The 72089-nt window shown below is 26.3% G+C and overlaps 3 protein-coding genes across 6 annotated transcripts in view; 1 reads left to right on the forward strand and 2 right to left on the reverse strand.

The window, feature by feature from the left end:
• The first annotated feature begins 618 nt into the window (after nucleotides 1-618).
• On the forward strand, nucleotides 619-8481 carry LOC135926504 (UDP-N-acetylhexosamine pyrophosphorylase-like). Of its 2 annotated transcripts, none has more exons than XM_065462408.1 (10): nucleotides 619-782; nucleotides 825-961; nucleotides 1004-1229; nucleotides 1270-1445; nucleotides 3863-4035; nucleotides 4766-4959; nucleotides 6611-6748; nucleotides 7017-7205; nucleotides 7624-7720; nucleotides 7899-8481. In XM_065462408.1, the coding sequence occupies exons 1-10, from the start codon at nucleotides 634-636 to the stop codon at nucleotides 8070-8072; spliced, it is 1653 nt and encodes a 550-aa protein (XP_065318480.1). In that variant the 5' UTR covers nucleotides 619-633; the 3' UTR covers nucleotides 8073-8481. The 2 variants fall into 2 exon arrangements, with proteins under 2 accessions (XP_065318480.1, XP_065318481.1); XM_065462409.1 differs by having other exon boundaries at nucleotides 7017-7196.
• Nucleotides 8349-35535, reverse strand: LOC135926506 (prolyl 4-hydroxylase subunit alpha-1-like). 3 transcript variants are annotated; one of them, XM_065462411.1, is made up of 15 exons: nucleotides 35452-35535; nucleotides 35120-35337; nucleotides 24532-24683; nucleotides 23750-23911; nucleotides 23119-23279; nucleotides 22974-23025; nucleotides 21943-22115; nucleotides 21654-21830; nucleotides 17676-17746; nucleotides 16975-17074; nucleotides 16683-16736; nucleotides 13521-13583; nucleotides 13205-13273; nucleotides 12990-13086; nucleotides 8350-8848 (listed from the first exon to the last, which is right to left on the reverse strand). In XM_065462411.1, the coding sequence occupies exons 2-15, from the start codon at nucleotides 35332-35334 to the stop codon at nucleotides 8778-8780; spliced, it is 1617 nt and encodes a 538-aa protein (XP_065318483.1). In that variant the 5' UTR covers nucleotides 35335-35337; nucleotides 35452-35535; the 3' UTR covers nucleotides 8350-8777. The 3 variants fall into 3 exon arrangements, with proteins under 3 accessions (XP_065318485.1, XP_065318483.1, XP_065318484.1); XM_065462412.1 differs by lacking the exon at nucleotides 13521-13583 and adding an exon at nucleotides 13894-13956; XM_065462413.1 differs by lacking the exon at nucleotides 13521-13583 and having other exon boundaries at nucleotides 8349-8848.
• Nucleotides 35536-41953: 6418 nt separating this feature from the next.
• Nucleotides 41954-72089, reverse strand: part of LOC135926505 (prolyl 4-hydroxylase subunit alpha-1-like) — a 32833-nt gene continuing 2697 nt past the window's right edge. Inside the window, exons 3-15 of the mRNA XM_065462410.1 lie at nucleotides 69620-69771; nucleotides 63390-63551; nucleotides 60864-61024; nucleotides 60710-60761; nucleotides 58218-58390; nucleotides 57216-57392; nucleotides 54478-54548; nucleotides 53810-53909; nucleotides 49585-49638; nucleotides 48085-48147; nucleotides 46348-46416; nucleotides 46160-46256; nucleotides 41954-42093 (exon numbers count right to left, since the gene is read on the reverse strand). Of these exons, the coding sequence (XP_065318482.1) occupies nucleotides 42023-42093; nucleotides 46160-46256; nucleotides 46348-46416; nucleotides 48085-48147; nucleotides 49585-49638; nucleotides 53810-53909; nucleotides 54478-54548; nucleotides 57216-57392; nucleotides 58218-58390; nucleotides 60710-60761; nucleotides 60864-61024; nucleotides 63390-63551; nucleotides 69620-69771 (1402 nt within the window). The 3' untranslated portion in view covers nucleotides 41954-42022. The remainder of the gene's footprint in view (nucleotides 42094-46159; nucleotides 46257-46347; nucleotides 46417-48084; nucleotides 48148-49584; nucleotides 49639-53809; nucleotides 53910-54477; nucleotides 54549-57215; nucleotides 57393-58217; nucleotides 58391-60709; nucleotides 60762-60863; nucleotides 61025-63389; nucleotides 63552-69619; nucleotides 69772-72089) is intronic.

Raw genomic sequence — 72089 nt, forward strand, 5'->3', positions numbered from 1 at the left:
TAAAAATTGGGCGCTAATATTTAAAGTCATATGCTGATTTTGGTAAAATAGGGTGCTAAACAATATTCAAAATTGTTGTCTATTTTTCAAATAGGGGTGTTAACAAACGATCACACTGAATTTTTACCTCATCTCCTTTGTATGGTACAATCTCTTTCAAAACTTTGCTGACATCTAATAAAGGGTTAAAAATAATAGCAAAACGCTTCCTCAGCCGCGAATTGTATCCCTGATGACTTTGTTAAATGCTAATAACTATAAAACTCGAGAAAATAAAACACGATATTATATTTTTATTATTTTTCAAAATATTTAATATAAAATATAAGTTGAATATTATTGATCTCAGATCAGCGTGAAGAACTAAATTTAAGCATTTACAAATTTACTCAAACTTTAAGATGTGCTAAATTATTTCATTAAATATTATGCCCGTCTCTTCATACTGTCAATAATATAATATTGTCGCGCCTGCTTAGGTTACATCGAAAATTAAAAAAAAAATTAAACAAATCTATTTACTCAAAAATGCATTTAGCAAATATAATAATGTAAACAACGTGATATAATAAAACGTCAACTTTGTTAATTTTATTTATTATTTTCTAGTTCTTTAAATAATTATTACATATTATGAAAGATATAGAAATAAATAATCTTCAGCAGCATTTGGAGAAATTTAATCAATCTCAAGTACTGAGATATTGGAATTCTTTAACCCATATTGAAAAAAATGAGTTATACGAAGATCTGAATCAAATTAAATATGAAAATATAGAAAAGTATAAATTTAACCCATTTATAGTATATTCATATATTTATAGAATATTTAATGATGCTATCAATGATTTGGAAGTCTCAAAAAAATTATTAGATCCTTATATTGAACCTGTTTTTGAAGAAGATCTAGGAATTTTTAAATATACAAGTAAAGCGTTGTTAAAAGAATATGAAGCATTAGGTTTTTTTTCTAAGAATAATTTTTTGAACAACCATTAAATAGGGTTACAAATGATTAGGCAAAGAAAAGTTGCTGTTATATTAATGGCAGGTGGAGTTGGTACTAGATTAGGAGTAAATTACCCAAAAGGAATGTATGATGTTGGGTTGCTATCAAATAAATCATTATACCAGTTACAAGCAGAGAGAATATTAAAACTAAATCAATTATGTCATATGATAAATATAGATGAAAACCCACTCTACACATTTCCAGGATATATAAATTGGTTTTATATAATGATATATTTATTTATAATTATATTTAAGGTGTATTATGGCAAGTGATAATACAATTGATCAAACCAAAGCATATTTTGAATCTCATCGTTATTTTGGGCTCGATCCTAAGTCTATTATATTTTTTAAACAACATTCCATACCTTGCTTGGACATGACTGGAAAGATCATAATGGAATCACCAAGCAAAATATCTTTATCACCAGGTTTTACTTTTATTTATTTTTCATACCTAGATTTAATTAGCAAATATAAGTTGAACTTAAAAATTTCTTTATTAGTTTAAATACTACAACCTATAATTCAAAAATATAATTGTATTTTATGATTATTTATGAGTGTTAATAAGGTGGGTATTATTAAACTGCTATATCTTACTCACTCATTAATTTATGTTAAATTGTTATATTCCAAACATTTCTTAATCTATGATGCCTATTCAAAAATGAATTAATTATTTGATTCATTTCTATTAATTGAATTGTATATAAATGCAAATAATAAATTATTTAAATTGAATTATTCAAATCAAATTAGTAGAATAATTATTAAGTTTTTTTGGAATTTGATTATTTTTATTTGATATGATTGCTAGTCACATCAATGCTTCTGAAAGGATTTTCTCAGTTAAAAGTAAATTGTCTTAAAAAATTGCATGTCATAAATAAAATCAAAAAAAACATATGAAAAACTATTGGCATTATAAACTCGCCTTGCATTATAAATTAGATTAATATAGATTTTAATTAATAACTTGATCACATGTTCTTTATCATCAAGTTATTATAATCATTTTTTTCTAACTAGACGTTCAATAAATAGTTAAAATATTTAAATTGAAATACAAATACTAAATTTCTAGGGCTGACTGATCCAATCCGATATTCTCTGATATCACTAAAAAACTTGTCCAATATTTATATGAATATATATTTACCTTAATCAATGTTATATCAATATTTTATATATATATAAAAGCAACTAACTTTCACAGTGTATTTTATTTTTTTTATTCTCCAAAAGTTAATAATCTCATTTAAAATATTTGCATTGGTTATGGATGAATGTAGTATGTTTAACCAGCTCCATTTAACCAATTTTAAAAAAGGCGTAAGTCTTGAAATTTTGCCAACAGAAGTCCAAACCTTTCTGTCATCTGTGGACAAAATCAATAAGCTTGAGTAATTTACTTTTGGCCAAAATCTTTAGTTAACCATTAAATTTAAATTAAGCCATTTACCAACACTAGCTGAATGTGACTCGTTAGATATTTTGAAATTCCTTCTTGTTCCAGATAATATAACAAAAAATAGTGTAATTTAAACTATTTTTTTAAACATTACAAAAATATATTGTTATTTTAGTTCCTTTTATTAATTTATTATTATGAAATTATCTATAAAATAAAAAAAAGATTATATATATATACAATCATAAAATAACTAAAAACAATAAAAAATATCTGATCGGATAGATTTTTTAAAAATATCCACTCGTTTTTTAAAAACACTAAATATCAGGGCCTATCTGATATTTAATATCAACACAGTCCTATTAATTTTATTATTCAGATAAATACAAATTAAATTATTTGATTTGCTTAATTGAATAAGATTAACGATTTTTTTTGAATAGGCCTACAAGATACACTAACCATATGTTGTGAAAGACTTTTCTTATTTAAAACTAATATTCTGTCAAAAAATCACATGTCATAAAAAGAACAACAAAATGTCTTTACCAGAAAATTTGACTTGGCATTAATATTCATTATAATTTTGCTAAAACTTGTTTGCATATTCTTTATTATCTTTAATAATTTTTTCTGTTAAAATTAGATGTGCAAATAAAAAAAAATTGTCAATATATTTTGGTATGAATTATTTTATAATATTTAAAAAAACGGAATTATTTGAATCAAATACAAATATTAAATTTTATTATTCACATGAATAAGATAGCAAATTATTCAATTCTTGTCTTTATTCTGCATTCATTTGTGCCTAATCTAATTTAACCTTCATTTAATTTAATTATGAATTTTAAAGATGGTCTAAAAAGAATAAAATCACCATCGCGTATTTTAACTATAAAAATTATTAAACATCTAACTAACAATCATAATCAGAGATGTACTACTAGCCATGTATCAGGTTGAAAACTGACAATTTTTTAAATAAATTATAAAAAATATTAATTGCATCAAAAAATTATTCAAAGCTTTAGAGGGTTGAATAATTTGTTTTGATATCATATGATAATGGCAAAAAAATAAATAGTTAACTTCCAACAATAAAGCTAAAACAAGTCAAATTTTTTACATATTAATTTGTAATTTATTTTAAGATCTCTATGGAGAGGGGGGAGGGTTATGTCCTCTTTACCACTCACAGATTAATAAATATATGCTTTAAATTATAGAAGATTTCTCCTTTCGATGGCTATTCTAAACATTTGTATTATTTTTAAATTGATTTACATATAAAAACAATATTATACAATTAAAAAAACCTATTATGCTGCTATAGTTTAATATTTATATCATAACATCATCTAAGTGTTTATATAACATTTTTTCTTCTCGTTTTTTAAAGTTGATAACCATTCTTTCCTATATATTTAGAGGGGAATGGTGGAATTTACAAGGCCTTGCTGACATCTGAAGTTTTAAATACTCTCCTTGAAAAGGGTGTTGAATACATTCATGTGTATGGAGTAGATAACATACTTGTCAAAGTGGCTGATCCTATATTCATTGGATTCTGTGTAAAGAAGCAAGCTGATTGTGGAGTCAAAGTAATAATTTACTTTATTATTTTTCTTCTTATTCATTCGTCTTAAAAATAATTAATAAGATATCATATTTTAAATGAGAGAAGATCTTTGAAGAACTTTGCCCTACGTTTTTAATATATAATTTTGCTTTTATTTTCTCAAAACACTTATAAAATATCATTTACTTATACTATTTATTTAAAAAAAATAAATATGGTTTATAATTTTATATTCCTTTTTTGGGGGAGTGTGTGAAGTTTTTTACTAGGATAACTAACTGACAAATTAATGACTACGCTAATGGAAAAAAGCTTAAATTGATATTTTATTTGGTAAACATTTTGTCAGTCGAAAATTTAGAAGCTTGAAACGAGCCACTTTGTATCAAATTATATTTTAAAAAATTGCTTAAATTAAATTTAAAAAAAAAGATTGTTTGAATAATAGAACCAAAAAATATAATATATTTTTTATTTAATTCGAATACAAATATAGAAATAGAATTTGGTTTTTTTTTAAAATTATTTAATACTATTATAATAACGAGTTAACCTTGACTTGATTCATATTCCATTAAATACTTCATTTTATTATCATTTAAATTAAACAAGTTTTTTTCCTTTATACAAGGTTTTCTTTTAATAAGAAAAGCTAACAAAATATTATTTATTACTGATTTTTTTGTGCCCATTGGAGAGTAGGTCATTTGACTAAGAACAATAAAAATTACCAAGAATTAAAAAAAAAATAGGTGATCGAAAAGGTTGAGCCAAGTGAGGCTGTAGGCGTGGTGTGCAGAGTTCAAGGTAAGTATCAAGTCGTCGAATATTCCGAAATATCGATGAATACGTCCCACAAAACCAACCCCGAAGGCCATTTGTTATTCAATTGCGGCAACATAGTCAATCACCTTTTCACAATCGATTTTTTGAGGAAAGCTTGCCAGTTTAGTTTTTGCTTATTTTTTTTTGAAATATTTTATGATAGTTTGTATCTGTTTCGATAAAATTAATTTATTCGGACATGATATTAGTTGAATGAATGTATTTGTCTTAAAGGATTACTTTGTTTGGATAATAAAAATTTATGATTGCCATATTTTACTACTTTAATTATGCTAAATGGACTTGTTTGAAAAATGTAATTTGGGATTTTTATGCCCAATTAAACCTACCTCTAGCAAATTAAAATTGCATAATTTTGGCAAAGGTTTTAAAAAAAACTCATGTAAAATAAGGCTGTGTTGATATTTACTATTTAAAAAAATCGATCCGATATTTTTAGAAAAACTGATCTAAATCCTATATTTTCATTTTTTTTGGTATACCTTGTTATTGTAATATATAATTAATATATTTTTAAATATTATACATAATTTGCTTTTGATAAGAAATAAATAAAAGGAAACCAATATTTCAATTTAAGAGAGTAATTTAAAAAGTAGAGGTGCAACCGATTCAACTTGAAGAGCGATCTGATCCTCTTTTGTCGATGTTAAATTGATACCAGCTGATCACCGATTCGATATCACTAATCTGATTTTGTTCGTTATACATATTTGATATTTTTTTAATTTTTCAATATCCATCTACTATTTTTATAGATTACTGAACAAAATTCAGAATCCATAGCATTTATATTTTATACTCTAATTTGGATAATAAATGTAAAGGCCAAGAATATGAAGAGCCGTAAATATGAGTACAATATAAGGGCAGAACAAAACTAAAGAAATAGAATCGAATGTAGGGTTCTGCTGCTCATAACTTGAATCTAGTTTTAAATGATGATGCTAATAATATTTGTGAAGTCAGAAACTTTTATACCATTCAATATTTATCTACATTTTTTACGAATAATGTAAAAAGGTAGAAAGCGAAGAGATATTAAAAATTTATAATTGATATTTTGCAGGGCTCCCCAGCGCCAAAAGGCACTTGAGGGCCCCGTGGTTTCACCGGACCTATCTTTTATTTTAAATTCATTCCAATATTACAGAATAAAACAATTTAAAAAAGTATATATAATTTACGGCTGACAAAGTAATATATACGAGAGCGGTTGACAGAGTATTGTATTATAACGATGTTTAAAACGTAGATAATATGGAAATATAAAAACCGATGAGGTTCGGAAATTTTTAGCAGGACAACATAATAGAACAGGAGAAAAAATAATTTAATTGAAAAAGATATTATTTTAACCTGTATTAGTCTATTATATAGGCGCAATGAAGAAGAAAATTAGGGTAAGGAATAAGGATGTCAAAAGAAAATTTTTGGTTGTTACGCCACTGGAAAAAAACACTTATTCATTCGCGATAATGCACTAAAATATCGCTAGTCATGAGAAATGAAAAATTGCAGTGTTTACAAAGTATTGATTTTTTTATGACACATTTGGTCCAAAGATAGATGGTAGATAAAATCAATTTAAGTATCGGATCGGAGAAAAATTTATGGATAGGCACTGTCCTAATATAAAATATAGCAAGCAAAATTATTGCGCGATTTAAATAGTTGTACTTTATTATTATCAAAATTATAATTGATTTTTTTGACTTAAAATCAATGCCAATGTTTATTTTAAATTAAAGAGAACACGAAACCTTAAAATATCACGTGGCGAAAAAGAAAATACCTTACGCGAATGAAGAAGGCGTGACAATCAAACCTGATCAACCTAACGGAATCAAAATGGAAAAATTTATTTTCGACGTTTTCCCGATTTCTAAGTAAATTTGATTTATTTACTAAACTGTTTTTTATTTTTATAGTTAAAACTTTTGGTTATCAACGAAAGATTAATGGCCGTCTTGAATGATTTTTTAGTTAAAATTAGATAATCAACTGCCAGAATTTTAAAGCTAAAACTTAAATCCAATTTTTTTTTGTATTTAAAAGTAAAATTTTTAAGGTTAAACATATGTGCTCAAAATTATTCAATTCTATTCCCAAACCATAATATTGTATAGTATTTTATATAATTGATTTTTTAAATAGAAAGTTTGTCGTTTGGTCAGTCGAAAGGGATCAAGAATTTTCTCCGCTCAAAAATTCGGACGTAGGCAGTAGCGATTCTAACCCTTCTACCTGCAGGAAAGATCTTTACGCTTTGCACAAAAAGTATGTGATTGAAGCCGGTGGAACATTCGTCGATGAAAACGGGACCAAAAAATATGATAACTCGAAGTAAGTTTTCTAAATAAGTAGACCTAAAACAAATTATTTCTTCAAATAATATTTTTTTCATTATTCGATCGAATTATTCCTATAAATATTCGAGGAATTTTTTTTATTATTTTATTTTCGAATCGAATGAATAATGGTTTTATAATGATGAATTTACAAAGAAGGTAATAATTTAATTCATATTTTATAGGTCTAATGATGAGACAAATATTTTTATGTCATGCCCACTCTCCCTCCTTACGATTTTAATCTTATGATACTTTAATTTGTGGGTAGCCTCAAATTATGTTTGAAAATCGAGTATTGAACACGATATTATTAAAGGCTCATCCAAAATATAGTAGTAAAATCAATAGATAATTCAGTTGTTAAGTTATAAAATATTTTACTTGAAAAAATCAAAAAAATAAATTTTTAGTGGCGCTTGTGAAAAAAATGGCGATGCTAATTATAACCCCAAATCCAAAGCTGAATTTGCTTGTGAAATATCACCCATCGTTTCCTACGCTGGAGAAGTTTTTTTATAAATTATCGATCTTTTTTATTTATTTATGAATTCTTTTAGAATTAAAGAAAAGAAGTCATCATTTTATAGTTTTTTAAAATTGTATTTGTTTTAATTTTTAATGCAGTTTTAATTTATTTTAAATACATTATACATTTGTTTCAAGATATTAATTGATTACTAAATAGGATTTAGAAGATTACGTTAAGGGTAAAACTTTCCGATATCCTTTCCTTTTGAATTATGAGCTTGAACGCAACAACCCTTCCATCTTGAATATCGTGAAAGGCGAGCCTGGAGACAATGAAAATAACAATCATTCCAATATAACTAACAATGATAATAGCCAAGATAACTTTTAAAACAAAACCCACGATAATGATTCCTTGTTTACTTTAAATGATTCATAAATAAAATGTTTTGACCAAATAATTTAAACAAAAAAATGATTTCAAAAATTAAATAATTTATTGTTTTCTTAGTAAACTTTCACAGTATTATGATTTATATGACATTTAATCATAATTTATTTATAAAAAAAATTTATTAATGCGTTGGTAATATACCAATAAGCATTCTTATTTATATTTATCAAGATTTTTTTTGTGATATTTAATCAATTATACTATATATATGGGTAATGTTTTTTCTTATTAACATCATGTTTGATAATAAAATTTATTTTTTATACTATTTTATAAAACATTTAAAAAATATAAATTGATTTACATTAAAAAGAATAAAGAAATAAAATGCAGCAACGTGTTACTACCACATTTATTCATATCTAAAAAAACATGATTTACCTTTATAAAAATTTAACTATGCATTAGTTTTTTTATAAGTGAAATGTCATTTTGTTAAAAAAAATATCGAAATAAAAAGTTAAAAATATTCAATATTCGCGGATCCTTAAAAAAATATAAAAAAACATTGTTATAAATATATGATTGAATGCGTGGGTTGTAGTAAGTATGTAAAAAAAGTGACAAAATGAGTCGAAGATTTTAGCTCTTTATGAGTAAATAACATTTTGATTATTCGGCATTGATTAGTTAATATTGGACTTATAAGCTCGGATTTAATTTGCATGGTCTTCTAAATTCTTGACCCCTCTCGTGAATCCATTTATTAGAAACTAAAAAAAGTATTTTTATACGCATATTGTTAATAAAAAAATAAATGTTCTCTATACTACTATTTATTTCTTCACTATTTAGTAAAAAATAATGGTCAGTATTTTTCAAAAAAATTATCAGTTTAAAACAAAATTAATTAGCATGATAAAGAATATAACTATAATATTGTTCAGTATAAAAAAATGTGATTAAATTTTATTTATTTTATATTACCAGCGTAATAAATTCGTGATTTTAATGCATTTATCATTACCAATAAATTTGGCAAGTTATTCCAAAAATATCCAACAAAAGTTATTAATATAAACTCTAGTCTTCTCATAGACGAATTTTAGGCCATATGAGGCGTGGAGTGATAAGGTTCAAGAAATTTTAGGGAAGAGGCAATTATTATTTGTTCAATTAAGTATAATTAGACCTGTACGCAGTTTACCGATATTTTTGGTCACGCCGTCATTTATGATCATGCCATGCGCTGTCAATTTTCACAAAGATGGCGCGTGACCGGCGTAATTTTTTTTAAAAAATATTTTATTCTCACTTTTGTAAATTTTTTATGTCAATCAGGATTTTAATGAATTCTTATTTTATGAAAGACATTTTAGCGTCCAGTTCCGGTCAAAACAATTGTTCCGTACCGCCCTACGGAACGTTCCTAGAAATATATCTATATACTTTATAAATCTACAATTTTAATTATCTTTATTTAATCATTAAATGAATCAATTTTTACATAAAAGCAATATATTTTCTAAAAGATTATATGGTTCTTTGTGGTGTTAGTATAAATTCGAGTGTCGACAAACAACTTTCTACACTTACCTGGCTATAAGGAGTGGCTAATACGATTTGGGCCAATTAAACATAAGATTTATAATTTTATTGGATTACTAATATTCTAGCAATTTTTTTACTTTATCTAGACGATTCGTTTTAAATTTTTTTATAGTATCATCCTTTTTGTAAGTTTTGCTATGTTTTTTTTATCCTGAACCTTAGAAACATTTCTAATTCGTCATATTCTTGTCCTTCAGAAGATTTATCCGAATTACTTATATTAAAATTTTCATCCTTTCCCATGTCGCTAATAAATGATTTATAGCTATATTATTTTCCTCTTCGTTCAAAGGTTATTTAAACATAGGGTCTGAATAAAGCAGAAAGTGCATTAGCATTTTTTGTCGAGAGCTGAAATCAAGTCTTGTGAGAATTAATTATTTTAAGCCTTAATTTACATTTGGTCCATTGACCAATAAGGTCACCTGGAAAAATGTTCTCTTTTTGAAACATTAGGCATGCTGCCTTTAAGGGCTCTATGAGACTATCATTTTTCTACATTTTCCAATTTTTACCGAAGAAAAAATTTCTGGGTATACCATTTGTAAAAGGAATTAGAAAATAAAAAGAAATTAATATATGCACCAATTAGATGAATTAAAAAATTTATTTTTTTAATTATATAAATTAATAAAAAATTTATAAATAATTTCAGAAAAGTTCCGGGACCGTTCTGTTACATAAATTTACTCAAAATTCAGTTTCATGTTCCTGATTTTACATTATAATTATTTTGACATCATTCTAGAATTAGGTGAATATGAACACCACTTATGCTTGGGTCATGGCTAACATAATTTGGTTATAGTGGATGGAATTAAATACCTTTGGTTGAAAATCTGCTCTAAAATATAAAACTACAGATTGAATTTGATTTCGAGGCAGATTAAAAAAATGCCGAAGTATAATAGATCAAATATCAGATATGCAAGATATTGATAGTAGTGATTTGCATCGGGCCTTATTTTTCAAGCCCGGCCCGAACCCGAATTTTTTTTTAAAAATTTACCGACCCGGCCGAATTTAATAAAGAAATTAATATATTTAATTATTCAAGACATGTTATATGTCGTTTAGTTTCAATAAACAAAATCAAATATTTTTATTTTACAAAAAAATTCAATATAAAATTGATAAATTTAGATATATTTTAAAAAATTTTCAAGGTCCGACCCGATCCGGCTCGAATTTTTTTTTAAATATTAGGCCCGGCCCGAAGCCAATTATTTTAAATAGAATTAGGCCCGATGATAGAACTGATCTACCCTGATACCCGTTTTCAAATTGGCAAATTCAACGATGATAATAATAATGCAACACATACGAAAACGTTAAAATTAAAACCCAGCCAGGTAGCATATAGTATAATAATTATGCTTGTAAGCATATCTGGAGCAAATAAAAATTTAATTAATAATATTTTGAAAAGAATTGGGAAACACTATCTCAAACTATGAATAAGATCTAGTAGAAGTGCTAGTGTCGTTAAACGGCTCTATTTGAGCCGATTTTTAAAAACGATTAACTCAATATTTTATCCAGAAAAATGTTACGCAGGCCTAAAGATCTTGCTCATAGATGGCAAAAAGATTTGCACATCTATTAGTCAAATCTCGAGGCTTAAGCAACATTTTTCTGGCTAAGATATTGAGTTAGTAGTTTTTAAAAATCGGCTCAAATAAAGCCGTTTAACAACATTAAGAAGAACTATTAGCTATTTTTTCAAAATTTAAAGAGAGTTGAATTTGGTTATTGATAAGTAGGGCCAGTCAACGTATAGCAATTTTCTAAATAACAACCTAATTTGCTAAATACCGATTAAAATGTAATGAGACCCTCTTATTATTTAATATATATTATAAAGGAATCATGTGGTCGAGTCCCACCCCCTATATATCATCCCACCAAAGACGGAACAACCAAGTTGGATTAAGAAAAAAAACATTATCTTTGCTGGATTTGAACCAGAACATCTGATTGGTAAGCGACGCTTTTGCCGATTAGGCCACAGACACTTTCAAAAAATCACGATTTTTCAAATAAATATTATAAATTTAGCAGTACCATAAATGAAAAATAAACAAAATACAAATTTACCTATCATTAACTATTAAATTTCCATCCGCACAAAGACCTATCTTAAACTTGCAATCATCTTTTAAAAGTGGGATTGAAAAAAATTAGTAAATGATAATAAATCAGAAAGTATTTCCCTAAAAAATTAATGAGTGGGAAATTATTATAAAACACCTCAAACGTATAGAGTATGATATTATGGTAGTAAAAATAGCGATTGAGAATCAAGAGGTAATATTAAATTCATTATTTTACAAAATTAGCAACTAAACACTCAACAACAAGTTCTAATTATGATTCCATTTTAAGTGATTTAGAACAAGAATGCCTATTCTAGAAAAACACCATTAATAAGATATGGATGTTCTAAATTTCTGGAGAGAAAATACTATTGAACTTCCTAATCTTTCCACACTACCTAAAAAAAATACTGTGCTCCGGTAATTAGTACACATAGTGTTTTCTCTACCGCTGAGTTGATGTTGAATTCAAGGAGATCATCATTATTTCCGGAAAATTTAAATAAAATTATTTTTATACATGATAATTAATTATAAAATTACAAAATCGATTTTAAATTTATGAGTTTTCTCTTAAATAAGATCAAAAAATATGCCTAGATATCTGTACTGTATATTTGAATTTAATTTTTCTTAAAAAAATTAAATAGCAATTAAAAAAATATTATAAAAAATTTAAAACGGTGTGCTGACTCATGCCACCGTTGACGGTGGCTAAAAATAGGCCCATCGCCGGCCGCCAATTAGATCTTTGAAACTCGCACAGACCGCCGATGGCGCACAGATTTAAGTATAATGAGTGACACCATTATTGCCAGTTAAGAAGGCAAATTGTAAATTGCAATCATGCGCGGATTTCTGCATTATCCTTAATGGGGCAAATCTTCCAAGGATGCCCTTCATATAATAAAATACACCATCTAAACCTTGAAAACCCGCAGCCATGGCACATGGGTTTCGATGACATACTTTAAAATTAAAAATTTGGATAAGTATTAAAAAAAAGATTTTTACCTATCAAAAATATAAAATTTTATTAATCACCACTTATATATTTTAGTAAAAAAATAAAGCTATTAATAATTATACTGACCAAAAAATATAGTTTGTACTGATATTAATAAATAACAATACTGACCATTTAATATACAATAATTATGATTTCATTTATCGACCAAATATGGTAACATATCTATATCTGACATACCCCATTTGGAACCCGCTAGAACGGGACATGCTGCATGTCTAGTATCAAAATCTCCATTACCAGAAGCTTTTAAATTGTACCAAAATGCGGCAGAGCCCTAATACATTGTTTTTTTTAAAGTTCAAATAAAAGGCATTAGGAAAAGAAAATGGTTATTACTATCTAAATAAGTAAAATTGTTATTACTATATAAATAAAAAAAAATTTTTAAAAACTTTTTTAGGCGTAGATCTGACTCCCACCAACGGAAAGACCGTAGCTCCACCGGCAACAACATCGCTCATCTAAATTCATGTTATTTAAAAAAAATTAAAACTGATTAAATTTTTTTTACAATATAAGTATATAAATTAAATTTAATAACTAAAAATTAGATAGATATATAAAATGCATGAACATTGACAATTTAAAGGAATAATGAATGGCTTATTGGACAATAAAACAAAGGCCGAAGAATTCTAACATTATATAATAAAGAATTTTGACAATTATTTGTCAAAAATAGAAATTTTCTGTAAAGGGACATCTTACGTAAAACATCCATGTGGCTATTCTCTTGTCAATATAATTTCCATCATCATCATATTCGTCATTCTATAATGTAAACGAAGATCGAAGCAATATTTAAATAGTTTTCAATTAATCAAAAATTTAAATTATTACTATTCCTAATCAACTCAAAAAGATGTAGCATTTTCTTTTAAAGATTAACGGAAGCGAAATGTCAAGCTGGTGTCATATCCAGGTGAAGAATTTGTTAAGAACCATTGAATGATTCACAGAAAGAATAGAGTAAAAAGATACATAGGCATAGAATCATGTAAAATCAGTAATAGAGCACAGATAGGATATATTTAAAAAAATCAAATATAAATATACAAAAATAAGATTATCTCCAACTTACGTAAAACATGAAGGTAGCTATGCGGTTACCTTGTTTATCATTAAATGCATCCTTTTCGACACTCTAACGAAACATTCATATAAATTTAATTTATTATGGAAGCGAAAAAAAATGAAATAATTAGTCTCAAAAACTATATTGATAAATAGTGAATAAACCTAAAAAATAAAGTTTTTATTAATGTTTTCGTTAAAATAAGGCATAATTAGTCAGTTATACTTGATAATTTTTTTATTTTGTTCTAAATTTTCATTTAATGTTTACCGAGCGGTTTGTGCGAGACTTTCAATTTTATAAGAGTAAAATGAAGATTGGTCATGGTAAAGATGTTTTTTTTTAAAGAATAAGGCAAAAAATAACTGTTACACTTTCTTGAGTAACGTTTACAGCTCTAGTTATTTTCTGATCAATTAAAAAGGAAATATAATTGGGAATTATAAGAAATCAATGAAATTCCTTACTTTTTAATTCTAATAGTACTTTTTCAAAAATGTGATTTTGTATTTATGGAGAATTATTTTTTGGTTTTTTCTTCTTATTAATGTTCGTTCTTAATATTAAAGATTCGATAAAATGTATTTATTATACTAACCCAATTTGAGCTTTAATTTTTATATGAAAATATAAAAAAAATATATATATTAGCGTCATTATGTTTTTTCCGGGAAGATGTTATTTTTACAACTTGAAATCATTTTTTGAGCGCGTTTTTTAAAATATCAAAATCTGATTTTACTGGAAATATATCCCAGCATGTTTGGAATACCTATCATACGAATTGTAGATAATTTTATAGTTAACTTTTGAGTCATTTATAATTTACATGAAAAATCTATGTAAAAAATAATAAAAATTATTTAAATTCAAAAGTTCACGGCGTAATTGTCTGAAATGTATAGGGTAGGTATCCCAAACATGATAGAATACTTCCGGTAAAATCAAAATTTAAAAAAGCGCGCTCCAAAAAATGATTTAAAATTGAAAAAATAACCATTCACGTTAACATATAAAAACATACGCGGTCGATTAGTTTATATTAAAAAAATTTAGATTTGGTGAATTATATTAATCTAACCAGCTTTAAAATTTTAAAATCATGAATTTATTTTAAAAAATTCGAGTTCTTTTGTACTAATAATCAATTTAAGGGATATATTGAAGTTAAAACTTACTTTTTAATAGTTGACCAGTTTTTAGAAAATATGGCGAAGATATCAAAATTCAGCAGAAAAAATTCTTAAAATCTAAAAACAATTATACTCTTTTTCAAAGAAAACAATAGGAATATTTCAAAAAGGTTATCTAAATTTACCAGCTTGCGACCAGAAAATTGTAGAGCGATAGTGGTACACATTAGCGCCCTGCATCTGACCTGTTTTTCACGGTCCGGTCCAAAATCTAAGCCAGGTCGGAGAAAATTCGAGATTTTTTCCGTCCGTCGAGTCCAGTTCCCTTAATCGAAGTCAGTGATGCTACCAACTTTAGCAATGGTACTATAGAAAGAAAAAAGCCAGTAACCAACCCGTAGGGTGTTTGTAACAGCAGATAAGTGGAATCGTACCATAGCAATAAAGTGTAAGGTCAGACGCCCCAGTTTCATGCAGGAACTAGTTGAACACAATAGAGTAATGGTCCTCCGTTCACCCCACTTGATAGTGATAGACCCAGCAGTCATATATGTATAAAAACAATTTCGCTTAAATTAATAAAGCTAACTTGGACACCGTGCAACGGTGTTTCCATTGCTAAAAATATGGCCTTTGCTGGTATACAAGATGACTACATTGCATGCAACTGAAGGCTTACTACTCCAGCCTTGGTTGCTATGAAATATAATTTGGTACCTTACATAGAGATCGGCGCGGATAAAAAATTTCATAGGATTTTCCCGCTCGGCCAGTATATTTTTTGCCCGACGCGGTCCATGAAATAGTTCAAATTGGTCTGTAATTATTTTTTTGAAGGAAAAAAATCTTGCCCAATATCTTAAGCTCCACTGACCTGCCCTTTAACCTAACTAATAGAGGATAAAGGGTAAGATATGGTTAACTGATGTGAGATATAAAAAGAAGGAATTATAATAAACGTCATTGGTTGGGATAAATAAGATTGTGAAAATAATAATATAAAAAATAGTCAATTTCTTGTATGCAAATTTTATTTTAGTTATTTTGATTGTAACCGATTTGCTATTTCATAATTTATATAAATTTTATTTTGTGGTCCCCATTTATGTAGTCACCTTAATTCTAAATTTCCATGATTAAAACATGATATCAAAAAATATACTATTGAATAGTCGTATTTTTACTCCTAAAATTTAAAAATGCCACAATCAGATCGCTCGGCCTACATATATTTAAAAAATAACTTAGTATCATTTAAAACCTAAATAAAATCTGGGTATTCATATAAATTTATTTGTATCACTGCTATACAACTTTAGAAAATATATATTATGAATTTTAAAAAAGAAATACACTTAGAGTAGTAGATTGATTAAATATATGTTTATATAAAAATAAGCAATATAATGAAAAGAAAAATCGAGAAAAATATTTTAAATGTAAGGAAACAGAAAAAAGTGAAATAATCTAGCTAGTGTACACATGCTCAACATTTCGCTTTGTTTTTAAAGCTAATTATTTGACTCGAATATAAATTTATGTAAGTGTAAGCGCATGCATTGTTATCATAATTTTTAATTTAAAATTTCACAAACTTAAAGAGTGCCATGCTCAATTTGAAACATTATTATAATATATAATACAAATAATTTAAAACTTTACCCTGGAAAAATCATAATGAGGGTCATAATGTCCACCTATGCCATAGTTTGCAACCTTTATAATTTAACAAAAATCTGATATATAATCATCTTAAATTATACAAATAATATAATTTACAGGTTATCTTAAGATTAATTGTCTTATTTATACGAGTTATGCTCAGCTGACCTGGCCCGATTTTAAGTAGGGTCTTCGAAATCGATTTTTTTGACCTGGTCTCTCTTACATAAAAATGAAAAGAAAGCCATGACAAAAACTTTTAAAAAGTATAATGTGGAATTTTTTTTCAAACTTGAAGATCTTCAGCCGTTTCCATCGATAAGCCGGTAATGGTAGAAATCCTTCTATTGATATCCACTATAACTTTATGATCCTCTTCTCTTAACCAAGCACTTAAGAATGTATGTGTATTACATTTATTATATTCTATACATTGTGTTAATGTACTTTATTTTACTATATATGTAATTATATATTTAATTTAAAAGTTAATATAAACCTCTTAGATATCCTAAAATCGGCAGGTATAAATTGTCCCGTATCCCCTACAACTAAAGCCCTTTGTAACTGGATAAAGAATATTCATAAGCATATTTTAAAGGATGAAAAATTTTTGCACCATAGTACTTACCTACTATATATATATTATAATTTTCCACTTTTTTATAATAAAAAGTTTAAAAAATTAAATTATATCATGTGTAACTAGTAACGCAGGGCTTCGAATTGTAATACAGAAATATAAAGAAAAGGAATGGAATGGATTTACAAAGCATATAGAAATATATAGTTTATAATATATTAATCGATTAGCTCATGGCAATTTATATAAAAAAACTTAAAAATGCTATAAATGGCATGCACAATATTTTTTATTACAATAAAAAGTATATTTCCAATTTCAAAAAAAACATAAAAGATATATGACAAGGTGCAAGAAAAATTGTTAAGAGGATATTGATTAACTTTAAATTCATAAGCAAAAATACTAACCTTTTACTAATCCTGTAATCAGCCGGTTCATATTTTTGAGTCTTTGAGTTGAAAGTAGTAGCTCTTTTCAGCTTTAAAAAATACATAATTACTTTGTTACAATTTGTGAGTCATTATAAATATATAAAAATAGTAATGATTTTGATTAAATAAATATATGAAATCTAAGCGTAAATACAATAGAGAATAGCATATATATCAGTAGTGTAACTATAGATCGTGGGAAGTAGGGAGAAATAATATCTACCCAAAAGTATTATTAACCACTTAACAAATCCTTAATTAAACCTTTCAAACTATAATAATGGTTACAATATATCTTGATTAAAAAGAAAATTACCAAAATAGTTACTATAGTAAATACTGGTAGGACGGACTTCAGATTTTATGAGTCGAAATTTAAAAAATAAAAACCATACCTACAATAATAAATCAGATTTTTTACAAAATTGTATTCCATATCTCCAGTGCAATTTGTTTATATTTAATTGATTTAACTGATCTACCTTATTCTTGCCCCTAGATGCAGCTTAATGATAACAATTTTATCGTTTTTTAAAAGCTTCTTTTTTTAAAAAAACAGAAAAGCGAAATTAGATAAAATCAGAAGAAGAATCTAAAAACATATAAGTCTGAAACAGCGAATAGTGTAAAGTGAATGATATAGGCCAAGTCATATGGCATTCAAAATAATTCCTGTGGTGCTGGTTTGCACCAAAGAGGCATGAAAATAAATCGGGACTACATGATTCTCTTACATAATTAATTGGGGCTAAAACCTTTCTAAATAAATTTTTTTTATAGAAAGAAGAAATAAAAAAACAAATTTTAGGGAAGGGTATTTTAACTTTGTTTTATTCTACTTACTATACTAGTAATTACGCTACTGATAAATTTTGATATTGAAAAATATATAAGTAGGTTTGATAAGTCATGCATTTTAATAATATTGTTTAAATATATATATACAATAAATAGAATAATATATTATGTCCTAAAAATATTAGACATGCAAAAGTATTAGAAATGAAAATAGTGAAATTAAACAGAAATATTAAATTCATATTCATATTTTAAAAAAATTATGAAGCCCTGTGTTAATAAAATAATTTGTTATTTTAATGAAGCAAATTGTTAAATTATAAAATAGTTTCAAATAGATACTTAATGGAGAAAAAAAATACTGCATTCATTAACATAATTGATTCTTAAACTTAAACCAGTGGCGAAACAGGGATTTTTGAGTAGGTAATCAATGTTTTAAAAAAAAATTTGAACAAAAACAAAAATTTATTTGATATATACCTAGACCTGTGCGCCGCCAGCTCACGTCGGTTATTTTATTCACGCCGGAACAGCCGCCGATTGAGATCATCGGCGCGAGCCGACTAGACGCCAATTTTTTTATGGTGGCAGCGTGGCATGTATAATTTATAGAATGTTGTTTAATTATATATATTAAATTATTATTATTTAAATTTGAATATTAACATTAATAAAATAACATATGAATTGTATTCTATTGCATATATAATAGAATAGAGTATGTCATTTACATATATTCATATATCGTATTTCCATTAACATTACATATTAATTATTTTTATGGACTTGCACGTTTTAAACTACCCTATAAACAATACTGAAATAACAACTCTACTAATTATAAATCAAGTTATGTCTGGAGGTAATTTGGAAATCTTTTTTAAAGAATGAAAATAAGAAAAGCACAATGCCTGATTATATTTATTGTGAACCTTGCTTAAAATTGGGGGAAAAAATGAGGAAGATTCGGATAAACATAATCCATTTTATTGATATTCTTATTAAAAAAAAGAGAGAAATTATTTCTTCAGATATAGAGTAGCTGATTTGGAATGTGAAATTGAGGAAGAGCATCGTAAATGTCTGCAGTCAATTTAACAGGTCATATTTTGGATATTAATGATTCTAATCTGATCCATACTTGATGACCATTTTGATATGTCTGATGAATCGGATAATATGCACCAACCAATCTAATTAATACAAAAACTTTAAAATTAAATTGCCCTACTCGCTGGCACAGCATATTAATTATGAGAGTATTCGTAGTGTAAACAAAATGTGGAATTTCTTTCTTCCCAAAAGGGATCGACAATAAACTTATGTTTTTATTTCACAGTGAAGAAGAAAAAGCGACAGAAACTTACTAGGCTTGCTAATTTAGCTAGGAGTTTTTTCAATTACTGGATTAATACTCAATGCAAAAAGACTTATTTATGTCCCACGAATCTTGATAAAAATATTATATATTCATGACAATTATAATTTTGTTGAATCTGAATTCTGATTTATTATATTTCATACCATACTTTATATTTTGCTTGCATTCCAAATTTATATTTTAATTTGTTATAATAAAAATCAATAGAATATTACTAATATGTGTTGTTTATGTGACTCTGATCTGAATAAAAATGCAATTCTATAGTTTATTTCTGAGAATGAGAAAATACTTAAATTTAAATAGGAGTGAGACAGGAAATAATTTAAGAAATGAATTAAACTATGTTAATAATGTGTTAGAAAAGAGCGCCCAAATAAATTATAAAAAAATGTAATACTCTGATTTATAAATTAAATTCATTAAAAAATACATTGATTTATAAATTAGTTGCGCCGCCGCCGCCGATAATTTACTAGGCGGCGGCGAAATACGCCGAAAAAATTAAAAAATAACGCCGCCGTCGATTGAGACATCGGCGCACAGGTTTATATATACCAAGAAGTAAACTTGCGAATAATAATTTTAAAAAAGTATAAATATTGCGATATAAATTGCACAGGGTAAAAAGATTAGATTTTGTATTCACAAAAAAAATATTATAATGAATAATTCAAAAATATATAAAAAATAATAAAAATATATCTATAATTTTTTTATAAATCAAATTTTCAGTTTATTTCTCATCGGGCTCTATACTCCTAATTTTGTACAATAATTAGAATTTTATTCAGTCTTCAAATCGTCCTCTAAATCTTATTGACTTTGAAAAACTTTAAGCTGCCTCATCAAATATTGAAATTGGTTAATAATATTGGTGACCTTATCCATGATCACACGTATAAATGAGAGGGTATATTCAACATTGAAGAGATTAAAATGTTACGTAAAGGGAACTTTTATCAAATCAAAAATGAATGGCCTATATTTATTAAATAGTATATGGCGAGTTTTTACTTTCTGCTATAAAAATGTATAAAAAGAAATGGTAGTTCAAAACCATTTACAATCGAAACATAATATAATCTTTGTATACTAATTTTATTCAAAATTGAGCCTTATATTTTTTAAATAAAAGAAATGCTGAGATAATAATTTCAGGATAAAAATAAGATTTAACTGTTTTCAGCAAGCAACGGGTGTAAAAATGAAGCAATTACTCATTTTTATTTTCTAGAGTTTGGATAAATATTTTAGTATGGCAAGCAAGTTTTGTACTTTGTAAAACTAAAATAGTTTTTGGTTTTCGAATAGTAACAGTTTTTGGATTTTATAGTAAGTAACCTTTATTTCCAGATTTTTGAAAGAATCAAATAAAATGTTGAAATATTTGAGCTGAAATATATGCTCAAAAAAATTCTAAAATATTTTTTTTTGTTTTAAAGCTTGAATTATGTTCAAATTTATCGTTTGAAGATAACGGTATACACGAACTTTCCCAAATAAATTAATAAATTATTATAAGGAGGAATGCTTAAAAAAATATATAATTATTCACAAAGAAAGTAAAATGTTTATAAAATATCTTTTGACCAATTCAGAACATTAACATATATATTTTAAATTTTTTTAAATATATTTCGTTGAAAACATTTTGGATTAGTGGGTGTCCTGAAACAGAATCACACCCCTTAGTTAGGCCACTGCTTCAAATAAATTTATATGAATCCACAATTTACTATAAGTATATTTTTAAAAAGCAATATTATTACCCTGGGGTATGCCAACTCCTTGACTATTTTGACTTCCTGATCGTTCAGGACATCGTGATATATAACGATCCAAGGTTTGTAATTCAAGGTCTCCTCTTTCGCGGGAGAAACTTTAAGCGCTGGAGAATTATACCTGTTAACGTACCTACATTTGAGTTTTTTCTGGATCGAGGTATCCTATAAGGGGGGGGGGGGGGTATCAGGGAAAAGGAAGGAGAAATAAATTAGTCTAACACGATAGAAAGAATATAATTTGCTATCATTCGTTTTAGAAAAGTGTTTTTTAAACCCTCGGGTAATCCCCTCTACATAAGGAATGATAATTCATTTGTTCGGGCGAGTTGTACTCGTCATCAGCGTTGACCTTTTCCATTTCATCGCCCTTTTTGCCCGATTTTTCGAGCTCATCAAGATCCTTTTGGTACCACTCCTTGTTTCCCTGGGCCCTGCTATGTGATGGATCTTTAAAAAAATATAAAAAAATGTAATCATTTTGATTGAGCTTAATCCTGATAATCGAGATCGCTAAAATTCTTCTTTCGAACCAAAAGTATAAAATTAGAAAATCCTGCCTGAAAATTAAATCTATAAAAAGAAATCTTTTTGAATCGTGATTTTTTATCTTTTCCTAGAAAGGCGCAAGTCTCAGATGATTTTTAGAAGAAAGCTAATTATATTATTTCAAAAATATTTAATTTATTTTCCAAAAAAATATTTTTTTTAGTGCGAAATTTTGTTAAAAAGTTAGATTAAAAATCATATAAAAAATAGTTTTTGAATAAATTCGAATTTGATATCCTCCCTTACATCATACTTCAGACTAATAAAAATTGTTTTAAACGACCAGTCATATGTCTCATACCATGCAACCCATGTCAACAATATCATGTGTTTGCTGAACATAGTCTAAGCTAACCATGTTATAAATTTTGATAATTCAAATTACTATCTCACAATGTATTATTTCCACTTAGAATAAATAAGGGAATCCATAGTAAAAAGACCGAATAACTATAATAGTTTTACTAATAAATTATTTTAATTCTTAATATTTCGTTAATTCTTAATATTTCGTTAATTCTAATTTTTTATTGCATGTTATTTCCTTTTTCAAATTGTTTATAAATTAAATTAACTGACTTAGCATCGGGTTTTCCCTGATTTTTATTTAAGTTTAGTTTCGTTAAAATATAATAAACTCCGAGTAAGCCTTACTTACAAGCCTGATAGATATTCCCCTAGGAATACGAGGGTTAAAAGTAATCGAAAAGTTTATAGTATGCTCAAAATAATTTACTCATTAAAAAAAATCGTTCATACTTAATTCGAGTAATTCATCGGTTTTCTTCAAAGCCATGTTGACGTTACCTTGCTATAAGTTATAAACAATTTTTTTGTTATTTAGTAAATAATATTCAACAATTTGTATAGCATGTTAATTTAAAGAGAAAAAAAATGTGATCACTTTATAAAGAGAGAATGCCAAATACTCCAAAATATCTTCCCTTTTGATTGTTTTGTCCTGTTCTACGTCCCATTTTCTCAGGGCCTCTTCCATCCATATGCGGGTGTGATAAAAATCTTCGTTTAAATATGATTGCCTGCCTATTTCGAAACATTGCTCGGCTAAGGTATAATTGTGTTGAATATAAATAAAATATAATGTAATATAAATACAAAATAGGTTCAAAAATTCTTATTTAATTCGTGTGCGAGATTTGAAAGCAATAAAATCATAAAATAAGGGTTATTTTATTTAAAAAATGCACATTTTAGAAGCAAAACCCATCATCCCTTAATATGGCTTTTCGTATATGTATTTATATATGATATAATCATAATAACATTATATAACAAAATGATTAAAATATTTCTTAAGATAAAATTTAAAAGAAAATCCCATTAAAATCATTCAAAATAAGTTTAACAAACCCCAGCGAAAAATTGTTTACAAAGAAACATATGTTCTCGTATATACAATTTAAATTTTATTAAAATAGTCTAGCATTTCACAAACTAAATAAATTAAATCACTCCTTATCAAAATAGTTTTCATCTTCCAATCATATCCAGGGCAGAAAAAAACAAAAGAATACCGTTTAAATTAGGGGAAGTTTTAACGCCAGATATATCGCCTCCGGCCATTTTATTCGTGTCGACTTTATACATATCTTGGAGCCTGAAAAGCGCAACCGCGGCTCCGTTTAAATCGTCATCGCCCGGCAGAAATACGTTAGATTCGATTTTGTTTATGTAAACTGTAATATTTGTTAAACCCAATTTTAAAATGGCGGCTATTTAATTTTTAGCAATGAAAAAATTGCATTTTATATTTTTTTCAGAAAATTACAATTAGTTGTTTTGGTCAACATTTAAGATAAAGATGCTCACTATTAACAGGTTGCCTCATTTAAAGAATTGACTGCATTTTAATGAGTAAAGTTCAGAATGAATCAAAACATTAAACAAAAATAATTTTTCCTCGATCTTACTTTGAAAACTATGAAAAGTAATTAAGCAATCATTTAAAATTTGTATAGTGTTACCGGCAATGTGTGTAATATCTTATAAAATTGCCTGAAATTTATACAATAAAGGAAGATATTTTCAAAAAAATCAATTTTTTTTTCAATTTCATAATTAGCAAAATAATTTGAACACGTTTTTAAATTTTGAATATTTGGTTTTGCCGAAAAATTAATTTCAGTGTATACAAAACACCTATCCTATAACAGACAATTCGGTCATGAACATTTGAATTATTTTTAATCTATATACTAAAATTACAAGGATAGCTTATGTACTTAGGCTATAATACGCAAATTGGACTCCTTTCTTTCTTAGGATTTAAAAAAAAAATCAATCAGATTTTAAATACTTTCGGAAGCGTTATGCCTCATAATGGTTCCTAAATGCTTCCAATCTTTGGTGAGGCTTTTGATAAGCAAGAAAGCGTTGATAGGGTTGCCTAGGTAATATTCTACGTCGGTCTCGTCGTCATTTTTCAAATTTTCGTGGTCTTTTATGAAGCTATATGAAATATTAGAAATTACGATTTATTAATTAATTTATTAAGGTAGAAAGTAATTATATCTAAAATTTAGATTTGCATGCTAATTATTTCCGAAGAACATATTTTCAACCAGTCATTATTTTTATATATAAATCTCGTCAATTGATTATTATAAAGTTCCAACTCCACTTTGATCGATTTTAAAAACTATCATAACTAAAATCTTATTTTTAAATATAATTTAAAATAATTTTTTTTATAAAAGTTTCTTTTTTATATAAAGAAGGACCCTAAAATGAATTTCGACAAATTTTTATTCAGCATAATAATCTCTTTCATTTATTAGATAAAGTGAGAAATGGTCAATAATACACATTTGAAATGAAAATAATATATATTATAATACTATTAAAATAAAATGTAAACAATTTAAAAGATGACAAAGTTTTTTAAATTTATTTAAAAATAAAGATATTTATATAAAAAAATAATATTATCTTTAAACCTTTGCGACGTTAACTCACGCCGGCAATTTTCTTCATGACAGAAAATCTGTCGATTGAGATGAGCGGCGCGGTCAGGTTCGCCGTCATTTTTTTATGGCGGCGCGGCGAGTAAAATTTTTAGAATTTATCACATTATTATATCGCGTTTAATCTTGATCATTTATATGAAAATTTTAATTTAAAATATTTTATCCTGGCGACTAGAAACATGACGCAAAAGAATAATGGTGAAACCATATTATTTAATATCGATAGTATAGAAGAGGAATTCCCAACAACAAAACAATATAGATGGCAACTGATGCATGTCAAAATAAGGGTCAGATAGGGAAATCACGGGTATTATTTATATTTAGGGCATGGTCATCATAATTTAGTTACAGTTAATGGAATAAAAAAGCAGCAAGAATTAATATTCTGATAAAAATTAGAGAAATCATTTCAGCCCTCAGATAATCAATAGCCGATTTGGAACGAATTAAGATTGAGTAAAATTAGAGAAATCATTTCAGCCCTCAGATAATCAATAGCCCATTTGGAACGAATTAAGATTGAGTATCGCTTGCAATCAATTTTTGAGACAGGTCATATTTTGGATGTTGATGATTCTGATCCATACCTTGCTGAATATTTCGACATCTCTGCTGAGGCTGATAACATAAATTGCAGCACCAACAGATCCAATTAATATGAAAACCTTAAAATTAATTGTTATGCACGCTGGCACAGCATATTAATTATGGTAGAAAGTATCCGTAGTGTTAATAAAATTCCTATAAATAACATGCTATAATAAGTGGGAAACAATCTTTAAACTTTTCAATAACGAATAAGATCTAGTCGACAAACCTTACACATTATTAAATCCATTCAGAGAATCGGTGGAATTTCTTTCCTCTTAAAAAGGATTAACAATAAATTTAGGGTTATTAATTTGCGGTGAAATAGAAGCACATATACAAATCAATAAATCTGACTGCTTAATCATTTGTCTAAAAGAAAATATAATATGCTATAATAAGTAGGAAAACAATCTTTAAACATTTCAATAACGAATAAGATCTAGTAGACAAACCTTACACATTATTAAATCCATTCAGAGAATCGGTGGAATTTCTTTCCTCTTAAAAAGGATTAACAATAAATTTAGGGTTATTAATTTGCGGTGAAATAGAAGCACATATACAAATCAATAAATCTGACTGCTTAATCATTTGTCTAAAAGAAAATATAATATGCTATAATAAGTAGGAAAACAATCTTTAAACATTTCAATAACGAATAAGATCTAGTAGACAAACCTTACACATTATTAAATCCATTCAGAGAATCGTTGGAATTTCTTTCCTCCAAGGGATAGACAATAAATTTAGGGTTATTAATTTGCGGTGAAATAGAAATACATATACAAATCAATAAATTTGATTGCTTAGATATCATTTGTCTAAAAGAAAATATGCAAAAAAAACTTTGCCATAGGTTTTCAAATACTAAACTTCGTAATTTTTTTCACAGAGTATTAATCCAGGATGGAAAAAATTCTCTCGCTAGGTGTACTGGTTGCATGAATATAAAGAACCTTCCTAGATAAATTAGCACGTCTAGGAAGTTCCAGTCGCTTTTTTTACAAAATGTAAGTGCATCATCTTCTGGTATGCTATTTTGGCTGAGTAAAATATGACATTCTTTTTCTAAATTGCCATATTCGAATGTGGCAAATTTTTGTTAATAAAATATTTTGGAGGCCTCGCTCCCAAACCCCCAATTTCCCGGCCGGGTTAAAAAGGAGACTAATCCCCTTATTTTTCATATTATTGGAGGGATATTTTCTTAAAAAAGTTTATAATGATCATTATTTTAGAGGGAATTGAATTTCTTGATATTTAAATTTCCTTTTTGGGCATTATGCATGATATTTTGATATAAAAATTTGCAAAAACATGATTTTTTTTAAAAAAATTAGAATATAGGATTTTTCATGGAAGTTTTGGTGGTATATTTCGAAAATTTCAAAAATATGGTAGAGTTGAGTGGGGTAGATTTCGACGTTTTTAAAAAAATTGTGGTCTTCTATTAATCAATATGGTAGACCTGCCTACCGACCATTTTTCGCTTTAACTAATAAAAAAAATTATTGCGTTGAATATGTAATTATTACAATCAATTAATAAAAAGTGATTATTAAAAAAAAGAAGAGTTCAGCAATTATTAAAGTTTTTAACTTTTTTATAACATGATTTTCCCTCAAGAATTAAAATACTCCTTAGGTTACTGGGTTTGAAGTTTAATTTTATGATCTACAAATAAATATAACTACACCATGCCATTTATTATCTTTAAACTCTTCCGTAAAATGATAAATAGGACTGAAATAATAAAAATAGGGAGTGGTAAATAATATAAGAATTAATCGGCCATCACGCAAATGCATTGTTTAAAAAAAAGAAGTTTTCTTAAGGGTATTGTTAAAGGAATTTACACAGGCGCGTAGCCAGCGGCCCGTAGAAACTTTTTTTGAAAAAATATATAAGGGCTTGATGTGAATGGCAGAGTATTCAATTTCAAATAGGATATCTATTCGAAATATTAGCAAAAAGTTAAAATTAATTTAAATATTTATTTCTTGTACATTAAAATTTTATCTAACGAAAATTTAAGCATATTTTCTTACATTTTACATTAAACATTGATGGATATAAGAAAATTTAAATAACCAAAAAAAAATCTATTTAATTTCTCTACTAATAATGATTAAAAAATCCTAGTGTATGAAATGTTCAGATATCCAAATAAAAAAGTAAGTGCAAATGTTTGCACGACAAGATGGAGCCTTCGACATCAAGCTGTTAAATCAATTTTTGGATCTAGAAGAGCTTATTTTATATGTCCTTGCATTTTAGGATCGAAAATTAAATTTTACAGATAAATTTTTTTTTTATAAAGACACCTAATTAACTTCAAACACATACATCTATCCATCACATGTCACCTTTTGCTTATTGTTGTATTCTATATGTTATAATATTAATAGATAATAGACAAGCACAAGACATACTTAAAATAAAGTTGCATTTATATTATAATATTTTAAATATACCGTAATTTTTAAATAAAATTTGCATTTTTTAAAATTTATCTTCGTAAATTAGGTCGCAGCAAAATATTATACATTTAAAAAAAAATAGTATAAAGCGGGGCGCATAAAATAAATAGAATAAATAAAAGTGAAAATTAAAAGAGTGAAATTTTAATTGCGTTTTATATTATTTATTATTATATTTTGTTTCATTTACAAATTATGCAAGCATACCTACCTTTACCTATATAAAAAGAGGGAGGGGAAAATTAATTACTAATTTTGAACTTATTGTGCATAATCTTTTATAATAATAATAAAAAATTTAAAGCGGTTTAATTTTATCCAACTTGATTAAATGTAAATATAAGTGAAAAATTAAGTTAAAGTGTTGGGCTTGATCCTAATTCATTCCTATTTCCTAAGTCTCGAAATTTCGCTAATAGATGTCCAAAACGTTGTACCATCCATGAGAAAAATCTTCAGACTTCAAGATATTTTCTGGATAAATTATTGAGTTAGCCGTTTTTAAATCTGCTCAAATCGAGCCGTTTAATTTGTACAAATAAACATGTGATTTTTTTTTATATCACGGCAAAATATACTTGATAAGTATTTCAAATTAAAATTTATTATTTAGTTATAGTTAATTAATCTAAATGTTAAGCTTATATGATATATCAGACTTTAGTAAATTATGTAGAACATAAGTCATGAGCTAATTTGATATTTGGTTAAATGAAAAGCTGACAAAAATATTCTTAACTAGTCAATATCAGTAAATTGGGAAAAAAATTCTTCATTTTCTAAACAAATACTATTCTGAATATCCTCAAATAAAATTGTTATAAATTTAAACTTTTATTATTTTGAATAATAATAATGGTAGTATTATTTTTAGCCACTGTTATTTCTAAATTGGGTTACTAATGCATTAGCCAAATTTAAAACATTCGTTAATACCCTTAATTTAAAATAATCCTGATTATTAGTTTTGTGGCAATAGTATGCCCCAAAAATTAACACTTTTAAAACTCTCCCTCTCCCTTCTATTGAAAACAACGGACAATAGATTGCAAAACGGTCAATTGATATTTCACTGAATAAAATCCCTTTAAAGTATTTTTCTAAGAGTACCTAAATCTATTTATTTTTTTGATTATTATGAAAAAATGGCGCATATTAGCATGGGCCAGACTTGCAGGGCAGTTTAAAATTTAATTCATTATTTTGTAATATGCAATGCAATCTCCTTTCCTTCTTTCAAGGAAGTTTTATAAAAAATAAATTCATTTACCTAATAATATTATTTAATTTCTTTTTTAAGCAATTTGAGGCGATAAATTTTTTTTTGTATTTTAAAGATTATTTTATATATGAACTTGCAATTCAAACAAAATATATTTTTTTGTTATAATAAATTGTCGATTTTTTTATCTAGAGCCCTTCGTAAACCGACAGGAGTCGATTCAGCGGAACTCAGATAAGTCAGACTCGAATAGACTCTCGGACTCACTCGGGCCTCAATATAAACATTTTAATCGATTAAATTATTTAAATCATTGTTTTCCTAAATATTATATTCAATATTAATACCAAGATTTTTTTTATTTTCCTTTAAGCGATTAAACTGTGTCTCTTCGTCTTATTTCTAAAATAGTAGGCTGTATAGCCGTTTCTATAATTTCCTCAAAAAAATAGCCTAAAAAGAATTTACTCAAATAAAACAACTGAACGGAAATACTCTATTTGGTTCTTTTCGAATTTGTGCTGAACCCCTTTTTTTATCTTAATTATGATAATCATTGTGAAGCAATTTTCTATAAAGTTTATTAAAAAATTCATAATGTTCTTTTATCAAGTTCAAAATTATTAATTAAAATAAAAAATTTAGATTTGCGTAGGTAACAACGGATGGGTTGTGACTCTTTCCAAACCAAAATATTCATTCAATATATACGGACTTTAAGACAGGCAAAGTATGGTGTCCTAGTTTAAAATTTGTTTATGGACTACACAGAAATAAGTTTCAAAAATAAGACGAACCAAGACAATGGCTATTTATTTTTTCGATTTTAATCGGATGAGGCTTAAGGAAAAATATGTTTGAATTGGTTAGGTCAGACAAAAAATTAAAAAAAATTTTTCTCCGATCGGTGCAGAGCAGACCCGAAAAAATAAGTCCGATGCGTAGCCCAATTTTTAATAAAACTAACAAACCCAAAATTAATTTATAAAATTTTAATCTTCCATTTCCATTCTTTTATTTCTCTCCCTCTATTTTTTAATGAAAACATGAGGTATCATAACGCCATCTTTCAAACTACCAAAAATAATTTTGTTATTTTCTATATTTTTTTGTATTTATTTTGTATTTTTATTTATTTTTGACAAAAAAATAATAAAAATCTTCATGTAAATAAAAAATTAATAAAATATGTTGTGTTCTAGTTGTTTAAAAAAAATACAGCTGTGCAGTGAGAATGAAGATTTTATGGTTTTTTAAAAAATAATGGATGATAAAAAAACAAATATAAGGTTTTTATTTTCCAAGAAAAATATTGATATGATTTTTCCTGTAAATATTTTTATCCCCAATTTCAATATCCACCAGGTCAGCCAAAACCAATTCCGGTCTATCTCATAAAAAATTTATCATGGATAGTCAGCACAGTACCATGGTCATATAGCTCAAAAGAGCTTCTTCTGTGTTTTATGTCGAGTTGAAAAGAAATCTGCAAATATTTAAATTACATTTTTTTGCCCACTGAGCAAAAATGTTTGAAGATCACAAAATTGAAGATTTTTTAAAATATAAATTTTTTTAAAAAAAATTGTAATTTAAAGATTTACTTGTAAAATATTTTTTATCGGTAAAAATTGGATCGAATAACCTGTTTAAACATTCTCAAGATCTTCAGATATTAAATCTTAGAGCATTTCAAACTCTTGCTCTAAAGACATAAAATCAGGCTCTTTTCAAAAAATCATGTGAGTTTTATCATTTAACCACAAGAAAATTCATGATGTTCATATATGTCCTGGAGTTTTGAAAAGTTATTACTTAAAATCCTGTATGGTATGGATTTTTCATTAAGCATAATTTGGCTCAACAACATTAAAATCAAGTTTATTTTTTTAAGTGGTTTTTGAGCTAGATTTCTTTTAAAATCAATTTTGAATCAGCTAAAAAATTTTTAAAAAAACACCCGGACCATATATTTTAAAACAAAATATTTAAAATCGTCATCATTATCTATAGAAATTAATAAATATAATGTATTCTAAAAATATCCGGGTCGGGCCTATTAATATTGAATCAATAACGTAAAATTATATTTTCTAATAGTATAATTTATTTAATAAAAATATATTCCAAATTTGTTTCTTCAGATGAATTAACTCTGCCCTGGGCACAGCATGAAACATTTTTTTACATCAATAAAAAAATTGAGTGCCATAAGTCTACACTTTGTGGATGTAGAATGTGCCCTAATTCATATATTTCAACCTCGATATCCAGCAGCTCAAATCTAAAATAACACATGAAGTTAAAAATATGAATTCAGATTTAATTCGATAAGGAAAAAAAAAATTGATTAGGATCTGAATGAAAATTCTTTGATCTAATTTTTGAAAATAAAAATCCTTCTTTAAATATTTTTAATAAATTCCCCCATTTAAAATCTCTGCACCAGTTGAACGTGTGTTTAACACAGCGAAAGTTGTGCTGAGCTCTAAGCGCTCTTATTTATTTATCTTATCAAAATTTTGAAAATCAATTGCTGTGAAATTCCTTTTTTTCAAACGAAAAGAGTAATCCGCATTCACAGTTAGCGCGAATTCGCTGCGAAGTGTAAAAAATATAAATAAACAAAATACAGCATATTTTGCATTCGCCGGGAATTCTTACTAAATGTAAATGCAGGGGAACCTCTCACTCATAATTAGCGCGAATTCGCAGTGGAGATTATAAAAATACAGCGTATTTTTTATAATTTGCCGCAAATTTGACTATGAATGCAGTGTAACACGTTTCTTTTTCGAAGTAACGTTTACAGCACTACAAAAATGTAATGTTTAAAAAATAAAAAATAAAATTATTAAAGAAAGGCTAAAATTTATAAATTATTTTTTGTTTTTAATCATTACAATACAATATTATGGATACAATGACAAAAATATATGGTATATAAAAAAAATAAACTTAAATTTTTGATCATTACTGCGATTTGAGGATTTTGAAAATCCATCATTCATAATAATCAATTGGAATATTATTTAATAATGAATGCTCAAACCTCAAAGCATAAAAGAAATATTTGATGCTGCTGCTTCTAGTGGTCTTGATAAAAAAGCTATGAGGTCTGTGCTCAGGTTAAAAAAAACTTGATAGAGAAATGAATTACTGCACCGATTAAAGAGTTATTTCATCTATTTTCTAAAATAATTTTAAAAATGATAGCGGTGTTCAATTCTCCAATATAGTGAATTTGCTTTAACTCTCATAGCAAGTGAAAACTGCTCAAGTTGCAATGTTGATCGAGCATACCTTTTAGCATATAAAAAGATTTCAACAAGAATAAGAATGGATAAAAATATTTAAAGTGTATGTTAGACAAATTAGAACATTAATTCTGGAGGATTTTCAAAGAAGAGAATACATGGTTTCTAAAAATTTCCTTCTAAATAATTATAATATAAAACGCATTTTTGGTCATTTTTCTACTATAATCCCTAATCATATATGTTTTTGCTGAAATCAAGTATATGCATTAAATAATTTTCCTTAGAATTTAAAAATATGTGCACTATTCTCATTAGCATGGCACACAGAGCTTTAATAGATTTTTTCAATCCCAGATTTTCTTGAACTTCTATGAGTTCTTTATGGCTAATCAATGATGAGGAAATGAAATTATGAATGTTTGAATGCTATAAAAAAACACCTGAAGGGATAGCTTCAAATGTAATCATTATCACAAGATTGTGTTCATGAACATAACAGTATAAAGCTCAATTATTTTCTTTCTCATTACTAATGATGATAAAATTAATTTTGGTTTGGACAATTTTAAGATATTTTTAAAATGAATAAAAATTAAATTATATATTTGCATCGTGCATTTGCATTTTTTGGTCCATGTGTGTCCTAGTAGCTCAAGGCAAAAAAATTGGTGTTACCAACAGATTTTTTTGCTGATTACCCAGGCACCACTGCAGCGGCGTATCCAGGATTTTCTTATGGGGGGGGGGGGGGGGAATTTTTGGGGGGCTTTGCTTCCAAACCCTCTTAGCTGGCCTTCAGCCAGGTCTTATGTTTTAGCTATTCTATTAAATTATTCATAATTTAATAATAATTATATATTTATTTTTAACTTTTATTTACTAATTTGTGCATATCGATATTACAAGCCTATTTTTTATTATTTTAAGTTAGGTATGTTATATTTAATAAAGTTTTTTTAAATGTAAAGTTGAAATAAAGTTTAATGTCATTTTATTTTTAAATTTGCTTTAAAAACTAGCCTCAGCCTAAATTCTCATACAATATAAGTAGAATAAATTATTTTTTTTTATTGAAAATACTAATTGCACAGTGTATAAAATATTGACTAGAAAATAATTTAAAAAGCATGTTTTTATAACTTCTATCAAATACAATATTATCAAAAAGTTTATTAAACACTATAACTATATTGTAATTTTTAATTTTCGTGTGGATGTTGCCAATTCATCTAGAATTTCGTTCGTCGTTGGAACTAAATCTCAATGAATATTTAACATAGCTAATCCATTTAGCCGAGATTCTGAAGTAGTACTTCGTAAAGATGTCTTCAGCCTTCTCAAGTTTGAAAATGTCCTTTCATTCGTGCATGATGTAATAGGCAAACATGCAATAATAAAATATAACTTAAAAATATTGGGAAATTGAGCCAACATGCTCAGACATATTTAAATTTTGTATATCTTCTATTCTAAAGAAAAATGAAAAATTAGATATTTATTAATAATTAAAATATTATTAAAAATACTTATTAATTCTAAGTCACTAACTAATAATTTTAAATTTCATAAAATAAATACATTTAATAATAAATTATATACTGTTTGATTTCAATATCTTTGTCTTTGACTAAAAATTTCTTTTTTATTAATATTTTTGAATAATGTTAATGTAATCACAAGGAAAGAAAATTTTTTAAAAATTTACTTATAAAATTTTGATTGGGGGGGGGGGGGGGGGGGTAAAATTTTTATTAGCTTAAAATGATATTTATGAAAACAGTCAAATTTGCGATGGGGGGATTTCCCCTTTCCCCCCCCCATTGGTTAGACACCTGCACCACTGTGACCTATCTTCAGATACTGCTGCAGGCCCCCTGTCTATAATAGGTAGGAAAATTCCTTGTGTTGTTAAACACTAGAAAAATATTATGCAAGCCTAAAGATATAGATGGCTTAAGGTTTGGACATCTATAAGAAAAATATTAAGGGTTGGGGAATATTTTTCTGACTAAAATATTAAGCTTGCCATTTTTAAAACTCAAATCGAGCCATTGAACAACTATAACTCATTTATAAACTAAGAGGATGTCTATCTAAAACATTAACAACATATGAACCCCCTTCCTTCTCCTATGTAAGAAAACCATGGGCTGTTACGAGATTTAGGCCTAATATAGACAAAAAATAAAAAATTATGAAATATACCCCTCTCCTCTTACAAATAGGAATTCTTGGTTAGGTTTATCATATTTGAAAAAAAAAAATTTTGATTAAATATTATTATAAATTATTAAATTTATAATTTTATTTTGTATTGTAAAATATATTCAAAATAATTTAAATCTAAAATAATAGTAATTACTCTCTAATTTTTTGTAATCGTTGTTCTTCATCAATAATATATTCATTTAACATAGAAAGGCATTCCTTTTTGGAATAGAGGAGATTTTGTATGTCTGCCATTGAGGTAAAGATATCCTCTGATTTTACATAATTCAATAGCTGTAAATAATAAAATAGAATTGAGATTAGCCCGATTTTAACATTATGGAAGCCCATGCTGCTTAAAATTTCCATTCTCTAAAAGATTCAAAAAAAATATAATTAAAATTATGTTGATGGAAAATGTTATCAATAAATATAGGCCATAAGGTCAGACAATAATTTGGACTATTATTTTTTTTAAAAAAATACCTTCAATTTTTTGAACACTCCAATCGAATCTGTGAATGGTGAACGTGACTCAAATAAAACATATGATTAATTAATAGCAAAATTAAGAAAATAATTAGTGCATGTCAATTAATTATTGGAAAATATAAATACGATTATATTAAAAATAAGATATCATATATGTAAATCTTTTTGAAAATTTATTATTATTTTTTACTTCTAGGTTTAAAAACATAGATTTCAATATTTATATAAAATTAATTAATTTACTTTATCCTTTTTCAAATATTAAATGATAAATAAACTTAAAAAGATCACAATTTTATTGTGAAAGTTTGATTAAATAAATCTATCTATTTGCAATTAACCGATATATATGAATTTAAAAGGAACTTTAAAACTTTAGAGTTTATCTAATATTTCTCACTTGACTTTGACACTGTAACTCTGCCTACCGAGAAGGGTTTAGTAGCGGCTTCTTTAAGTAAAATTTTTAAAATGGCATTTTTTTCATACACTTAAGAATATTGCATTTAATCGCATTCAATTCAATTTCAACTAATGCGAGTTAAAATATGTAACTCTATACAAAATTATAGGCCTAATGTAATAAAAGAAAAGATATTGCGCCAGCTATTATAAAATGTTATTATATCAACTGTAGTGATTACTGTATATATTCTTTATTACGTTGAAATAATAATATTCTGGTTCACATTCTAGGGTATCGGTTTCTATCTATACTCTAATTTATTTTCAAAGAATCATTTCTTATAGGTTAATGCTTTTTAAGTTATCGTTTGAGTAAGCTTTAGATGTTTTTAATAGAATTACAATCTTGGAGCATGGTAACATTGATATTATGATCTTTTCATAGTTTTATATATTAGGCAGTGTGTAAACGAGATTCATTTTGCTGAAAATGAATTGAGAGCAAAACTTCCTCTAGGAGCTTTTCACTATTGCAACCCTAAGAAACAAAGTGGTTCTTTGTATTATAAGTAATCCGATAGAATCAACTTGTTACTTATAATCTTTATTTCTATAGACCCAAAACCCCAAAACATGGATTCATTGGACAATATTGTTTTTTACAATTGCTCTTTTATCTAATTTATGTAAAGCCTAATTTAATATTTTCTTCCTTTGCAATGATGTTGATAATAATTTTTAGAATCTTCTCCTCTTTTAAATAGGTTATTTTTAGAAGTTCTCCATTTTTAATAAGCTCTTAACTCCATATTTATATATTTATGTAATTCTTGAATGGTAATATTAAATTATGGCTAATTTATTTGCCTTATTTTTTACAGAACTTTAGCAAGTTAAAGGGAGGGAGGGGGCACAAGGGCTCGAATTCCCTAAAAAATTTGAATAATCCTGTCAAAATTTTGATTATTTTTAAATACTAAATGTAATTTTGATAATGTTAGCCAAAAAATAAAATACCTTGACTAACGATTCATTCATTAAAATGCATTTTTAAGCGTCGTTAAAAGCAGCTGGACCCGCTATTTTGGTAACACATATAGTAATTATTCTCATGTTAAAAACTACTATTAAATTGATAACTTGCTTCCTTATTATCTCGATTATCCGGTAATTCTTTAATAAAGTTTGCACCAGATATAGGAATAGATTAGGCTCTCGTTTAAAATTTAATAATAACTAGTGTAACCAAGATGGCGTCTCCAGCTGATTTATGTACACTTTTAATGAATGAATCGTCAGTCTAGGTATTATATATGTCATTGAGATAATGTTACCCATAAAAAAGAAGGCAATTTTGGATTGAGCCCCCTGAGATTGTAAAGTTTTGTGACGCCTCTTGGACACTTTTTATTAATGAATCCTCAATCTAGTGGTTATAATATACATCATTGCATTTCAGTGATCTTAGGTCCGAATATCTTTACATAAATAAATTTTTTATTAATATCATATATGTATTATTATAAGATTTTAATATTTTTAAAGAGATTGATGATTATTTTCAAGGTTGGATATTAATTTAAACTAAAAATCAAGGGTGATCAGATATCAATGAGGTGTGGTGGTATATATTCATTATTTCTATTCTCTGATATCATGTTAAGACATTAGCGTTACTGTGTGGGGGGGGGGGGGCAGGACTTAAGTTCTATGAAATTTTTATAAATTATTTTAAAAAAATAAGACATTTTAAAAATGTTTTCTAAAAAAATCCGTTTTTTTAAAGTTAAGCCATCTTAGATTGAAAGGCTATTGACGCCATTGCATTAAGATATTACATTCTAGTATGTATATTTTATGATTTCACCGGACACCCCTCCCCTCTACGTGAGTTAAACTTATATCCCTTTGCATAAACACTTTATGATTCTAGTAGACACTCTAGCATCACCCCAAATTATGAGGCTATCTACCATACCATAGACTAAGAATAAGTCAGGCGATGTTAGTGGATCAACGAGATTGATAATCTCTCATTAAACTTGAATAAGGGTATTGTTGTAGCCGTTAAAAAAAAGAAGAAATAAATTTAATATAATATACTAAATGTCAGTTATTTTCTGATATTAATAATTAATTTTTCCTTAGTGATGATTGATTGAGGTTGTGAAGGGGAAGGATTTTGGGGGAGATCACCTGATGCAATTGTTGTTGGGAAGAAGTGACAAGGATATCAAGACCGAACGAAGAAACAAAATGATTATATAATTATATTGATAATATATTGGTTGTTTTAGATATATTAGATGACTGTTTTGGATACATTGTATAAATATATGGATAATAAATATTACACATTAAATTGAGATTGATAAATTAATAAATATTAACCATTGAATGAAGATTGGTAAATGAATTGGTAAGTAGGAGATTCAATAAGTATCTCATTCAAATTAATAATATCTCAATTATAAACCAGTTTGAAATATTCAAAACAGATTTCTTTGAAATTTAGACTAAAATCCCCATCTGTTATAGATAAATCTTGTAAATTTTATGCATAAAAGATCTTTCATTATAAAATGTCAAATTTAAATTTTTTTAAAAAAATCTTCAATTTTATGATCTTCTATATTTTTTCCCAAACTCTGTTATAAGCAATGTTTTAAAATATAAATATAATGCTATAAATTTATGTTTTCGTTTTTGCAAATTTGCTCACATGGAAAAGTAGAGTAAAACTAGGTTTTATAAAATAATAAGTTCAAACTGCAGGGAATAGGTTGTGGTGGTATTGATTGGGAAAGTTTAGAATTGATATGAAAGAATAAATCAGGTTGAACGAGAATTTTATTTCTAAAAGGAATAAATTTTGTATCCGAAATTATTAATATCACAATCGCCGGTATATAGTCAAAATTGTCTCCCTTTATATGGTATAATATCGCCTCAGACAGTAAAATATACTTTTAAATATTATTTTTATTAATAATTCGGATACAATATTTATTAATAATTCGGTTACAATATTTATTTCTTTTAAAAATAAAATTCTCGTTCAACCTGATTTATTCTTTCATATCAATTCTTAACTTTCCCAATCAATAACACCACACCCCAACCGAATCCCTACATGGTAGAGGATAGGGGCACCGGCTTATTGGAAACTAATGCGGAAGGAACCCATATACTTCCTTCGCTTGCCTGGTATGGTACTGAAGACCGAGAGACGCTTTAAAAGAAAAATTGATGATAGACACGATATAAAAAAAATTTTGTATTAAAGACAGCTGAATATTGAAAATTTTATAATCATATATTTTTTTTTAGTCAAGTCTTTTAAATTTTTTTTGTTGTTGAACATTTAAATTAGTAAGCATAATTTTTAATAACAATGATTAGCATTTTAATGTAATAGTAATATATAGAAAGGCCTTTATAATATAATATTAAAACCATTATTGGTAAATGTTGTTATATTATTAATTAGTTTATATATCGTGTAATTTATACCACGATATAATTACAAGAATAATCTATTATGGATAGCTATATTGGCCCCTCACCAGTAGCTCATATATAGTGTAATTGATACTTTTATGTTAAGGGTATAATTACAAAAAAAACTCTTATGGATAGCTATATTGACCTCTCCCACCCATTTTCTTTTATTTGTTGGTATACTAATTATTATTTCATTTTTTTCCCAATATATCTACTTACTACCCCATTAAAATGTATTTGAAAAATTCAACTTTTAAAAAATAATGTTATAAATTATTTAAGGAAAAAATATTACCTTCTCCAAAATAATGTTATATTTAGGGTTTTTTTAAATTAATTATTTTAAATTTTAATTGGTGCATGTAGTTACATGTTTGTAATGTTTATATTTTCCTCTCTGGTGCGTTTCATATTATGTTCAATTGATTTTAAAAGTTTATATTTTACTATCTGATGATATATTAGATATATATATATATAAAACGACATAATTTAATATTTAAAAAAAAATTTAATTTTGACTTGATACCAGAGATTGTAATATTAATATCGGATACAATATTTATTCCTTTTAAAAATAAAATTCTCCTTCAACCTAATTTGTTCTTTCATATCAATTCTAAACTTCCCAATCAATACCAACCCCTGCACAAACGATGTAAATTGATTTCTTTTATTTCCATCATAGTTTTCAATAAAAAGGGTAGTGTATAGGGAAACTAGTCCTCGAAAAAAAAACGAGCTACAAATAAAGTAGCCTGCTGCTTTACCAACATTGCCCCTAATCTCGCCCATGAGGTTGATTTTAAAAAAAGTGGTGCCATCCGAGATCAACCCCGGGTCGTTCTATGTGTCAATCAAGGTTTCTAACTTATTTAAAATAATTTATTTGTATAATAATCAAATAAAAATGAATTGTGAATAAGTTTCCAAAATTTTTAAGTGTGAAATCAAATGAGAATATTATATTAGTCTAATATCATTAGAAATATTTTTCAATAACTTCTCATTTTTTTAATTATTATTCTTAATTTATTCTCGATTTAATATTTTCTAAACCCGGTGACGTGACGATCTCGAATTCGAGTATATAATTATATTTCGGGAGAAATAATATTTGATTGATTTAAGTCTATGTACACGATTAAGTTAACACAACGATTAAACTCGTTAATTTTTAATATACTTTATATCACCTTGAACGAAAATTTTGTGTTACTTTTATTGAGCTCCATCCATGTAAGCCGAAAAATTTGATTATGGTCTATTACATAAATCTCTATTCGTCTATTTATAATCTTATGACCTGTCAGATTGGACAGGTTATTTAAAAAGGATTAAATTTTATAACAATTTTTTATATATTTTGCCCTTAGCCCATATCTCTCAAACTGTTAATTATCCCTAATCCATTTATTTCTAATCCTACTCCTTACTTCAGATTCTTGTTCAATTGTAAATATATTTCCTCAAATTAACTTCTTCAATTAAACCTTAAGTTTGAGTTATTATCAAAAAATGAAGACACGTAATGCATCAACTTGTAACTACCACATAAAAGGGGTAACGTCTTTGAATGGCTTTTTTGCGCATAAATTTTATTGAAAAGCTTTATTCTTAGTATAGGCCTTTGGCGATGTTACATCTTAAAAATTTATTTTGGTTTTTCATTTTTTTAAAATATTATTAAGTGCATATTTTCTGAAAATTGAGTTATTATTTTTAAAAATTATAAACTTTTTTTAAAAAAAAATTGTTTAGAGTAGTAAGATATTGTATTTATTGCAAATATTTTTGGGGTGTGGTAGATATATTCTATTAGCTTTATATTAATATTTAGGAAAACGGCAAATTTAGAAATTAGAAAAATTATACACCAATTATTGTATAATGATCTTTTTAAAATAAATTTTGTAATAATAATAAAAAAATGTCAAACATAAATTTTATAATATAATAAAGCTCAAAATCTCAGAAAATACTAGGGCTATAATGAGTTACTTATAAGTAGTGTTATAAATACAACTAATTTTCTGAGGGTAATATATATAGATTAAAATAACGCGAAATTTATTAATTCATAATCAAATATAATGTACAAATTTATTATTAAATTATATGTAATTTTTATTTATAAACAATTGATTGTAAAATAATGTCTAATGATGATAATGTTTGATCATAAAATTGCACCTTAAATCCGACAAAAAAATAATCTGTTTTAGATAAAAATAATCGATTTAAAAAAAATAATTAAATATACCCTGAATTTAACTATGCATTGTTTAACTGAAGTGTTATTTGTTTTAAAAATATCGATTTAAGACAATGGCGTTTTGGGGGGGGGGGGGGCAATAGAGCACAAACCTTTTTAAAAACTTTAGAACCATCTAAAAAAATTTATTTGGATATGGATTTTAATAGAATTACCGGTTTTGCCAAATTTGAAAAAAGTGGGCACCCTTTGTTGAAAGACTAACAACGTCATAAATTTAAGAAAAATAATATTAAAAAAATATCTACTAATATTTAAATTTTTAATTGTTATATAATTATACGATTGAATACGTAGGTTGTAACTTGTATATTTAAAAAAATATATATAACAAAATGAGTAGAAGTGGTATAGATCTTTACGATTGAAATAAATTGGACTTTATAAGTTCGCGTTTAATTTGCAAGGTCTTGTAAATTCCTGGCCTATCTCGTGAATCCATTTATTAGAAACTACAAAAGTTTTAAAATTTATATTATATTACTTTTAAAGCAAAGTTAGGAACCTGCAATAAAAATAAAGGTTAACCAGTTCTACATTTTTTCAAAATATCATTCTGGTTTTACCAAAAAAATATGAAAACAATAAATAAACTCTAAAATGAATCGCTAAGCATTTCGAACACTCGCAATTTTGTTACTGACTATGGAATTAGTTCTTGTAGATTTAAAAATAGAGGTTTCCGATTTTGTTTATTAGATTTGTCCCGGTTTTAAGGGTTTTGGTTCAAGCTCTAGTTTTAAGCAGAGATGCGTCGATACCATAGATACCTTAAATTTTAACTCATGGCTGATGCTAAGATAAATTTATTATTCAAGAAAATATATATTTGAAATATATTTTTAAAAAACCAAAAATTAGATCGGTCATGGGTTACTTTATTTGAATATTTACTATTACATTTATATTTTAGATCATTATTTAATAGTGCTGTAAAGTAATGTCGTTACCAACGACGTTACCTTTTTGAAGAAAAGGAACGCCTTTCGATACCTTCTTCGTTTCTTTTTTTGCGTAAAGGTAACGCAAAATGTTACTTAAAAAATACGGAAAACACATATTTTATTGTATTATAAAATTATTTATATTTATTTTTTAAATTTTATAAAATAATTTAAGCCGAGTTTTTAATTCAGATCAACCACCAAATTCTTTCATTTTTATTTTAAATTTTCAGTCAAGATTGTTAATCTAATTAATATCGAATCAAAAGATTATTAATTTATATCTTATTCTCATTATAATTTATTTTATAAAGAATATTATGTCAATTGTACATATTTCTTCAGATGAAGATGATTAAACCTGTCCTGGCCCCAATTGAAAAACATTTTTTACACCAATAAAAAATTAAGAGCACAAACTTACACTTTGTAAAATTCTGTCCCAACTCTAATATTTACTCAATTATGGAATAAATATGGGTAGTCTCGAAACTGTGCAGCCATTTTTAAGGAAGAAATGGGAAGGTATCTGATTAAATCGGTTATAACAAGATGGATCTTTTTACTCCTTAAAATGAGTAGGTTTAAGGAGAATATTCAATATGAATCTTGTGATAAATCCGAATTGCAGAGATTTTCATATAATGACAAGTCGATCATATATATTTTGTATGGTTAGTGGTAATTAAAAAATATGATATGTACAAATGATTTTATATGTTATGAAACCTAATGCTACGGTTCTTTCGATTTTATAACATTTGTAATATCTTATTCCCACGATAACTATTAAATTGCTTTAAATAATTTCAAGTTTTGTAAGCCCCTTATTAATACAATCCTGCAAGACCTAGATAAAAGGTATAGAGTTGAAATATTGTTTACATTTATTTTCAATAGATTCGAACACATCATTAATTCACCCTCTACTTAAATTAGATTAACCCTGAATAAAATTATTAATAAGTGAAGGTATAAAGCTTAACTTATTTCTAGTTTGTGAAAATATCTTGACAAAGAAAAAGCAGACTTTAATTCCTATAAAAAATAACACATATCAGATTATTTTGTGATAAAGATAAAAAAAATTTGATGAGGATCTCAATAATGATGATTCTTTGATGATTCTTTTGAAAATAATCTTAAGCTTTTTTCAAAATAAGGATCATTCTTTAATTTTTAATAAATTCTCCCAATTAAAATATTTATTTATTAAATAAAATACAACCCTCCCATCCTCTGCTTCAGATGAACGTGTGTTTAGCATGACGAAAGATGTGTTTAGCACTCATTTGTTTATATGATCAAAATTTTGAAAATCAAATGTAAAAAATAGATAAAAAATTATTATAAAAAGATCTCGTCTTTTATAATATATTATATTTGTATAATTTAATTTATATTATATATAGTAAATTTTTATATAAAATATTTAATTTTTCAAGTAACGAGTAATACGTTACTTCTGAATAGCCAGTAACGCGCGTTCCTTTTTTCACAAGGTAACGAGTAATGGTAACGCATTCCTTTTATTGAGGTAATGAGTAACGCGTTTCTTTTTGAAGCAACGTTTACAACACTATTATTTAATGATTTGACAAACATAAATTTTGGGTTAAAATATGGTAGCTGGCGGAAAGAATTTATAGGTTGATTTTTCATATTTAAAATATAATTTTTTAATGACAAACTGCATGATTTTAGTTTATGGCACCTTTAACAATATAAGGTATCGGTGTATATCTGCTTTTAGAAGTAAATAAAATTCAATATAACCCCTACTATTTATACCTATAATATTTGGGAAAAATAATGGTCAGTATTTTTTAAGATATTTTATCAGTATAAATGAATAAATTTGGCATTAATATTCCCCGGAAATTTTTTTTATAAATCTTAGCCATATCAAATAAATTAATTTTATTCTTAGACCACATATTGGATAGAACATTACTGTTAGTCAAAAAGGCCAATAACAAATTGAAGTTATGATCCGTGGGTAGTGAGATGAAGCCCGTTGTGCAGGAAGATATATTAAGGAATTCAAAAAGGGGGAAAATTTTCTCTTACGCACTTATTTACTTTTTGGTGATGAAGAGGCGTAATATATTGATGATTAGAACATCTATAAAATTTGTTTGCATTTTGTAGAATACCATATGAAAGTGTGACGACGCCAATCCATTTTGCATTGGCTGCTATTTTTCAAAGTAAAGAGGGAACATTTTACCATAAAGGATAATCTGATAATGATGGACGTCATTGAAAGATTTCATCCTTTTATAGATGTCGCACATATTCCGAAAATCCAGGGTCCCTTGCCTATCCCTTTTGTTACTTCAACAACTAGCTAACGCAAATGGAAGAAAGGTTAAGTATAATAAATACTAACATCTAGTGAACCCTAAGTTAGTGTATCTGGTTATACTATCTTTTTTTTAGAAGAATAATAAAAAATAAATAAAAAAAGAGTGTTCTTTTTCAACAATTAATTAGATGATGCGAAACACCATTTTAAAAAAGTCACTATATCTCTGAAAAAGGTCACTATGAAAAAAGTTTTAAATTTTATTTTTTTACATTTTAAACTTTTTTATTGTTCAAAAATTAATTTTCTACTTTTTTCAAGAATAATCAATTTTATTCAAGTATTTGCCTTCCCCAGGTGTCATTTTCTTCCATACTTTATAAATATAAAATCTTTTGAGGAGATCATATTAAATAATGCGTCGTCAAGCTGATCTGTTAACAAGTCTTTCGGTGCAATTTATCCACGTCGAATATCTACCTTCGAACAATGACACACAGCAATGTAGTCACCTTCGTTCATTGGTAAAATGGATAAATGAGGCCACGAATGGTTAGAAACTTATCCAAGCATGTTAAATTAATATCTTTTGACAAATAAGGAATTTAGATATTCTTTCTACCAGGCTAGAGTTAGGCAGATCTCTACCTTACAACTGGCAAAGTAATGGTTGATTCTAAAACTAGATATCCACTATAGGCACAAAAGAATTAAGTCAAAAATTCATTTAAAGCCAAAAAATATTCACATCTAGCCAACAATATATTTATATCAACCGTGGTATAAATAAACTGATCATTAGGAAAGAGGCGAAATCCGCAATCAACCAAAAGAGCCCTTAAACAACAATCTTGAGGGCCCTTATGATCAAACAAAAATCAGCTTTGAAATTCTGTTATAATGTTAAATTATTTAAGGATTCATGGCCATCACAAGAGTAAGATAACTATCTTTTAACTTTTTGAATTAATATGTTTTTGAAATTTTATTGTTATTTCATACATAGTTAACATGTTATTTTTAATTACTTTATATAATATCAATTATTAAATTAATAAACTAACACTATTTTTAAAAAAATTTATACTGATATATTATTATATAGCATTTTACCTCATAAGTAAAATATAATTTCAAAACTTCAAAGTATTTCAAACTTATTTTCAGGGTGAAGTTAGGAAGATAAAATGCTATAAATAAACAATAATACTGACCATTTAGTATAAAATACTGGTTAATTTAATTTATCGCCAAAATAAATCATACCCCATTTAGAGCCGACTAAAACGGGACATGCTGCATGTATAGTGTCGAAATCACCTTTACCAGAAGCTTTTAAATTGTACCAAAATGCGGCAGAGCCCTAATATATATGTTTAAATTCAAAGTAAAAACCATTGATAATAAAACGTAAAATTATTCATGTTTAAATTAATGTAAACTAAAAGGCAAACTTTCTTCGGCGATAATCTAACCCCTGCCAATGGAAAGACAGTAGCTCCACCGGCAACAACATCACTCATCTAGTTGTTTTTAAGAAATTGAAATTAGATAAAAATTATTTTTAAAAAAAAGACTTAGACATTGACGATTTAAAGGAATAGTAAATGGTTTTATGGAACAAAGGTCAACGAATCCTAGCCAATTATAAATTACTGTTGTTAAAGTAACAAATTAAATCTTTGAGGAAAAATAATACATTTTGGAATGTAACAACAAAAGTAACTAGTACTTTTTTAAATATGTTTAATAATCTTTCTTTCTTTACTTTATTATAATTAATTTCTAAAATATATTCTCTCTAAGAACAGAAAGTAACCGAAATTTATCATATAAATATGATGTTTCCCAAATTTAAAATTAATGTTTATTAATATAATGTCATAATTATATCAATCGCTCCTGTAAAATTAGTTCTGTGATGTTTATTTTTTAGGAGAAAAAGGAGCATGCTTAAATTAGAGATCAATTATGAAAATGGTTTATTGTTAGAATCTAATAAAAATTTATCACGTTCAAATTTTTATAATAAATATTTGGTATTTTTTCAATGCAAATATTTCTCAATTTAAATTTGAATTTTTTTTAGGAAATTCAATTAGTAATGGCGCTATTTAAAGGTGGTTTAGTGAAGATAACGATCCGGTCTTTGACCAGGATCGATAGGCACGGGCTGGGCCATTTTGAATAAAAGGCCTGCCCAGACCGTGGTCCTTAATAAAAAGACCGATCCAGTACCGTTTTAATTTTTTTCCACATATTTTGTTTTATGATTTTATTAAATATAAAAGTATTTTATTAAATATAAAATATTTTATCTTAACAATATCAAATCAAATATGAATAATATATTAAATAATACAATTACTTAATTTAAAAGTAAAATGCTTTTTGACAAACATTTCGTTTTCATAATAAATTGCAATAAAAATGAACTAAAAAAGAAAAAAAATCACAAAAACTAAAGTAACTCATCTAGAAAAGTAATATAAAATAAATATATACAAAAAATTCCTAAAAATCAAATAATAAGCCAAACTTTAAAATTAATAAAAGAGCAGTCCAGACTGAAGGGAATTAAAAGACCGGTCCGGACTGCAGGTCTTTGAAAAAAGACCAGGTTGTCCATCGATCCAGTCTGGTCCTGATCTAAAAACGATAAAACCGGACCGTTGACCTTCACTAGCAGTTTGTATTAATATTAACAAGGATCAACACTTAGCAAGCGAGGGTATGGATAAGAAATACTGTTGATAAATGCAATAAGCTCTTTTTTATTCTAAACTAATAATTATATCTCAAGAATTTTATATGTATTTTAAACGAGAAGTAAATGGTAAATATCAAGTCTTTTTATATAAAAATAGTATGTCCTTAAAGTTATTACTATAAAGTTGTTAAATATAAAGAGCCTAGTTTAGATCAAATAATATATACAACTATTTTGAATATTATAAAATAAAAACATTTTAACGATTGGTATTATGTTATAACTACAAAGATGATATTGAAAATGATGAGTTATAAAAATTATTTATAGAATAATTTGCAATATAATGAGTTACCTTTAAAAATGTAACTAGTAAGTAGTTACTCTTCAAAAGTAACTTTAAACATCATTAAAATAAATAGCTTTGATGAATATATGCTAAATTAATAACTTTGATGAATATATGTAAAATAATTCTTACGTAAAACATCCAAGTAGCTATTCTCTTGCTAATATAATTTCCATTATCATCGTATTGGTCATTCTAAAGTGTACACAAAGATGTCAAAGAAACATAATAAAATTTTATTAATAAAAAAAATAATATATAATCTCTTATCAATAGTGATCTGCATCCGGGATAATTTTTCAAGCCCAACCCAGCCCGAATTTTTTTTAAAATTATTAGGCCCAACCCAGTCCAAACCGTAATTATTTAAAAAAAATATGGGCTTCGGGTCTCGGTACGGTTCGTTATTTGCAGATCGCTATTTCGCAACTCAAAAAGGTGGTATTTTTTTCTAATTTAAAGGCTTCATACATGCGAAATATCAAGTAGTTGGTATAGATCTAGATGAAGAATTAGATAAGATAACCATCGACAATACGGGCATGAAATAAAGCACGAATAATAGAAAGCATCGAGTGTAAAATGCATATGAAGGGCATCATTTAATTATCAAAATAGGTAAAAACTTGCAGGATACCATTTTTTCGACGTAACAAAAAAAATAATTAATAAATAATTTGTTTTTTCCATTATACCAATCTTATTTTATTCTCATTTTTAAAATATTTGTTCAAAATTTTGAGCGAAAAAAATCTTCAAATGCTCATTTAAAGATTTTGTTTATTAAGCCCTGCATTTTTAAAATGATAAAAATCACGTAAAACGCTAAATATGCAAAAGGCAGATGAAATATCGGAGAAAAAAGCAAAAATATGCAAGAAACACACTAATATGGAAAAACTAGCCAAATGCCGCACAAAGTACATATAATTGTGCAATATGAGAAGCATACAAGCGGACGTAAAAAGGACACAGAATATGGATAAAACATAAAAAATAAGGCAAAATATTGCGAATTTAAGCAAAAAGTAGGCGAAATGATGCAATATCCAGTTCCATGCAAATGAAATAAAATATGCATAAAGCATGTTAAAAATATTAAAAGTAAAAGTATCTAAAATGAAATACTAAAAATTTAATTGATTTTCTGAATTTTTTGATAACAAAAAAACTCCTGAATTTTCCCACATTATAAAAATTCTTGCAAGTGACTAGGAGAAACTATAGATTATTTTGAAATAGATTATAAGTGATAAAACTAACAATGAAAATGGTAAATTTTCAATACACTGCGGCAAAATGTATTTTTTACTTTAATTGGACTTTTATTATATCTAAGAGTAAAAATTTTATCGAGATTATCATAGTTTCCTCATATATTATTTTTTAAGGGAAAATTAATTTTTATTTAATATATTTTTCTGAATAAAGCATAAGCTTTTTGTTTCTACTATTTATAACATGGTGTGACATCTCCGACTTCTTCAACCAATCTATAATATATCTATCTAAGTGTAGGTATTCTCAACATCGTAATTCTTAATTTTAAACTTTTCAAACTTAAGAACGTCACGCTCAACTGTGAGACATTATATAATATTATAATACAAAAATAGAAATTTAATACTTTACCCTGGTAAAATCACAATGAGGATCATAATGCCCGCCTATGCCATAATTTGCAACCTTTATAAATTAAATCTATATATATATATATAATCGCATTCGATCATAATTAGAATATATTTCGCAAATCTCAAGATTAGTTATCTTATTTTTATGGGATAGGTTAATTTTATATATATTCATTTTCCTTTCTTGTTAATAAATAGGTTAACCTCGTCATTTATTTTTTATGAAAAAATAAATTAGAGACATTAAAAAACGCGGTCCGAGTAAATTCAGTCCTAAAAACAATTTCTAGAAACTCATACAGAAAATTGAAAAAAAATCTCTGGCCAAAAATTGTAAGCTACCATACCAAAAAACTAAGACTAAAAAGGATACTCCGTCAAAATGATAGGCTTGTGTCAAATCTCGTCAACGGCTTTAGTTTTTTGTGTCTCTTCATAAAATATTGAAACACATTAACGACGTTTTATTTTATTAAGATTTCAAAATAATATTTGATTTTTCTAGCGATATTTAATTTTTTTTAATTATCATCATGGCGTTTTTGCGCTAAATTCAAAAAATATTTTTACAATCTAAACTTGTAAGAAATACAGATAAAGTTAAAAAATTGAAATATATATAACATTTATTTTACAATTATTCATAGATAGAAAGGATAGAATGTTGTCATTAAGTCTTATTTCCAAAATAATAACAATTTAACTCAAGCATAATTTAGGCCCCATTTTAAATGTAAGCAAGGTGAGACATGATTATTGCGATTGGCTTGAATGATTTGAACCTTTAAATATATGTGAATTATTCAATTAATTAATATATTTAAAAAGAAGGCATCTAAATTTTTGGAAATGAAGATAATTTATCGATTTCTTACCAGTTTTTTAGGGTTCTTTCCATCTATGGTAAGAATGATAAATATTCTTTCTTTCTATTTATTAATAAGATATAATAAATATATTTAGATATAAAAGTTATTTCTATCTATAAGTAAATGTAAGATGAAAAATGGCCCTTACACTTTCTGATTGATGGAAGCTTAATACCCCCCCCCCGAAAAAAATCAGTTAATTATTTTTGGCCACCCTTGAAGTTGTAGGAATGGATAATAAATATTAAATATTGATAAATTAGGAAAAGCAGTTAAAGTAAAAGATAAGATAAACGAATAATTTTTCCAGCTTGATTCATAAATCTCAGAATCATTATCATCAGAATAAGAAGCTAAATAATGTATTAATATAAATATTTTAATAAAATAAATTTACAATTCTCAGAATTTAACAAATCTTTAGATTATTTAACCTTCAGGTCATGTGTAATAATTACCCTCATTTTAGCTCTAATATAAATATTTCAAAACTATATTTTTCAAAAATTAGACTTGAACAATAGTAAAATTCACAGATATCCTCTTTAACGATTGACTTTTCTGCCATTCCCTTTGGTTTAAAATATGATGTTTGATTATAAAATTTCATCGATTCAATCATTGAATTTTTTATTAAACTGCATAATGATCAAATCAAGTGCCTAATAAACTGGCTTTTAGCTAAAATAAAATATTATAATAATGAAAGTATATTATCTTTTATAAATTGTATTGTTTGAATGAAGTCTAGAACTTTCAAAATCATAAGGTAGATTTCTCCCCTTCATGAAATCTTGTGCCTTTGAAAAAGCATTTAAAATATTCAGTGTTTAATACAAGGCAATAATTTAAATCATACTTTTCAAACCAATGAAGCAATCTTTTACCAATTGAATTTGATTTATTGCAAACCCCATATCCTTCGAAATGGTTTGCAATTTTGTACAAGCTAAGCTTGCAGTCAGCAATATTTTACTAAAACACAAAGTGATAAAATAAAATTTTTATATTCTAAAAACAATAGCGCTAGCTGTTGAGGTGTTGAACCTATACTTAGTAAGTCATTATTATTATTTATTTCCCTGTAATTATCTTAAATACTTATTATTTATTTCATTGGTTATAATTAATTTATGTATGATTAAATTGTATAAATTGATCTTGTTATTTTTACATGCCTAAGGTATGACTTTGTATTAATCTAGATTGTTTTTCAAACATATATATAGGTAAACGATTATAAAAAGCGATCAATTGTTAAATATCTGATTTTTATAAAAACATAAATAAATTCCTATATTCTATTCCTGAAACGCTAAACACTAGCCATAGTATAAATGGCAGATTCTTCAGAATCCTTTAAATTTGTCAAAGCTGTCCTTAAGGCAATAAAGTATAAAAATTTTTACAGTAGCTTTATATGATGATAGTCAGCTTCTATAAATATAAAATAACATTTAAACAAATAAGATAATATTACCGAATGGTATTCATGATGAGTATAAATAGTTGCCATTTTGTCAGAACATCACTCTGACATACTTTGAGCCCTGCATATCTTTTAAAACCATTAAAATACACGTGAATCTCGTCTTAGAAGATACCTAAAACATCTTAGTTCTTTTATTGATTGCCATAATTGAACAATGATTAGATTTAATCGATAATAGCACTAAATAAAAACAGCCTTTGAGATCTCAGCTCTAATCAAAGTCTGTACTCCTATGATCTTCCCACTCATGTTTGAAGCATCATAGATTTCTCCAACTAAAAATTCGAGGGGTAGATTCATAGAACTAAGTTTGCATATTATATTTATTTTTAATATCAAGATCAGTGGTGCTACCATTTTCAATATATCTTTTACTAACAAATCTATTGCTTCTGATTTCGAAACATCATATGTACCATCAACTGTAATTGAAGAATACCTCTTAAATTCAATCTCTTTTTAAAATTTTTTATAACCATATTTTTCATGGTTTCAATGAGAATATTTATTTTATTATACCACGATTTGGATTATAATCCCTTTTATTTTTTCTTCCTTCTTTTTTCTTCATTTTTTTGAATATATAATTTGAGGACAGGTTCCGAATCCACAATTAGTTTCATAATGTCTTTAAAAGCTACTATTTCAAAGCTTTTCTTTATATCGTTAAAATTTAGCCCACCATGTATTTCCTAATAAGGTCTGTGTCGAATACGTGAATTGAAAAAGAAAAGTTAATTATAATGTTAAAGAAACAGTATATTTGAATATAAAATTTGTAAGGAAAATTGAAATGTTTAAATCGTAGCAAATTAAATGTCAATTATATAAAATAATTAGAGATGGTATGTTAATTTGAATAGTTTAAATAGTAAAATAGAAAATGTAATATTTTGTTATTTCAGAATGATTTTGATTAACTATATATTTTAATAAATCAATTTGGCATCTTCAATTCGTGTTCATAATAATCATTTGTGTTTTAAACAGTCTGTCCATTTATCATCTCTTATATTATGCCGAGTGCAATCATTAATTAAGCATTTATATTTTTTGGTTAATATTATTGGGCATATTTTGAAATTGGAAAAATAATTTTATGATAAGACAAGAAATCTTTTGGTTATGAATGGTGTGATAAAACAAAAAATGAAATAAAATATTAAAAAATTTTAAAAAGTACCCATTCAAATTTTAAAAAGCAATTGCTTCGTACCCCCCCACCTCCCGTTGGGACCACCGAAGATGAATAATAATCTTTCTATTTATTAATAACTTATGAAAATATATTTCAATGTTTAATATATCTCTGAGAATGGGGGTAGCATGGGCTGCCAGAAGATTGGCTGGAAATGGATCGACATCAATTGATATGCGAGAGGTAATCAGTGATGAAGACTTTTAATTTTATTACTAAGCATAGTATTATCCAAAATCTAAAACAAAATAGACACATTAACGTAGGCTAAAACTTGTATTTAGTATCATAAAGATTTAAGATGATGGATTAATGACAAGATCTTATTCTTTCTATCTATGAATAAGATGTAAAATAAATAAATAGCAAATTACATGAATTTAAATGTTTTCATTTTTTTAGATGTAAAAGTTTTTTTTTTTGAATTTCACGCAAATGTGTCATCATGATCATTTAAAAAAAATTAAATATAGATAACAAAGGCAAATATTTTTTTGAAATTTTAATAAATAAAACATCATCAACGATTCAATATTTTATCAAAACCACATAAAAAAAAGAGCGTTTGGCGAGTATTTGTAGCCAAAATTATATAGGGCTTATGGTGCATCAATCCTTCAATAATATTTGGGAAATTTAATATATATATATATATATATTAAACTTGAAGTTCTTCTGCTGTTTCCATCGATAAGCCGGTAATGGCAGAAATCCTTCTATTGATATCTATTATAATTTGATGGTCCTTTTCTTTTAACCAGGCGCTTGACACAAAATTTTACAAATGTATATAATTTATTATATTTAAATTTTACGCAATTTATATATGTTATTATCGTATATTATATACGATATTCATTTAAATATGAATAAATCTCATATCCTAAAATCGGCTAAAGCCCTTTACTGAATATAAAACTTATATAGTATTCAATATATATTCTTTTATGATAAATTTTCGCGCCATACTATTATAGATTTATATTAAATAAATAAATAACATATAGTAATGCATATCATCGAATTGATATACATGCATGCTGAGAGAATGGAATCACAATATATATAAGAAATATAAAATATTATAAATTCATGGATTGGATCATAACATAAAACTCCTAAATAATATATAAATGTCATGCACATATGTTACATGTTATTTTTAATTACTTTTATATAATATCGATTATTAATAAAAAGAACTACAATAGAATTTTTTTATTATTTTCGTAAAAAGTTAAGCGTAATAATACAAGCCTTAAAAAATCATGAGATATTTAAATGAAAAGGCGCAATTATTTAATAACTTTAAATCCATAACAAAATACTAACCTTTTACTTATCCTGTATTCAACCCGTTCATATTTCTGAGTCTTTGAGTCGAAGATTGTAGCTCGTTTCAGCTTTAAAAAATAAATATAATATTATTTTGGGGCAATTATATTAATATTATATAATACATTTTTATATAATATGGGAATTCAATAATGAATCACATTATTAAATGTGTAGGTATCATCAAAACATTGGGGGGGGGGGGTAATTTTTTATATAGAAATGAATTTTTTTGGAGCATTAAAAATTTGTTAGAACTAATCATATAAAATTTATCAGAACCAATCATATTGGAAAATATGATAATTTCGAACACAAATAATGAAATATTGAAAAATACAAAATATTAAGAGCGAATATATCACGGTTAAAAAATATTATAGCTAAATAAACCGGTATGTAAATAAAATAAACATTTTATAATGAATGATTTAAAAATTTATTGTTAAACGACTCATTTTGAGCCGATTTTCAAAAACGACTAGCTCAATATTTTATTAGGAAAAATATTATGCAAGCCTTAAGATTTTGCTCATAGGTGGCACAAAAGTTGGAACATCTATTAACGAAATCTCGAGGCTTAAACAATATTTTTCTGGCTAAAATATTAAGCTAGCCGTTTTTAAAAATCGGCTCAAATCGAGCCGTTTAACATAATTTAAAATATGCAATGCTTCCACCGCATTCCTTGGAGGATTGAATCTTTCATACTATTTAAATTTTAATTAATTGGTCTTCAGATACATTCCATGAATAAAATTTAGTTAAATATTAAATTTTTAATATCAAGATTTCATGTATCCTCAGATCAGAGGAAGTTATAGGATATAGTATTTGTATTATGAGTCAAAATTAAATCCAAAAGTGGAATAAAAACGGTTATTTTATAGTAATCCTCAATTGATTCCACGTTAATACAAACAACGATTTGTTTGTAGGTGAAAGTCGAGGCCTGTGAATCTCAAAAACATATAATTTTGCTTTCACCTCAACAATCACATAAATCTCGAGAAATTCCTGGTCGATATTATCTCTTGGTTTTCCAAGTTGTAATATAATAATATCGCGATTCTCATAACCCTAATCCATTTTTTTGAAATATAATGCAAAGAATTGTTGTGTAATTTAATACATTCCAATGAAAAAAATTGGCAGTCATATTAAATCTAATAATGTATCCGTTAGTGATTCTAATATTTCTTCAAGGGCATAGAAAATAGGCTCTTTTAGATCCAAAAAATTCTGTAACAGCATTATGTCGAATGATACATCTTGTCGCTTAGGTTTTTTGCCGTTTCTTATTTCCTATAGCACAAGAAATCTTAGAAATAATTATATTCAGCAAAATCTGTCTTTTGGATATCTGAAAATTTGATACACTAAAAATTTATTTTCTAATCATAGTTATTAGTAGAGACAAACTAAATAGATTTTTTTTTGATTGATAAAACTTTCTTATATCCATCAGTATTTATTAAAAAGTGAAAGAAAATAAACTTTAAATTTTCGTGAGATAAAATATTTATATACAAGAAAAAAATATTTAAATTAATTAATTTTTGCTAATATTTAGAATAGAATATAACCCTCTGAAATAGAATACTTTGCAACACAATTCATAAAGCCCTTTTATTTTCAAAAATGGGGATGGGAATTTCTTCACCTTTACTACCCCCATTGGCTACGCGTCTGAGCCCTTTCATATTTTTTAAAATTGCTACTACGAGCCTGGTATATAGCAATGTTTAAACCCTACTTAGTAGCGTGATACTGCGTGACGAAAAAGTAGCATAGTTACTTTAACGCTACTTTATATAAAGAAAAAATTTAGGCTTATTTTTTTTATATAATTTATTTACATCGATTAAATTTATATTTCAATTTCAAACATGTAAAAAATATTGATATAAAAATATGGCTAAAAATGTTAAATATAAGCTTTATTTATTTTGGGCACATTTAATAATAATATCATCTCTATATCTTCAAGAATTGAGCAACAATCAAATAGTATAAGCTTTGCTTTACTAAATAATGCCTCAATATTAGCACTTAAAGGCAAGGCGGGTATTTAATTTTATAAGCATATTTTTAATATAAGAAAATATTATCAAAAATGTTCAATTGAAGTATTTTTAGATTTGCAGATCTTTATTTTAGAGTTTTTAGGATCTAACCAATGGTCAATTCCTTATAAATATCATTGGCTAATGACTCTTCCTGTTGAATGATGCTAGTTTTTATGTTTTTAATAGTGTTTTTAAAAGGCTTGATTTAGCCAAAAAGTATAATTTCGTTAATAGATGTCTACCTTTCTGATCTATATGCAAAATCTTCAGTCTTGCTAATATTTTTTGGCTAAAATATTGGGTTAACCGTTTTAAAAAAGTCGTTTAACAACACCAGTTTTTCATAACCACGATACGCCCATTACTGAACAAATTAAGACTTTACTGATCAATTTCATATTTTATGCTGCTATCATTTATATTAATTAAATATTGATAAAAATATTATATTTCGTTAAAATATTGGAGGTTGCGTTAAATTTTTATATGTGTATTATAATTTTATTTCCCTCTACTAAGTAGACACATTATACTATTATGCCATTGATATAATTATTTATTCGAGATATTGAAAAATATATTATATTTTCATTCACATAACTGATTTTTAAACTTTGAACAAAATATACAAATTCATAATTTAATATAATATATCAATCTTATTACTCTTGGGTTAGCCAACTCCTTAACCACTTTGACTTCCTGATCGTTTAAGACATCGTGGTATATAACGATCCACGGTTTGTAACTCAGGGTCTCTTCTTTCGCGGGAGAAACTTTGAGTGCCGGAGATTTATGCCTATTAACGTACCTACATTTGAGTTTCCTTTGAATCAAAGTATCCTTTTAAGGGAGAGTAACAGGGTGAAAGAAAGAGGAATAAATTAAGCTTACGATAGAAAGACATAATCGAATTTGTGATAATAATTAAGTCAATAATGTTATTAAACAGCTAATATAATATTTTAGCAAAAAACATCTATTAACGAAATCTCAAGGCTTGTATTACATTTATGGCTAAAATGGTGGGTTAACCGTTTTTAAAAATCGAGCCATTTAACAACACTTGTTAAAATCATGTCTAATCAGAATTTGGAGTTTGAACCAAAAGAATTTTGTTTCCTAAATTTTAAAAAAGTTGGTCCTGGTTTATTCTGAGTTTTGGTTCCTAGATTTTTCCCAGTTCCAAACATCTGTGTTTAAATAATAAATAAGTGGAGCATGATGAAGAGCGAAGGCGTGCTAAGATTGTCTAAATTTAATTTTCAACACAAATAAAAAAATAACAATTCTACTTTTAACTGAGAAAATGACAAGAGGTAGCTACTACGTCATAATAAATAAATTCCATATTATTTTACATAGTGGGAATTTGACGAAAATAAAATTGCTATATTTTTGCTATTGTTTTTTCTATCAAAACGGATTCAGAGAATGCCATATATGACCTAATTTAATTACTTAAACCTCTAAGATTATCTAAATAGGCTAGCTAATCATTATGCATTTTTATGGTTTCGTCATATTGCATAAAAATTCTTTCAGAAAAGATTTTCAAAAAATTATGATTAACCAAAAGTTATGTTGGCACCTATTGACTATATGCCACTGTAAATGTAATCCTTTATGTTAATCCGTTTTAGAAAATATTAAAAATAAAAAATAAACCTTGGGATGATCTCCCCTACACAAAGAATGATAGTTCATTTGTTCAGGTGAGACATACTTATCACGCGGGCTGACTTTTCCCATTTCCTCGCTCTTTACACCCGATTTTTCGAGCTCTTCGAGATCCTTTTGGTACAACTGTTTGTTTTCTAATGCCTTGCTATGTGTTGGATCTTGAAAAATTTATTTTAAAAAAAAAATCAACAAAATATAAACATTTTAAGCATATGGCTATTGTCCTCTTCAAATTATTATAAGTCGATTTCATGGCAAATATACCAATTATTGGGATGACCTTTTTAAAAATTAATGAAATATGGTACCTTAATGTTAAAATGTGTATAAATTATAAAAGCTCTAGCTCAAATGAATTCGGAGTTGATCTTTCAAATCATTCGGTGAATATTTCATATATAATATATTAGTGATCTACATCGGGTCTAATATTATAAGCCCTGCCCATCCCAAAGAATTCTTTTATTTGTCCCGAAAAGCTCGACTTGAAATGAAAAATATTTGTCCGTGCGGCCCGAATTTTAAATATAGAAAAGAATTTAATATTTTTTAATTGTAAAAAAAATACTGCGCCTTGTTTCTTGCAAAATTTTTAAAATTCAATTATTTAACAAAATTGAATGGTATTATATTTAAAAATTTAATCTCGGTCCGAATTAATTTTTTTTTAAAAATATTAGGCTCTACGCAACCTCGACTAATTTTTAAATATTGCCGGTAGAAATATCATTTCAATATATATCGATTTGTAACAATTCTCTTTAAGAAAATAAAAATATTTGTAAAAACTTTTCAGTGTAGCTATATCTCCGGTAAAATAAAATTTAGTTATTTTAAGCTATTTGGAGCTATAAAACTCACCTTATATATTTATTTACCAAGAAGAAATAAGAATTTAAATATTATTTTGTTTATCATAATTTTTAGAATATAAAAACCAAATATAGAGGGCACTTCGTTAGGAAATAATTGTAATGTAATTTTTTTTGAATATAAAATTATCCATTTTATATTATAAATAATCATTTTTGTATGTTAAAACATCAAATAAATTTTAATTATTATATAAAATAACCCCTTTTTATAGCAATTCAATATTGTAAATACCTATACGTTCTGAGGCTTCTATTATGTGTACACCCGATATATTGTGATTATCTATCATTCGGACGAAAAATAATTATCATTTATGATTTAAAAAAATAGGCACTGGATTTGAAACAAAATAGCGTTTATTATAATTTGTTTTAAAAAAGCTTTCTTTTTTGAGCTACTTAAATTGTTTGGAGCTCAATATAATTTTCTATTAGCCAAATATTATTTTTTTCTAAACCAAGGCCTAACTAGGCCTGAAAATTGTATGTATTTCAATCGAGGTCAATCAAAAACTATCATCTGATTCTAATTGTGATGCGTATTTGGAAGATCTATTACTGGGGGAATAGGAATTCTTCGATATCAAGATACAATTATACATATTATGTAGTTTTTTATAAATTAAAATGCCATAGTATCATGTATTGATTAGTTAAAATTCATATATATATTCACTTATACCAATCAAATCAGATGATAAAAAAATATAATAAATAAATAATATATATTGTTTTTGTTTTATCTTGATATTTTTGAATAATCAAAATAAGTACCCTCTATATTTAGTTTTTTAATTCTTATGTATGAAAAACGAAATAAGATTAAATTTTTATTTCCACCAATTTATTTTTCAATTAAATATTTAATGCATTAATAAAAAAAACATATCTAGTGAGTTCCTTCGCCCCAAAACAGGGCTAGCTCAAAATAAGGCATTTTTGTTTTAGCGATAATAATACATCTACACGTAAGAATTTTTTTAAAAATATTTTAATATTTTCTTAAAGAGAATTTTAAGGGATACGAAATGATATATACTTTACATATTTGAATTAAATATTTATGGAGTAATTTGGGATTATTAAAACCGAATTCGTACCTGTATTGGACTTTGAATGCCCATGGTGGATCAATTTAGCTAGAGCTTTAAAAATTTGGTAATTATTTCTGTAGGATTCTATACAACCATGAAACATCATTCGCTTTTTAATATAGTAGTCATATATCTCATTTTTGATCGATTTGTCATAGAATATATTATAAAAAAATTCTTTTATTTGAGCCATTTCTTGATTCTTGGATATCAAGATGAACAAATTTTAGAAATTTTCGTTTAAAAAAAGAGAACAAATGTATAAAATCGTATCTTGAAACGTTAAATTCGCAGGAGAGCCCTTTTACATATCTTACATTCTAAAGAAAAGAACGAATACAAAACCTAGAATGCCATAACCCCTGTTTTACAGGCATAAGAAGCTACCAAGACTAACCTGGGGTTGTAGGATCTTGAATAGTTTCATAAATAAAATTAATATGCACACTAACAGCTAAAAAGTAAGAGTTAACACTAAAAAAAATAATTATCAAAAAAGCGTTTATACTTAAATCTAGAAGTTCATCGGTTTTATTCAAAGCCATGATAACATCACCTTGCTATAAGTTAGTAAAAAGAAGTATATATTGATAATAGAATTTTTTTTATTGTTTAATGATTAATTGTATAGTTAATTTAAAGAGGAAAATAAATATGATCACCTTATAAAGAGAGAATGATAAATATTCCAAAATATCCTCTTTTTCCATGGTTTTATCCTGTTCCTCGTTCCATTTTCTTAAGGCCTCTTCCATCCATATGCGGGCGTGATAAAAATCTTCGTTAACATAGGATTGTCTACCTATTTCGAAACATTGCTCGGCTAAATTATAACGTGTTCGGCATGTAATATATATAAAAATACAAAGATCGGTTCAATAATTCTTTTTATTTTTCTCACATGTACGAGATTCAACTCAATAAAATCATATAAGGTTAAAAAAAATGCATAGAAATATAGTAAATAAAACCCATTCCTTGTTTTTTGGTGGTTTTTTATTATAATATCTTGTAAAAAATTACTTAAATATTTCAAGATAAACTTGGGTGGGAAAAATACTATTATATAATTTAACATAGGTTTAACCATAAACTTATAATATAATATACATATAGTGCCTACTCGTTATAAAAATATATACAGTTTTTCATCCATGACTTTAATGAGAATGTTTTATTAATTGCCGATGAAATAATTGATATAGTTCTATATGAAAGAGATATTTTATTATAAGCTAAAATTAATAATTAGCTTATATCATATCTAAAAATTATCGGTATAAATTTCATTAGAAACTTTTAATTTATAACCAAAAAAATAAGAAAAATAGCTTTTATATATTTTATTGACATTGGCAATAATTTTCTTGACGCGAAATGGCATTTCTAAGCGCTTTAAATTTCATAAACAATTCGGTCTTGAACTGAAACAAAAGTTTTGGGCAGACCAATAGAACCTAGTTTGAAATTGATAGCACTAATTTCCTTTATATGGGAGACAACAAAATTTTTAAACAATTTGATCACGAATTGACTAATTGGATATTTATTTTTTTAAAAATAGGCATAATGTATTTCAAAGTAATATTCATCTACAACCCAAAACTCTTTACGGGTCCTTACCCAAGTTGTTTAAACTTTTTTCAGTTTCTCTAATGAAGTAAATATAATAAGCAGCATCCAATTAAAATTACTCCATAAGGTTTTTTAATAACTCTTCTACTACTCAAAAAACATTCTATCCATCTCAAAACCCAATTTTAAAATATTTCACTTGTTTTTCGCATGAAGTAAAGAAATTGACATTATTAATTTCAAACTACACCCAACTAATGTATCACCCATAACTTTTTATCATGTCCAAAACTGAATTGTTTTAAAAATTGCATTATAAAGCGCTATAAGCGACACCTTGATGTAAGTAAATTATTGCCATTATAAAATATAGAAACCATTTATTGTATTGCTTGGTTATTAAACTGACTTACACAATCTCAATAATGTATGCAACAGCTTACAATCTCGAGGGGCTCAATTTAAAAAAAAAGGAAATAATTTTATAGAAAATATTTTTAAAATTACCTTTTAAGTAATTTTTTAAAATAATTTTAAAAAATTTAGGGGGCTCTTTAAATTTTTCAGGGAGATCGAGCCCATCCCACTCCTGGTGGCGCTACTAGTATGCAATCCTGTAAATTTTTATTCTTATTTTTAATTGTGAAAGAGGTATACATACACATTCATCTATGAATACTATTAAATAAAACATATTCCAGCAAATCATTTAGATTTTTATGACTTTCAAACCTTATTTTATCTCTCACTTTAAATATTTGAAATTTCTTTTCGGCAAAATATAAATATTTTAAACCAATCAAAAAAACAATTCAAAATAAGTTATTACCTATTTTTAATCACGAAGAGTAAGTTTTTTTATTTAAATAAAATTTAATTATTGAATGATTCAAAATTGCTCCATTTGAGCCAATTTCTAAAAACGGCTAACTCAATATTTTATCCAGAAAAATATTCCGCAAGCCTGAATAAAGATTTTGCTTATAGATGGCACAAAAGTTTGAAAATCTATTAGTAAAATCTCGAAGGCAATATTTTTGGCTAAAATATTGAGCTAACCCTTTTTAAAATCGGCTCAAATGGTGCGATTTTGCATCACTAATTTTAATATAATACTACACCCATTTAAGAATAACAATATATAAATAAAATTTAAATAATGTTTGCTTATGAATGAAATGAGGGATCTTTTTTTGTTCATCTATTACTGCAAAAATCATAAACATAAAATGTAACTATTAAATGTAAATGAACCTGTTTTCTAATCAAAATAATTTACTTAATATATTCTTAACAGTCTAAATTTAATAAAATTAAGGTAAAAATTGCAAGAGAATATTAAATTTCCCCAGTGTCAGCTGTTTTGTAAGAAATTTTCAAAATGACAAAATAAATTTTATAACGAGTTTTAATGTTCATCGTATAGGCCAATGAGCAGTCTATGCTCATATAGGTTTATGAGTTTCACAAACTGCCAAAAAAAAATCTTAGTATACAATTACATTTGTTAAAATAAAATAGTCTCTAACATTTCTCATAACTATTAAATTATCCCCATCCCATAAAAAAATCTTACATTTCTACCATCCTCTTAAAAAAGAATTATTTCATACCGTTTAAATTAGGGGAGTTTTTGATGCCAGATATATCACTCCCGGCCATTTTATTAGTGTCGACTTTGTATATATCCTGGAGCCTGAAAAGTGCAACAGCGGCTCCGTTTAAATCGTCTTCTCCCGGGAGAAATACGTTAGATTCGATTTTGTTTATGTAGACTTAAAAATTTTTGATAAAACAAATTTCAAAAAGAAAGCTATTAAATGTAATAAAGAGTATATATATTATATATAAAAAATTGACGAAATTAGAATTAATTTAATAAGTTGGGATAAAATTCAAGAAAGATCATATTTTGGTCAACATAGGTGAAGTCCTATAGGGCCGGCTCGCCAACCCGGCCTGCAGTAACTTCATCAATAAAATACAGACCCGGCGTGGCACCAGAAAATATTAATTCTATATTTCCATATTATTCTTTTTTTTGCTTGATTGAATATCTCATAAAATTAATTTTTTTTAAAAAAAAAATAAGAAAAACAGGAATCGATAAATATTTCATATTTATAATTAATTTAAATTATTTCCATTCAATCAGCTATATAAATAGGTTTCTTAAGGTTACTATAGATCCGCTGCTTCTAAGACAGAACAAAATCTGCTAATTAGACCAACCTAGAATTAGCCATATAAACCAGGAACTACCTTTAAAATGTGTTCTAAAAACAAAAATCATTGCTATAAATCAACTTACCATTTCGTTATCGCAACCATTCCAATAAAAATACCTAGTAATGTCTCTCTTAATTTTCCCAAAAGTGTAGTAAATATACTTCATGATAAAATTTAGCAAAATCAAAGTTCATGGCCAACACAATGTAGGAAGTCTGGTTCTATACATGTCAACCATAGATGTTCCCCCATAACTTTAGCGATGTATTTAACTTTATAAAGAGAAGTTGCTTGATACCTTGTTTCATCAAGGAATTTCATGATTAACAATTAAGGGGATCTAACATACCTTGCTCTTATACTATTCAGAGTTGGCATTTTTTAAAAAAAATCAATTTTTTATTTAAATTGCGATTTAAACAAATAAAAATAATCAAAATTTAATTAAAGAATTATGGTCTAAGATTTTAAATATTGATTTTTAAATTTCAGTTTAATATTATCTTGCAAGTAAGGGATTAATGCTCAAGAGAACAAGTTAGGAAATTGTTAAAAAATTAATTAATGCTATATGTTGTATTTTTACATTTTTTCAGATAAAGAGCCATGATATACAATATAGTTATTTAAAAAAAAATTTAACTATCAATATCGGTGTCGAAAGAAGGTCAGCTGATATTGTTGGCTAAAATAATTTTATTATTCTAATATTTTTCAACTAAAATTAGCTATTGCCATTTTTCAACAGGTTAATAATTAGCCCAATTTAAGACCCCTAAGGGCATATTTTTCATTCATAAATTTATTTATTTTTCCACTCAGTTTCTTACAACTATTTTGGAAATCTTGAAACCAAATTTTGTATTATTGTATAAGAAAAAAATAAAATAAAATAAGTATAAAGGTAATTTATTTTTAAAATGTTTATTAGATATAAATTTCAAAATTATACAATTAAATTCTAATACCAATGTTGACGATATAGATATTATTTGTGATTTTTAATATATGTTATTTCTTAATTTTACAAACTAATGGATTATTTTTTTATTATAAAGAAATAAAAAATTTCTTAAAATATATGTAAATTTTTATATTAGTTTGGTTTTACATTTAGAATATTACTATGTCAAAAATTGAAATAGAAAATAAATTTTTTTGTCTAACAAGTGGTGATTAATAGAGCAATTTGGTATTTTATTTAGATTTTGTTTATCTAAGTCCTTATCTTTTACTATTTAAAATTTGATTTAAATCATTGATTTTTAAAAAAAGTAGAGGTAATTTAAATAGGCCAACCCTACTATTCAATCATCAGAAGTATCCAACAAAGCTATCCTCCGTAAAAATTCAAGTTGTTCCTAGACACGGGTCCGGGTTAGATAAAAAACCGGTAGGTGGGAGGACTTGGGTCGAAAAATAAGATTACCCTGGTCTCTAGTTATCAATATATAGCTAAAACCTTTTTACGACCATTTTTAATGAGATATGGGATTTTAATAGTTGTAGCCCGATCTAAAGAGTTAAGATAAGAAATATGTTACTATTAATAGGTGGCCACATTTTAAAGATTGAGAATATAAGTCAGATTGAATAGAAGCAATTTAACAAAAAAATATACATTTTATCTCTCTCTCTTTTAAAACTATTTTAAAATTTGTATATATAATTTTAGATCAATAGAATATTAAACCCACACTAATTCATATAAGGCCTTCTCCCATAATATTTAGATAAAACTAAACAATTTTATGTTCAAATTGAACAAGTATATAAATTTTCTTTAAAGAATGAGTCCACAATCATATGCTTTTCAAATATTTCGATATTCAATTAAAATTCAATTTACGAATAACAAATTTCGAGATTTTAAAAAAAAATTTTTGACAAATAAAATTTTTAATTATACTTAATATGAAAATCGTAAATGTTTAGTAAATATTAGAATTATTCGTTAATTTGAGAATTTGCAAATATTCGTAAAATGAAATATTTTATATTTTCGGGCACTTGCGATATATTGATATTTTTTTTTATTGTGATGTGCTTTTGTTTAAAATTCCTTACTAAAACTAAATTAAAACAAAAATAAATTTTAGGAGTATGCAATAGGATCGAGAATGAAATAGTAGAGTTCTACATTGTGAATGTCTATTTTTTTAGTGGCATTCTCTAAAAAAAGAAGATATTTTATATAGGGCTGTGCCAATATTAAATATCGGATCGGATCGGTACCGATATTTAGTGTTTTCCGAAAATATCGGATAGGGCCAATACCTGTAAAAACCGATCCGATCTTTTACTTTTCTTTTTTTTGTTATTTTATTTTATTTTATGTTATGTATATTTATTTTACATTATTATAATATTTTCTTCTTTTTTAAAATAGATTTATAATATTTTAAATTTTTTTCATAAAAATAGAAAGGAACACCCAAAGTTTTATTTATTTTTAAAGCCAATTTTTTTATTTATACTTTAAATAAAAGAATTTTTTTAAATATGGTATCTGAATTATGGAAATATTTTACAAAAGACAAAGATAATTTTGCAAAATCATCTGAGTCTGCCTTGAGTATGGCAAGAGATATAGATCATATTAGAGGTGGGCGCGGGCCGTGAAATTAGGCGTGACCCATCGTGTCACGGTGGGTCACGACATGAGTGTGAATAAATTTTAAATTCCAAGGCGTGACTGGGCGTGAGGGGTCTTCCCAAAATTTTCCCCGGGCGTAATCGGGCGTGAACATAAATTTCCTGTGAATCACGGAAATTTAAATTTTTAAAATTGTTTTTTATAAATATAAATTTGCAATTTTATAATTATATTATATATTTTCTTATTTAATTTAGTTCTTTTTTAAAAAAGAATAAAAACTAAAATATCTTCCGCATTTTATAAACAACATCCGGTATCATTTTGTTAGTTCTATTTCTTTTTATGTTAAGGTGTTTTTTATCGCGAGACTTTATGCTAAATTTTGCTTAAACTTTTTACAGAAAAGTCAGTAATATTTTATTTGTAAAGATCTTCAATCTTTAAATGCAACAGAAAGTGAGGGATTTTACAAGCTAGGCCAAGAGATAAATGTTGGTGATACATATGGATAACAAAATATAAAAGTCGTGAACCGGAAAACTCTCATCAAAAATATACCATGAAATAAAATTTAAGATTAAAAGCATGATCGTTGTCCATAATCACTGATATTTGGACGGATGACTATAAAAATCTAAGTTTTTAACCATTATAGGACATATTATCATTAAGGATTTTAATTAAAAACATTTGTTTTGGCCACAAGAGCAATGGATGAAAAAAACGTTAAAATTTAAAGTGTAGTCAATTCAATTTTAGGAGAATATACAGAAATAGAAAATTATTTAAATAAATTATAGTTGTGAGTGATAACGGAGCAAATCTTATAAGTGCATTCAAAGATGACGAAACGCTAGCATGTATATGCCATATACTAAATAATATTATGCATTAAATTTTTGACAATTGTTTAACTGAAATAGCCTTAAATATAAATGGTGCAAAAAAAAATGGTACAATATTTTAAACACAGCTAATAGCAAACTAAGCCACACCCTTAAACAATATGTAATAGCGAGAATAACAAGATGAACTCTGTATATTTCATGATACAGTTTCTTAAAATCATATTCTGAAATACAGGTGTACACTTGTTTAGCAAGCAAGAATTAAATAGATTAGCCACAATTGATATCAGCATCATACGCAAGTTAGATAAATTTTTATAAATATTTAAAGAATGCTCGGATAATCTGAGAGCTGATTCTCGTCCCACAATAAATAAAGTTTGTCTATGGAAACAAAAATTAATAAAATTTTGTTAACCTTCTGAACGTTATACAATAATAATCAAAACCTTAAAATACAGAATAAGATTTCATTTTATAGATTATTATGCAGCCACTATAGTAGGCTTAATTCTAGATCCGAATTTCAAAAGATTTAAGTTTTTAATAAAAGAAGAAAATGATATATATAAAACAATCTTAAAAATGCTAAATGATATAAAATTAGATGATATGCATAAGTCGATGCCAACTACCATTTATAACTTTCCTAACTTATCCTAAACTCATAAAAAAACGTATATTCTAAATGATCAATACCTACTATCACTTTCCTAATTCATCCTACCTCATAAAAGACCGTATATTTCTAGATGATTCTGATGAAGCATCAACATCACCCATGAAATCTGTGAGGATGAACTTAAAAGATTCATATAAGATAAATAACAAGACAATATTTTGAAGTTTTGGAAGCATGAATATTCATTTCCTTTTTTGAGAAAACTATCGAGTAAAATTTTGTCAGCTGCAAGTTCGGCTTCTAGTGAAAGGTTATTTTCTGTAACAATCTCTTACTAGAGGAAAGGCGTACACAATTGAAATAAAAAAAGATGGGCATTCTTTTTTTTCCAAATAAATTTCGATTTATAGATTATATTTATTTTTTGTTATTAATATGGATTATGAAATTTGAGAAATAAATATAATGAATTCGAAAATGGGTAAAATTATAGCAATAGTTTTGAAAAATTTAAAAACACCGTGAATTTTTGGGCGTGAATCAAAATATTGCTTGGCGGATCGGGTCGAAAATTTTTTAGCGTTAAGCGTGAATGGGCGTGATATTTTTTATTACCACCGTGAGCGGGCGGGCAGTGAATAAAAAATTAAGTCCGCGCCCACCTCTAGACCATATCGTAGAAGCTTATTCCCAGAAAATCTGGAGGATCTCATATTTATTAAAAAAATCTTATATTATAATTTTATATATTAAATATTACAATTTTATAATTCATACCAACATAAAGATATATTATTAAATATATCCATTTTTTTTATTATAGTCTTAATTGTAGAAATAAAAAAATTATTAAATTCATAATTCAATTTTTTACATAAAAAATATTGATTCCTTAATTACATTTGGTTCAAACGGGGGTGATTAAAAATCAGTATAAATATCGGATCGGTATCGGATCGGTTTTGAAGCTATATCGGAAAATATCGGATCGGATCTGTGAAAAATATGTGGATCGACACAGCCCTAACTTTATACCTTTGAAAGAATATCTTTTTTGAAATTTATTTATCAAAAAAAATAGTTACTTTTATCATAATAATAAGTTAAGTACTATTAATTAGACAATAAAATGTTTGAATTTTTTTTTGTTGTTTATTAAATTATAATATCTGAAAAAAATAGTTTTTAAAAAAAATCGATATTTGGTATTCGTATTACGAATATGAATAACAATTAGTCGATTCTTATGAATACGAATACTAGATTATTCGATTTGAGTTTCTGAGACTGCCTATAATCGTTAAATAGATTTTTAAATAAAAATCTTGCAATTATAAGAATTAAATTCTAATAAAACTATATTTGAAACAAAATCTTGCTGAGTTGATAATTTCTGAAGTATATTCGAATAATATTCAGTATTCTGAGATATTTAAAAATAAATCTATCATATTTTAAAAATACTATTTTAATAAAACTATATTTTGAAACAAAATCTTGCTGCGTTGATAATTTCTGAAGTATATTCGAATATTTTAAAAATACTTTCGGAAGTGTTATGTCTCATAATGGTTGTTAAATGCTTCCAATCCTTTGTGAGACTTTTGATGAGTAAGAAAGCGTTAATGGGATTGCCCATATAATATTCTACGTCGACCTCATCCTTTCTCATATTTTCTTCTTGATCTTTCACGTAGCTGATCAGAATTAATATAAATTAAAATTTTATTGATTATTACTGTTATTCAACTAGATTTAATTCCATAATTTTTTTTAAAAAACGAAATGTAGTTTTATTTAATCAAATAGTATCTATTCCCGAACTAATGATATTTTTCAAAAACAAAGTGATAGCTAATTAAAAAATGATATATGAAATTGAAAAAAAATGACAATTCTGAATTTAGAGAGATTTATTATTTCTATTGTGGTCAGTTGCGGCTGCTGAGTTGATGATATAACCTCCAACTCCAGGTTGGCTGTGGGGAGATTTTGAACTATAAAAAAGGGCTTTTGGTAATTTAGCTCTCTCAACAAATCTTTTCATTCCCTAGAGGATCTATACCCATCCTGTATTGGAAGACTTTACGTTGTTAACCTAGTCCCGTTGATATATATAATACCCGAATCAGTGTCACGTCATTTTGATTTCAATATAATTTAATGAATTATGTAAAAATTTTAAAGATTTAATTATAGTATTTTGGATAATAAATTGTTGATGCCCTGAAAAGGACTTAAATATAAAGATATTAGGGTTTCCTGTTGCAACACGATAAGGTATAGAGTTTATTGTTAACTACCCAGATAATGAAGATAGTTAATAAAATTTAAGTAAAAAATTGTTTATATAGGAAAATAAAAATGATGTGCCGCCAGCTGATTTGTATTGTGACAGATCTAGGTATAATATTCATAATTTGTGAATATAGTTTATATTTACAATTAAATTAATGTTTGCATTTAAGATATCTTTTATATAATTTTCATTTCTACATAAAATCACTCATACCCACCACTACTATCATGTTTAAAATGACTGAGATTTATTCTAAAATATTCATTAAAAAAATTTTACACCGGTCCTCTGTTTATAATATATATTATTGATATTTTGATTTAAAATAATATTTCGTTTCATAAACAAATTTATAATTTTCGAAACACTCACTTAATTTTTCTGTAATATAGCCTTCAAATAATTTCACAAATTCTCTTGTATGCTTAGCCTTATTTAAATATTTTATTTTATACTTTGTTTGCATTCTAAATTTATATAATAAATTATTTAATTTTTTTAAATACTATTGATAAAATAAAATTTTATTGACATGACCTCGGAGTAAAAAGGGCACTCTATTTTATATTTAATTATAAACCTATTTTATATTAAAACAAATTTTCATTATATTATATAAACTAGGGTTTCACCCTAGCCCAGTCTTCGGCAGGGAGGTGGCAGGTGTCAACCATGAGATGGTATTCAGGTGAAAAAGCTGTATTAAAGAAAAACATAGCGATCGCTAAGCCAAAAAAAATCTAAGGTAAAAAAAATGCTAAAATAAGTTTCAAATAATATTCAAAGGCTATTTTTAGTTAAAAAAAATGTAATGATAATTATTATGTTTAGTTGGAAAAAAAATTTTATTTCCAACTCCTGCTCTCAAATTTTTACTTCCACCTCCTAGTTCTCAATCTATCTATCTGCAAGTTTAAGCCATTCTTCAGTAAAAAATCTAACGTCATTAAACATCTCCATTATTGGAAATATTCCAAATTTTTTTGCCTATCAGGCCTCCTGCTTTGGAAAAAACAAATTCACATGACACCAATATGGCTTGTATAGGTAAATAATAGCTAGTCACTCTGGCTAAAAGAGGAGAACGGCATTCATTGGTTTTCCACTAATAGTAAGATCTTATCAATTGGATATAAATTTTCAAACGAATAAGCTCACAGGTCGTTATCTTCCTAATTCTCGCCAATCATTTTATTTTTAGCAATTCTCTCCTTTAGTAGATTAAATAAGAATTTTTTTAAAAAATTAAAGCCGCCATAATTTTTGCATATGGTTGATTGCCTTTTTTTAAAAAAAACTATTATAAAAAATATTATTATTATATCTGTCTTTCATGTTTATCTTCTAATTTTACAATATCAATACTCCCCTATAGGGCTGTCGTCCGATTCTCAATTTTTTTCACCGATCTGATCTGATATTGAAAATATTTTCTAAGATCCGATCCTTTAAAAAATTGCTTGCTATATTTAATATAATATTGATTAGATAAATAAAATTATCAAATAATTGTTTATAATATTTGTTTAATTTCTCAACGGATAATATAAAACTGATATAGTTAGCTCGAATTATATTAATGCTATTCTTTGTCTAAGGTAAATCGCTTGTATTATCGGTCTTCGATATAATGTGACGCTTTAAATCCTTCAAGAAGGCTAGGTCGTGAGTGCCAAAGAAAGTTAACGTTGTAGAAATTATTGGTGTAATAAATGG

Source organism: Gordionus sp. m RMFG-2023, chromosome 3 (genome assembly GCF_954871325.1).
Source record: "Gordionus sp. m RMFG-2023 chromosome 3, tfGorSpeb1-WG-v2, whole genome shotgun sequence".
Taxonomy (NCBI): Eukaryota; Metazoa; Nematomorpha; class Gordioida; order Chordodea; family Parachordodidae; genus Gordionus; species Gordionus sp. m RMFG-2023.

What these genes read in the sequence shown, in the direction of transcription:
- LOC135926504 (XM_065462408.1), top strand. Translation starts at nt 634, where the DNA reads ATGAAAGATATAGAAATAAATAATCTTCAGCAGCATTTGGAGAAATTT. An exon ending in AAATATGAAAATATAGAAAA is followed by an intron (nt 783 to 824) that starts GTATAAATTTAA and finishes ATATATTTATAG; the next exon opens with AATATTTAATGATGCTATCA. An exon ending in TTTCCAGGATATATAAATTG is followed by an intron (nt 1,230 to 1,269) that starts GTTTTATATAAT and finishes ATTATATTTAAG; the next exon opens with GTGTATTATGGCAAGTGATA.
- LOC135926506 (XM_065462411.1), bottom strand. Translation starts at nt 35,334, where the DNA reads ATGGAAATTTTAAGCAGCATGGGCTTCCATAATGTTAAAATCGGGCTA. An exon ending in TAGCCACATGGATGTTTTAC is followed by an intron (nt 13,274 to 13,520) that starts GTAAGATGTCCC and finishes ACATGAATTTAG; the next exon opens with ATGAGCGATGTTGTTGCCGG. An exon ending in TCTAGCGGGTTCCAAATGGG is followed by an intron (nt 8,849 to 12,989) that starts GTATGTCAGATA and finishes TACTTTTTTTAG; the next exon opens with TTTCTAATAAATGGATTCAC.